Source organism: Eurosta solidaginis, chromosome 2, assembly GCF_040869045.1.
Source record: "Eurosta solidaginis isolate ZX-2024a chromosome 2, ASM4086904v1, whole genome shotgun sequence".
NCBI classification, from domain to species: domain Eukaryota; kingdom Metazoa; phylum Arthropoda; class Insecta; order Diptera; family Tephritidae; genus Eurosta; species Eurosta solidaginis.
In genome coordinates this window covers 287,821,640-287,882,587 of record NC_090320.1, presented here as the reverse complement: position 1 = coordinate 287,882,587, position 60,948 = coordinate 287,821,640, and the positions used below count along the sequence as shown (strand labels likewise).

At 37.1% G+C, this 60,948-nt stretch overlaps 2 protein-coding genes across 4 annotated transcripts; both read right to left on the bottom strand.

Moving 5' to 3' along the window:
• Window positions 1-2,296: 2,296 nt before the first annotated feature.
• Window positions 2,297-28,010, bottom strand: LOC137242842 (endonuclease G, mitochondrial-like). Of its 2 annotated transcripts, none has more exons than XM_067770094.1 (2): window positions 27,964-28,010; window positions 2,297-3,184 (listed from the first exon to the last, which is right to left on the bottom strand). In XM_067770094.1, exons 1-2 carry the CDS (start codon window positions 27,985-27,987, stop codon window positions 2,345-2,347), a joined length of 864 nt encoding a protein of 287 aa, XP_067626195.1. In that variant the 5' UTR covers window positions 27,988-28,010; the 3' UTR covers window positions 2,297-2,344. The 2 variants fall into 2 exon arrangements, with proteins under 2 accessions (XP_067626195.1, XP_067626194.1); XM_067770093.1 differs by lacking the exon at window positions 27,964-28,010 and adding an exon at window positions 3,253-3,478.
• A 14,890-nt stretch (window positions 28,011-42,900) lies between these two features.
• On the bottom strand, window positions 42,901-52,289 carry LOC137241114 (phospholipase A1 2). Of its 2 annotated transcripts, XM_067768371.1 has the most exons (4): window positions 51,942-52,289; window positions 51,731-51,869; window positions 47,925-48,195; window positions 42,901-43,958 (listed from the first exon to the last, which is right to left on the bottom strand). In XM_067768371.1, exons 2-4 carry the CDS (start codon window positions 51,834-51,836, stop codon window positions 43,031-43,033), a joined length of 1,305 nt encoding a protein of 434 aa, XP_067624472.1. In that variant the 5' UTR covers window positions 51,837-51,869; window positions 51,942-52,289; the 3' UTR covers window positions 42,901-43,030. The 2 variants fall into 2 exon arrangements, with proteins under 2 accessions (XP_067624472.1, XP_067624471.1); XM_067768370.1 differs by having other exon boundaries at window positions 51,731-52,288.
• Window positions 52,290-60,948: the final 8,659 nt, after the last annotated feature.

Here is a 60,948-nt window from a genome sequence, read left to right as displayed (position 1 = left end):
TTAGCATAAATGCAAAGCCTGACTGGCCTGCCTGGCCTGACTGGCCTGACTCTGGTTGAATAGACACCATTTGCACTTGTTTGTGGCTTGCCTGACTATCTTCTCCACCTTTTTCTTTTTTATATATAAAGCAATTCCTTTTTAAATGTCCTGGTTTGCCGCAATGAAAACATTTTAGTTTACTATTAAATTTAGTTTTATTAAACTTGTATTTGTTCTTTTGAAAATTTTGATTTCTATGTTTTGTTATTGCGTGTTTATTTTCGTTTCTAGTCGCTTGCAAAACTTTAAGACTAGTGTCCTTACAAGATTGCTTTAATTTAATTTCCTGATCTAATAATCTGTTCTTCACGAAGGCTAAAGTCAAATTGCTTTCAGACAAAGTTTCAATCGCTGTAATAATCCCATCATATGGGGAAGATAGGGTTAAAAGCAAATGGGATATTTTATCCATTTCATCCACTTGAGCTCCGGATGCCAGCAATTCTGTTACTAAATCATCAAATGTATTAAAATGATTTAGCAATGTTGTTTCACCCTTTAGTTTTAATGATAATAATTGTTTGCGTATAGAGAGCTGTGAAGCTAAGCTTTTCCTTTCATATATTGCATCCAGATTTTTGAAAATTTCTCTAGCACTGCTTTCGCTTTTAGCAAAACCAAGAAAGGAATCACTTAGATACTCTATAATCAAACTTTTAGCGCATCTATTTAGTTTCTCCCACTCATCCGTTTTTTCACCATCTTGATCAACAACTTGAAGCGCGTCATTTTCACTTAAAAGTGCTCTAACACGAAATTTCCTTATGGAATATTTTTCCCCATCAAATGGTTTAATATTGCACTTACCTTTCTCCATTTCTATTTATAAATTGTATTGATACTTATCTGCAGTTCCTAGGCATGGACTGGGCCCATAACCTATTAAATTTATATTATATAACACCAAACCAGGACACTGCAATCCAAATAGACCAATCCTCCACAGCAACCAGACCACCACAGCCAGCAACTCCTATGCAACAAAGACAACAACAGCAACCAAGATTTCCTTTCATAATAATCAAACTTTAAGGAACACTTTGTACACCATCGTACAGAGACAATAAAAATCACAACACATTAGCTATTTATCAAAATTTATTGATTCCACTTAAATTTCTTTTATCTTTTCTTATTTAATTCTTTCAGAAAACTTGTCACACCGGCGTTACAAAACTGAATCAATCCTTCAATGTTAAGTTTTACATAGCATATAAACTTAACATTGCTATAATGAATATTGCAATTTGCTTTTGTCATGCAATGTAGAACATTCTCGAATATTATCTGTGTTAACTAACATAGCTTCACATGTATGCTTGCCATGTATCTTCAAAAGTCAATATCAAACACATGAGTTGCCAACAATGGGTACGGTTACGACTATGGAGATAGGGTTAAGGATTCTGCTTTTTTGGAAATTCTGCATTCATAACTCCGGAAGTCGAAACACCGGAAATCAATATTATGGAAGTCAATATTCTGTAAAAAGCCGATCCAACACCGGCTGCGCCATGCACAGTAATTCTGCGTAAAACACCTTTCTGCATAGGGGGCCTTCGGCCGCACTTTAAGAAAATAACCCTAAGCCGATCCAACACCGGCTAAGCCATGCCATGATTCCGGGATTTTGACCTCCAGAATTTTGTCGACCCAGAATTTTGATTTCGGAATTTTGACTTCAGAATTTTGATTTTAGAATTTTGACCGTTTCCCGAAATATAATTTCTAACATATTTTGTGTCCTATTCATCTGTTAAATTGCATTTTTTAACTGTGAAAAATGTTAGAGGATTTACCAACAAGTGGGAAAAATAATTTCATTTACAAAGTGTGAAAGCACCCTTAGCCAAAGCAAATGACAAATTCTTCATCTTATGCTTTGCTGCAACAAAAGTTGGAAGTTAGCTACTTTTTCATGTTAGATGGCGCCAGTGTCGCCTGCCAACCTCACATACCGTGGCGAATCCTGTTTCTTTAGCAGCTGATGCTCTGTCAACACCAAGTTCCATTGAATCAGGGAGTGGGGGAGGGACGGCATAGAAGGTTCAATGTGGTCACATTAAATCATTTGCGAGATGGTCGGACTTATACTTTAATGCTGCTTGCCACCGGAACGTACCGGATCTATATCAGGAAAATTACTATCAACATCGATAACACTCCCTAAAACCTTCTGGGAGTCTTTATCGCTACAACAACAACAACACCGATGTAAATTGAAAGAGAGTCCCGGACAATATCCCGTCGGAGGTACATATGTATATCACGTATTTATTTATTTTTATTCCCTAACAATTACTTATTCGAAATTTCTATAAATTCCTGAGGATGTAGGATAGTTAGTGCCAAAAAAGAAACTTCTTCGCAAACCATTGAAGAATTGCAAACCAGCAATATGTTCAATGTCGCGAATGTCAGCAAGAAAATCTCGTATATTCGTGTTACTGCTAATCGGTGCATTTGGCATAAGGTACGCCTCCATATAAGGTGAACCACCAGGCAGTTTTGACTCCACAGTGATGACCTTAAAAAAGTGCGTGGGCACAGCAACCGTGTTTGCACCTATCACTTCATACTCCACGCACCACTTCTCAACCATTGTCTGTGTATTCTCCAAATCTCTCACACCACGCAACTGACGTTTTGGCTTATAAATTGGTCCCGTACAGACATAAACTGAACCATAACGTTCCGTTAATTCACGTACATAAATTTCCAGATTATTCCACGCATCATGATTAAATCCCTTACCCACTTGTGGAGCAATATTCGTGAGGAAAAATGTTTCATTACAATGTGTCTGATGAGATTTATGATTACCAGCAGCTGCCAAATGACCACGATCATATCCGGAATGCTTGTAGTCAGTCAAATCGGAACGAAAGTTCGATGGAACATTCATATCGGGCTGATATTGCTCTTCTTGCCGCCTAACACGACTGCCATTTGGTTTCAAGCACGACGCATGTAAGTGTTCATAAACCCAATGAGCAACACGATTACGACGATCATAGGAGAGTATAAAATCCGAATAGACACGTATATCGTCTAAGCCAGGGAATCCATATTTCATAATCTCAGACATACGCGAGCTCGAGCCATCTAATTGTTCCAAATAGCGCGGATTGAAAAGTTGCAGCTGGAATAGAAATTGCTTGTGAGTTTGTAAACTTTGGGAGATAAGTTTTTTGAGGTAGCTTAACGTACAGTATCATACAACTTGTCGCGTATGTAGAAAGCGTAGGGATCCTCTTGAATGAGCCTATGGAGTTTATGTAAGAAATCATTATGTTGATAGTAGGCACCCAACACAAAAAAGCTGCTACCCGTAAGTATTAAAAGCGTTAAACCGACGCCGACAAAGGGCATTTGGCAAACTCTTTCAATTTTTACGAAATTTTCAGAATTTTCCAAAATTTTTAAATTTTTTAACGTTTTTTGAAATTTTGAATGTCGAGAAAATGAAACATTCGCCCACATTGATGGTTAAAAGTGCTGGATTTTCAGTTATTTAACAAAACTGAAACGAGTGAAAAAGACATAGAAGATAGCACAAACCACAAAGGGTGACGGAAATTCCTTAAAATTTACATAAGGTTCGGTTGAATAACCCTGACGCCCCTAATAGCCGCAGACTTGACCCTGTGAATGTGGGACACGAACAAATAGCGTGCTTAATCGTTTACTCCTACGGATCTGATATCACTGGATCACAACAAATTCCAATTTTTTTTTCTGCACCAGAGACGCCATTATGAAATGCCTATGTAAAATCACCCCCTTATTCCGAAAATCAAAGTTATTTTTAATTCTATGGTAACGTTTTTGAGATATTTACGAATTACCGTTTTTTCAAAAAAAAAAAAAAAAAAAAAAAAAAAAAAACAAAATTGGGTCCACTTAATCATATATATCAAGAAGGAATCGAGCAATTCCAAAACGGATTGAGGCTTTTAAAAGGCAATAAAATTTGCTATAAACTACGGATACAACACTTTTTGTATGGCCCTGTGGATTTTTCCAATTTTTTTTGTAAAAATATAAAAAAATTGTAATCTGCGAGGGAGAACCTCGAAAACTTTTTATTTTTTTGAAGATTTTATTTCTCTCTAAACTCTGTTTTATTACAAATAAAAAAAAACTTTCATTCAATAAAAGCGCTTGACTAATACAAAAGTTATAAGCATTCAAGTAAATATATCCATTTAATACCTAAGTACCCTAGTGGTCCATATGTGTTAGTATTCGTATATCAGTTAGTTAGCAGGTAGATTTTCGAAGGGTTATTAGATACAAAAATCTGTTAGTGTCGTTTTCGCAAACCCAGGTACATTTCAAGCAAGAGCATATTTTTAAGGCAGGTAGTATTTTCTTTGTAGAACTAGGGAACCTTTTTGTCTAGGTAGGCTTGAATTTTTACTTGATCTAAGTATAATAATAGTACATGCGCCTTGTTACTTCATAATATCTGCAAGGCTCCTGGATACTGTTCAGTTTAAAATTGCAGTTTATAACCCGTCATTTACTTAAAAATATAATATGAATAAAAGGGCGGGAGGGTTTGAGTCTACAAATGATCCAGTTATTTTCTGTTTCATCTGCGGTAAATTTATCGTTAAAAGGATGCGACGTGTGTTCTCAAATCCTTTGAAAGTGAGCCTAAAAACAACGAAAAACCATGGGCAACGAATACTGTGTGCCCACATGTCGAGTCGAATTGATTTTTTCGGAAACCGGAACAAAAAGGTGCGTTGTAAAAATTAGGAATTCGCTCCCTTTTAATGCAATTTCAAACGGAAAACGAAAGAAACTCTTTGTCACAAGCACAACTTAATGATTGGATAAGGGATTTGGAATTGTCAAAGGAAAAGGCCGAACTACACGCCTCTCGTATGCAACAATTAAAATTTTTTTCATCCGATGTTTAGGTAACATATTATAAAACTCGTCACGAACAATTTTCCAAGTACTATACGACGTAGGACAGTGCTTGTTACCGCAAAGACATTGCTGGTCTATTCAAACAGTTTGGTGAACCATATAATTCAAAAGAGTGGCGATTGTTCATAGACGGCAATAAATTAAGTTTAAAGGCCGTATTATTGCATATTGGCAACCAAAAGTCATCTATCCCGATCGCGCATGCAGTAAATACGAAGGAAACTTATGCGATAATGCAAAAATTTCCGATTTTAAAGTCGTTGGAATGCTATGTGGTCTACAAAGTGGATACACAAAATACTGTTGCTTTCTATGCAAATGGGATAGGCGAGCTCGTCAAGACCACTACATCATAAAGGATTGGCCAGAACGAATCGAGTTTCAAGTTGGGGTGGATAACATAAAATACTCCCCACTTATAAAGAAGGAAAAAATAATTCTACCTCCGCCCCACATCAAGCTCGGCCTTATCAAAAACTTTGTCAAAGCTTTGGACAAAGAAGGCGAAGCTTTTCATCATTTGAAGACAATATTTCCAGAGATTTCAGAAGCAAAAACAAAGGAAGGGATTTTTGTGGGACCGCAAATAAGGAAAATGATGACCAATAACCATTTCAAAGAACTATTGTCACCAGTGGAGGCAGCAGCGTGGGATTCTATTGAAAAGGTCGTTACTTTTCTTTTAGGCAAACACAAAAGTCCTAACTACGAGATAATAGTGAACGACTTAATCAAAAACTATGCGGAAATGGGTAAATAAAAAAACATATTTAAGATTGTTTTCTCAGTTAACATTAAAACCTATCTGCCCGATAAAAAAAAAATTGTATGAACATTTTTTAATTTACATGAGAATATATAGCCCTAAATCTGAATTCATCGTCCAGTTCCTAACAAACAAGAACGAGAAAAATGTAAACAAAAAATTTGGTCTGAATTGAAAGATAAGTCCAGCCTAAGAAAATTATATACTAATGTGTCAGTTATGTATTTATCTAATATACTTTTTTTATTTTCTTTCAGGAGTAAATGTGTCTTTAAAAATTCATTTTTTACACTCCCATTTAAATTTTTTCGCGCAAAATCTTGGCAGCGAATGTGACGTGCATGGCGAAAGGTTTCACCAGCAAATAAAAATGATTGAAAGTCGGTATCAAGGATTCTGGGATGTCGCTATGATGGGTGACTACTATTGGTTTCTTAAAAGAGAAACCGATCATAATCTAAATAAGCGTCAAAACAAGACACATAACTTTTTCAATTATAAAATAAGATCATAGACTTAAGACAGTATTTATTTGAATGCTTATAACTTTTGTATTAGTTCATCGAATTTGTTGAATGAAAGCTTATTTTTTTGTAATAAAACAGAGAGAAAAAAAAATCTGCAAAAAAATAAAAAGTTTTCGAGATCCTTCCTCGCAAAGTACATATTTTTTTTTATTTTTCAAAAAAAAATTGAAAAAATCCGTAATGATTGTTCGTTATCTTTGAATCTGCAGGCCTAGCAAAAAGTGTTGTATGCTCAGTTTATAGCAAATTTCATTACCTTTTAAAAGCTTCAAACCGTTTTGGAAATGCTCTATTCGTTCATGAGATATATGTGATTAAGTGGACCCAATTTTGTTTTTTTTTTTAAACGGTAAATATATCAAAAACGTTACCATAGAATTAAAAATAACCTTGATTTTCGGAATTAAGGGGTGATTTTACATAGGAATTTCATAATGGCGTCTCTGGTGCATCTTGGCTGTAAACCAGTGTATGCAAAGTTATTATCGTGATCTCATCCTGCGTATTTTTCTATCATCCGGTGAATATAGTCCGCCGTATGTGCCCCAATATTGAACATCCGGTCAAAACGCTAAAAAAAGGCATCTTAAACATCCAATCAGTTTGACGGATAAGATATCACACTTTGTTTGTACACTATAGCCTCTAAATATATATACATACTCATCATACACCTAAACCCTTCTCAGCATCTTCGTTAGTCTAATAGTAATAACAGTAAAGTAACTTCCAATTCCCTGTCGGTTTATTCGGGTTCTGACTCTGGAACAAATGCTTTGGGTTATTTCACACAAGCTGTTCTCGAGCTACCATTTTTAAACAAAGACAATGAAGTCAGCGATGCTATATTAATTGATCCCGTTGTTTGATAGTACTAGTGGTCTTATACTGTGATCCAATAAAGTAGTCTGGGCTGGTACTCTCTTAATTTTGTAAAGATTTCAGTCCCATGTTGTGTCTATGAAAGATGTCGCAACAGAAATGCTCAGAATCTTCAAGTGCATCCGTTTATCGCGGAGTTAACAGTGTGATTCAAGATGAAGGGAAAACAGGATTTTCATATTTAGTGGTAAGTGGGACTGGAACGCAATACCTGCTGTCGCAGCTGCAATCGTTCGGAGGCGGAGGAAACGGTTGATCATCTGCTGTGCGAATGCCCAGCACACTGTCGAAGCAGAATAAAGTTTCTTGGAAAGCCCTTTTTCGAAAGCCTCCCAGAACTCAAGGATGTTAGGCCGGGAGAGCTTCTCAAATTTATAAACTCCACAGGATGGATAAAGGGGGGCGGGTTTCCCTGAGGCACTTGAAATGTTTATTAGTCTTCTTACAACACCCTTTCATTGGTTAACTCACGAGTTTGTGGTATCAAAACGGCGCATGAGCGCTAATTGGAGTCAATTGGGACTCGCAGCAACCAACCCAACCTAGAGGTAAGTTAGGTTACTTCATCACAAAAAGGTTCACCAGTCGCTTCTTCGCTGAGAATATCAAGCGAACACTTCTGCCCGCCATTCACTACATCCCGTCACCTTCGGCCAAGTATGTCATGGGTAGCCACTGTACACCTGTTTAGTAGTGAGCTAATGTGAGAGAGAAGGCGATAATGTGACTAGACCAAACCGACATAATGGCTTAAGGGCTAGCTGGGGGAATGTATCGGCAGCGTACGACTACCATAAGATGAAAAGAAAAAGCAAGCCTCGGCGGAGGATAAAGGGCCCATATTCGTGGATCAGTCATTAAGCTGTACCTATCCCTACGAAACACTCGTTCTGCCCCAAGGTTTTTCCCATGGCTTTCTAATTCTCTCATGCGATGATGCCTATTTACTACCCAATTTAAGTCGGCATGTTTCACCTCGGTCCCTCATATTTAGGAAGAGAAAAAGAAGAGAAATCTCATACTAGAGACCATTGTCTCTATTGTTCCATTATTCTTTCAAGTCAGGGACTTATCTGCGCTCTGATTGGCACCAAATACCTAGCAAGGTACTGGTTCAACAAAGAATTTGAGAAAGATTCTGAGAACAGTTGTGTTCCAGGATATATGCGAGGATGTCATCTTAACAAAAAGCGCCAGAGCCCCATCTATTCATTACCACGTGGCAGCCACATGCCTGTGCCGTTGAAGCTGCTAGTAACCGCCCGAACCGAAGCCAAGTTTGTCAATTTTGTGGAACCTTGACCACCCAGAAATGGATTATTGTACTAATTTGGGCATCGATGCCGATCACCCTCCCCCTCGCCCTATACCCAGTAACTTGCATAGGTGTATTAGTCCAATCGTTCTTACTTCGCTCGCAAGATACGAATTTTCTGTTTTTGCCCATCCTCTCCAGACCGGACTGTGAGTAGTAATCTGACAATTTCTTGTTAGAGCTGTGTTTATCATCACGTGGCATGAGTCAACCGAGAATGATCTTCGAGCACGTCATTGCTTTCGTCAGCGGAGTTTCCATGTAAAGAAAAAGGTGACATTTCAAGGCACCATCCGGCAAAGGATGTGGACTACTCCCGAATGCAACGCTACTGGTCCTCGTAACTTCGATTGCACTTTTGCTAACAGTTTCCTCGCACACATTTATACACAACAAAATGATTTTCTAATGCCATGCCAGTGAAAGTAGAGAGTAAAAAAGTTTAACAAAGCGAAAATGTCCTGAGAATATAAAACAAGAGGCGTTTCAACTACGTCAAATTTAAGCGTTAGACTCACTAAAAAGATTTATGAGAATTTTTAAACATTTTCGATAAGTATGAAGTTACGATTTCACACAGATTAAAGTTTTATTTTATGAATTTTTTTTTTTTGTTACAAATACATAATTAAAGTTTTATGAGAAATCTCGCAACGCAGTTGTTAAGAGGACAAAGAAAAATAAGAAATACGTTTCGATTTTCTTGCAGATATAAAAAATACCATTTTGTTTAGTTGAGCAAAATCTAAAAGTCTGCACAGTTAACTGCATTTCTTTAGCGTTTTCGTGAGGAAGGCTTCAGGATCATTATAGGGAGCCAGCTTTGATCCTTTTAGACAAATTTTATCAGTCACGTGCTTATATTGACAGCCAAGCAGCAATTAAGGCAATAATCTCGCATAGCACAGCATATTTAAGTGTGTTAGATGTAAGCAATCCCTGGAAAGAATCGGGACGGGGAAAAGCATACATCTATATTGGGTCTCAGGGCATATGGGAATATATGGGAATGAAATGCGGATGAACTAGCTAAAAAGGGCGCATCCCTTGAAGCTTGCTTCGTAGACGCCTCAATTAGAGTGGGCGAGATTAAGAGAAGGCGAGATGATCGACCAAGCGGGAAAGGCGTGGGTCCAAGCGCGGGGCTGTAAAGTGTCGAATATTATATGTAGGTCTAACAACCTTAAAAAGTTGCTTCTATCATTAAAAAGAGAGGACTGTAGACTCATGACGGGTAATCTGACTGGACACTGCCTTCTGGCGTCACATGCCTTTGAATTAGGCTTGGTTGGTGAGATCAGATGTAGGAAGTACGGGTTGTAGGAGGAACCGATAGGGCATGGTCTGTTCTCGTGCCCTCCGCTTGCCAGGCTAAGACTCCAGCTATTAAGAGTGATACAGCAGTCAGAGCTAGAAGCAGCAAGTGCCATAAGTTCTAGAAAGCTTCTAGTACTTGCCAAGAGGACGGAATTATTTTATAACAAAGGTCCTAGTTTTTGATAGGGGTTTTCAGTTTGGTCGTTAAATAAACTTCTGGTAACACTACGGACTCATTCAGTCTATGTGAGGTTCTCATGGATCGGCCAGTTGAACCTACCATAACCTACCGGTCACATAGTTTTACATAAGATGGAGAATCTGTTGGAGTACTTTGCGAAAGATGCCTTTTTTGTAAAGTATTTAGGTTGAAGTGGTAGGTTAGTAAAGACCTAGCTGAACCTATTTTGAACTACCTGATGTCGTAAATTAAACTTTCATAGGAGTGGAAGTATGTGAGGTACACTGCCCGCAAGACCGTGATGGGGTTGAATACTGAGGCGTACGGCGTTACGGAGGACGGAGATGAGAAGCGACTATGAGCGAATGAATTTTCTAATGAAAGATAAATAAAATGTGGATGGCGGTGAGACGGATATCGAAGGTAAGATTGAGATGAGGATGGCGATAAATTAAGAGATGGAGATAAATTTGCAGATGTAGATGAAGATGGTGATTAGGGTGTAGACACAAATGGAAACAGGTTTTTCATGGTCAGGGAGATAACTTGAACATATGAAGATAGAGGCGGGGTTGGAATTGGTGATATAAATGGAGATTCAGATAGTGACATACATGTGTGTGTTTAGTTAATCGAACGTCGTCTTAAGCTAAGTACACACTTAAGTGTCACTACACTACACAACACAATATTCCTTGCATGCATTCTTCTAATAGACTAACTCACAACAGACAATGTTGATTTTATAGGCAGAAAAAGGTTACGCCGCTTAAAGTGCACTCACTTTAAACCGGATGTAAATACGGGAGCAGATACCTATTAAAAGAGATAGAAGAGAAAGAGTGAGAATGAAGAAAGACAGCCCAGTGGCATTGGCCCGTTGGTAATTGCGGTGGAGAAATTTTGGACAGCGTTGCTAGCAAAACTAATTCATTGAACAAACATATTAGTTCTTAATATATAAATTGCAATTTAAATTAAATTAAACAAATATATAATTATATTTAATAAGATATGCAAAAATTAATTTGATTTTCGTGAATTTCTGTGCGTACGTACATAATCTACATGCCAAATTCAATTCCTAGAATTGTATTTTCTGCCAAGAAAAAATAACTTGTATTTGCCTTCAAAGAAATACTAAAGTCAAATGTTGAAATGCTGTCAGACGTTGTTGTTGTTTTGTTGTTTACATTTTGAAATGTCACTGTAATGTATTTGCACTACAATAAATACATTTGTTAAATAAACATTATGTAAAAATTGTGGCGAATACTAGCAGTTATATACATAAATACGCTGCTACTAAATAAATGCACATCAAAAATAAAGCAAGCAACGACACTTATATACATGTTCACATTAAAGCAAGCAGTCACACTTATGTACATGAACACATCAAAGCAAGCAGCCACACATACACATAACCAGCAGCTTGAAGCAGAGACATTATTTTACATACACAAATGTAGTCAGTAGATAATAGTAAAGAAGAAGGAGAAACAATCACACATCACGCTATCATCAGCTAAGAGTAGAAGTTGTTACTCAGACATACCCACGCATACAGCTAAATAACCACGTATTAGATACAACTGTTACAGAAGGCATGTTCGTAAGAAGTCTACACCTTAGGAGAAATATGCAAACGAGACAATAGAGAGTATAAAAGCAGCGCAAGCTGAGGAATAATGAAACAGTTTGATTTTAACACGAAGTACGCGAGTATTGTAATTGTACTACCCCAAAAGTAGTCCAAATAAAGACCATTTTGCAATACTGAATATTTGATTATTTATTCGACAGTTCAGTCATTCGAACAATAGCAGAAGGCAAAATAACCAGGAATATTCCAAAATTCGTAACAATATTTTGTAAGCGTGTATATTAGAGTGTTTCGAAAAAATTTAGTTTTCTGGGTACCTTATGATTAGTCGCGCAGCACCAGAGGCAATAGCGAATGAGCTATCTCCGTCCTTGGTGCGATAGAGTTGACATATTCCGCGATTTTTGGAAAACAACGTTGTTTGCGCATATGATTTCACTATTGCGAACTGCGAGACTGCGACTGAACAATGCTAAAAGAGCAAAATGATCTAAATCAAAGCTCACGATCACGTTTAGCAAAAACCGCAATGAAATACTCAATCAAAGCTCCCGTTACACTTTATTAATAAGCTGTGTCTATATGAATCTGTAATTTGAGCTGCGAGTAAGTCGCAGTAGATGGCCCACTAAGATGTAAACGAGACGTTTGCATTGTAAACTCCAATTGGATTATCTATCGCTACTCAACCGCGGCGCAAATTAGAGGTTCATTGATTCATATTATCGTAACTAATTATTCCCGTGATGAGAACTATGAAAAGAACTAACTAAAATTTCTAATCTATTCAAGAAATATGGCAAGTATATTCGCTTGTAGCCAGAATGCATAAAATGGCGCACTGAAGAAACTTTGGAAACCTAGTAAACATTTCTTTGTGGCAAGTAACGATATTTTGTCAGTAGTAATGTTGTAAACGTAAGTACGAAAGTTTTTCGAAAGAGTCATATCACACTCTCATAACTGGGGTATACCTGGGGACTCGACAAGATATGTAGGATATATGTATGGGATATGAGCCGGTAGAGCTCGGAAATGCTGAAAGATCAGTTATAAGGCCATTAAACCTGTAAACATGTTCCTGTCTCGGTTTCTATTGCAGTTTCCGATATAGTTTCAGTATTAGTTTCACTTTCTGTTTTGCTTTCTTTGCCGATTTTTATTTCATTTTCAGTTTTTTTTCGCTTTCCTGATCCTCATTTTCCGGACCTTTGTTCCTGTTTCTTTGTCAATTCTTGGTATATTGTAACGAATTTACTGCAATTCCCCATATTTGCAATCTTCTGCTAACGTTCGAATCACTGAACTGTTGAATAAATAACTCCAATATTTAATAATGCAAAATGGCCTTTATTAAAGTACTTCACAATAACACTGATACTTCACAACCAATAGCTTGCTTAACCCATTACTGACCAACGTTACATATATGTAACAGTAGCATAAGTATGGATAATCGTACACCAATATCACTTTGAACGACTTTAATTGGGTTTCTTCGTGTGGCAATACGAAAGTGTGTGTTTAAGCTTTACGATGAAGCGTGGCGTGATCAGTTTACTGAGAACCACCGAAGTGAGTAGAAGTTTTTAGGTTTGTGTAATATTGCTGTGTGCCTTTTTTTGCAGTTATGAGAAAGCGCAAAATGTAAGTAATTGTTTTCAAATGTTTTTTTCAAATTCTAAGAACAATTTTTGTACATAATTATTCAGTGCAGTGACAGAGAAATATTAAAAAATCAAAACAAAAAAAAAAAGTTTATTTTGTTTGAGATAAGACCTTGAAAAGTCAGTGTTACATATATGTAACGTTGGTCACTAATATAGCAATTGTACTTATTCCTTTATCTTCTTCGTTTGCCTTTATTTAAGTGACGTTTTGCGCACAGAAGAGATCCTTGAGCTGCTAGAGGGCCAAGGCGATGACGAACGTGACATCGAGAAGGAATTTTTAGAACCACCGGATGAAGAAAATATTTCAGAAGAGGAATCCTCAAATGAAGATGAAGGAGGAACATTGAGAAATTTATCTACGAGGCAGAAAATGACTAATTGTGAAGTGGTATATGCAGGAGCGATTGACGATGACGAGGAAGATAACCCTATAAATTAAGAGGAGCTGGCAAAATACATCAGGGATGTGCTGGATCACTCATTGTCAAATGTGGAAACAGATCTTCTTGAAACACCTCCTCGTTTGCAGAAAGGATTGCCTACAACATATTTTTATAAGAACAAAACATCGACGCCTCAATCTTCTCAATGCACTGCATCACATCCTATTCCAGGGGCAACAAACACTCATAAAGCTACACTTTCTTCTGTAGAAATGGCGACAAGTTCACAAAAAGTGACATCTCCTGTTGATCCTGTGACAAACTCACCTGAACCAACTCCACCAAAACTACCTGAGTCATATGTGCGGCAAACTCCACCGAAGCTGTCTCTTCGTTCGCCACCGGTAGTCACAGAACCTCCAACAAAACGGCAAAAGAGAACTCACCCAGTTCCAGTCGCTTCAAAGAAGCAAACAAGGTCACGAGCGATTATGAACAATGAGTTTAATTGGGTTGCACAAGAAGAACATGCCAGGCCGCTGAACACATTCCCCGATTTGGTATATCCAGCGGCATATGATATTGCACCCTATAATTTTTTTGAAAAATTCTTCGATGATGAAGTTATAAATATGTTGTGTGATCAAACTAATAAATATGCTGTGTTCAAAGATCCAAACAAGGCCAGCCCAGCAATTACATCCCAAGAAATGCGGGTATTCCTGGGGATTCTTATTGTAACTGGATATCGTCCTGCACCTGCCAAAAGGGATTACTGGTCTGAGGAAGACGACATGGGTAGTGTTATGGTTCAAAATGCCATGAGACGCAATCGTTTCGAAACTATATACACCAACCTTCATTTTGCGGACATATCTCAGTATGATGAGAAATACAAAATATGGATGCTTCGTCCACTCACCGACAAGCTGAAAACACGATTCCGAGAGAACTTTGTACCAGAGCAACATCTTTCCTATGACGAAAGCATGGTGGAATATTTCGGCCGCCATAGTTGCAAGCAGTTGATAAAAGGAAAGCCTGTGAGATTCGGTTACAAAATGTGGTCGCTAAACACACCTCAAGGCTACTTGATAAATTTTGAGATGTACCAAGGTTCAAATCCAAGGATCAACCCAGGATATATCGAAAAGTATCCGAAAACAACGGCACCGCTCTTTTGTATGCTGGACGAGTTTGATGAAGAGGTCAAACAGTATCCTTTCTCGATCCATTTCGACAATTTGTAAACGTTCTTTTAGGATTGAAACAAAGAGGCTACGAAGGTACAGGAACTATTCGTGAGAACTATATTCCGAAATCTTGTATTCTTCCATCCAAAAAGGAACTTATCAAGATGAAAGTTGAAGGTGGGTGGACAGACGGAGTGAAATTGGAGAAGGCGAATATTTACTTCACTAAATGGAATGACAATTCTATTGTAAAAATTGCGTCGACAATATATGGCATTTATCCTATATCGACAGTCCCAAGATACTCCCGTGAAGTCCATAAAAAAATAGATGTTCCACGGCCTTTGGCAATTAGTCGTTACAATAGCTTCATGGGTGGGACAGATCGAATGGACCAAAACGTATCTACTTATCGCATATCAGCCAGGGTAAGAAAGTGGTGGTCATCAATTTTTACTTGGCTTGTTGACGTCTCTATGCACAATGCTTGGATTCTTTATCGAAAAGGTGGTGGAAATATGTCTCAACTTCAATTTCGCCAATCCACTGCCAGATATTATTGCAGAACTCAAGGTGTTCAAAAACCACCTGGCGGTTACCGTCGCCCTAAGATTGATACCGAATATACAAATTCACGATATGACTGCCAGGCGCATTTCATAGCAAAAATTCCACTAGGAAAGAGACGAAGATCTCAAGGCTCTAATTGCAAATCTAGCGTTACAACTGAATGTGTAAAATGTAATGTTGGATTGTGCGTTGATTGCTTTCAAAAGTATCACTTTATACCCATAAACTAAACATTACAGATCTTTTTTTTTTTACTTGTAAGTCAAGCACTTGTTATTTAACCGTTTATCTTTTTATGTAACTTTACTCAAATAAAAATCAACAGTCATATGTTTTATATATAAAATGAATTATTTTGTGCTCCTTAAAATGTTATAAGAATAAAAGTGCTACTTATTTTCAAAATAAATAAAAGTATATATAATTCATGTTAATTTTTGCAATTCGTATGTAAGAGACCAACGTTACATATGGGTAACAGCCCACTCTGCCTCAACCCCATCCAAAAAAAAAAAATTTTTTTTTCTATCACTTTAAGTGGTTAAATATAAGCAATACACAAAATTTCAACAAAATCCATCTATGTTAAGGTTTCGGTTAGTAATGGGTTAAATGAACTTGATTGACACGCCTCCACTGTTGCTGCCTTTTTATACTCTGTGATTTCTCGTCCGCATCTTCTAGGCGCTTCCATTTCCAGAATTTACTAGTTGGCCATCAGCTATAAAATTACTACGTTTTTAGCTTCTCATATGCGCGTGTGAACACAATTATAATTCCATACTTTTGGGAGCATCTCAGATAAGATATCTGCATGTGTTTGCATGTGTGAGCGACACTTGCACAATCATTGCATACTTTCGGGAGTACCTCAGATTTATGCATGTGGTTGTGCGTTGCTTCTCCGCTGCGTGTATGTATATATGTGTAGACATAATGATTGAATTATTGATGTGCATGCAATTCACTGCTTAGCATCGGCTTAGAGATGCTAGTATCCCTTAGTGCTGCTAATCTTCGTTACACTGCCCTCCACCTAAGTCTGATCATCCCGATCAGACAAATCTCTCGATCTAAACGCTGCCAGCCTTTCCAAATGAACCACTTTCATTTTGCTTCGTGGTTTGCCAATGGTTTGTATGCGGTAAACTACATCGTTGATCCGTTTTATAACTTTGTATGGGCCTTCCCAATTACACTGCAATTTCGGCGGCAAACCTTTTTTTCGTTGTGGGTTGTATAACAGCACCAAATCTCCTTCCTGAAAACCTTCCGAATTAATTGCTTTATCGTATCTGGCTTTCATCTTGTCATTCATAATCTTTGCTCGTTGCCTTACAAGATCGTGTATCTCTCTCAGCTCTTCTTCCAAGACACTAGTGGATTTCTTGACATTTCTCTCCGCATCCGCATATATGCCAAACTTCAAATCAGCTGGCAGTCGAAGGTCATTGCCAAAAATTACTTTTGCAGGGGTTTGGCCCGTTGTCTCATGCACTGCTCCCACTCCTTACGGTACTTGTCTACTACTTTCCTTAAATGCTCCTCCAAGGTTCTATTGAAACGTTCCACCATACCATTGGACGGAGGATGCAATGCAGTTGTCCATGTTTTTCGAATGCCAAATGATTTACACATTTCCTGGAACACAGCTGATTCGAAATTCCTGCCTGGGTCAGAATGTAACTCCATTTGTACCCAATACCTTGCAACCGACACTTCTGCTACTGTTTCCGCTTCTTGATTTGGGATTGGGTATACCTCTGGCCATTTGCTGAAATAATCCATAACCACCAGTACATATTTGTTTCCGTAGTTGCTAGTAGGAAATGGACCTGCGACATCCATAGCGATCCTTCCAAATGGCGCACCTGAGTTATATTGCTTCATTGGGCCTTTTCGCTCTGCTGCAAACCTCGCTGTTCGCAATCCACTCAGTGACCGACTGACGGCAACCAACCCAATAGAATCTCTGTTTAATCTTCTCGAGCGTCTTTGTGATTCCAAGATGACCTCCGCTTGGACCATTATGCAGCTCGCTGAGCACGTCAGGAATCCTCTTTCTGGGAACAACTATCAGTTTCTTCTTGCATTCGCCATCCTCACTCTTCCATACTCAATGCAAGCAACCGGATATCAATTCTAAACTCTTCCACTGTGCCCAATATGACTTCGCAATTGGACTCTCTGCTGACATCTCTTTTCTGTTTGGTCTTTCGTTTCGTTCGAGCCCTTGCATAACATGTTACAGATCTGTATCTTCTAGCTGACACTTTCTTAGTTGTTCCTTGTCCCATTCATCCACGTTATAGCCATTAGCCGGACATCTATAATGTCTTCTTTAGCCTCGGCCTTTGAACAGTGCTTGCATTCCAAACTACATGGTCTTCGTGAAATTGCATCAGTATTCCCATGGCTACTACCTTTCCGATGCTCATTGCAAAAGTCATAGCTTTGTAGCCGCTCGATCCACCGTGCCAATTGTCCTTCTGGATTACGGAACTGCAGAAGCCATTTCAACGCTGCGTGATCTGTCCTGACGCGGAATCGCTGGCCGTAAAGGTATTTGTAAAAATGTTTAATGCACTCTACCAATGCCAATATCTCTCTCCATGTAACGCAATAGTTTCTCTCTGGTTTTCCAATCGAACGGATGTAGTATGCAACTACCTTCTCCTGTCCATCGACCAGTTGTGATAAAACGCCTCCTTTAGCAATCCACTCGCATCTGTATCTAGAATAAATGTTGCTCCTGGAATATGCCAACATTGGGGCAGTGCACAAACACTCCTTCAATGTTTGGTAGCCACTTGTTGCTCCTTCTTCCATTCAAAAGCTTTATTTTTTCTTGTAATCTCATGAAGGCTATGGGCTACGCTGGAAAAGTTTGGTACAAATCGGCGGTAATATGTGCACAGCCCAAGGAAACTTCTTAATTCATGCAAGTTCTGTGGTCTTGGGCAGTCCTTTACTGCCTCTATCTTTTCATTCGCTGTACAGATGCCTTCTGTCGTTACCTTGTGACCCAAATAATTTACTTCCTTTTTAACCAGCGAACTCTTTTTGGGACTTAGTTTCAGACCAGCGCCAGCTATTCTCTGGAAAACTTCCTCCAAGTTTTTAAGATGTTCATCGAAGTTCTTGCCCAATACGATGATGTCGTCCAGGTATACCAAGCATGTTTTCCAATGCAGTCCTTTCAATACCTGATCCATGAAACTCTCAAAAGTAGCTGGTGCATTACAAAGTCTAAAAGGCATTACTGTAAATTGCCAAAGACCATCTCCGACGCTGAAGGCTGTTTTTTCTTTGTCTTCCTCCTTCACCTACACATGCCAGTAGCCACTTTTCAAGTCCAGTGTGGAAAACCATTTCGTACTAGATAGCGAGTCAAGAGTGTCGTGAATTCTTGGCAATGGGTAGCTATCCTTTTTCGTGACGTCGTTCAACTTGCGGTAGTCCACGCAAAACCTCATTTTCCCATCCTTCTTCTTCACAAGTACCACCGGTGAGCTCCATGGACTAGCTGATGGTTCGATGACGCCGCTGTCGCTCATTTCTTGTACGATTTGACTCACAACTTCCCGCTTCGGCAGTGGAACACTACGAGGAGCTTGACATATCGGCCTCGCGTCTCAAGTATCAATTTGATGTTTCACAACATTGGTGCGGCCTGGTTTGGAACCATCCTGGTCAAATATGTTTGCATACTTTAGGAGCAATTGCTTTGCCTTACTCTGATAATCTTGATCTAGCCCCTCCGTCCATGCCGTGATGTCATTTGAAAGATCAGTCTTGCTAGTTGAAACGTGTTCCTGGAGCTGTTCACAGTTAATAACTACTTCAGCCTCTTGGCATCTTCCCAAAATAGCTCCTTTGGTCAGTTTGAGTGGTGACTTGAACTCATTGAGTACTCTTGCCGAAATACGTCCATTTTGTTTTGTCATAGCCAGGGTTTTTCCTATAAGTATGTTCGGTGCTGATTTGTTTGCTGCTTCGACAACCCACAATTTGTTTGTCCCACAATCTCCATCAACCTTTGCCTAGATGACTGCTTCTGATTTTGGTGATATTTGCTGACTCTCTTCCACCAGCACTCGTTTACTCCTGTAGCCTCTCTCGCAGCCGAAATTAAGTGGCACATCCATGTTCTTATATCGCATCGCCTTGCGTTGCATATCGATCTTGATGCCTTGGCCGATTAACAAGTCCACTCCAATTATGATTTTATCAACAATCTCCACCACTATAAAATTGTGTAGTACCGTGACGTTCCCAATTGCTACTTCACATGCTACTCCTCCAATTACTTGGGTGTCCTCTCCCGTGGCTGTACGTAATCCTGCTCCAAGCAACCGTCTTATCTTCTTGTTGACTAAATCTGATCGAATGATGGAATGGGATGCACTCGTATCTACAGTCAGTAAACGTTCCTTTCCATCCACATGTCCTCCGACAGTAAGATTGTTCGACCTTCTTCCAATTTGCGAGATTGAGATTATGGGGCATTCAATTGAGGGAGCCAACTGTCGCCCCTTGCGGTTGACTCTATTTAGTTTAACGATTGAGCGGACTTGGAGATTTGCTCATCTCCGTCAACTCTGCGTTTACGGCCACCCACATTGTTGGAAGTATTAGGACGGGTGTTGCAATGACGTGCAATGTGACCTGGGTTACCGCACTTGAAACATTTCACAACTCCCGCATCTTTCTGTTGTGATCCCTTCAGTGCTTCTAAAATTGCGTCTACCCACTCTGGCCTTTCTACTTCCACACGATGAGCTTTGTATGCTGGTTTACTCAATAGTGATGCCGCTTCCTGAGTCAATGCATGGGATATCGTTTCAGCAAATATTTGTTTTGGGTTCGCGTATGTGGCTCGCTTCATTTCGACGTCCAGTATGCCGTTTATAAAGCTGTCAATCTTTTATCCTTTCAGTGTATTCCACGGGTGCGTCCGCATTTGCAAGATGTGCCAATCTTTCCACATCCGAAGCAAACTCCTGTAATGTCTCATTTGCTTTTTGATAACGGTTTTGCAACACAGTTTTGTATATCTGTTTTCTATGCTCGCTTCCGTAACGTCTCTCAACAGCGGCCATCAATGCTTCATAACTGTTCCGTTCGTATCCTGCAATCGTCTGTAAGATTTCCGCTGCAGGCCTTTTCAATGCCACGAACAGTGCAGCAACTTTATCTTCCGCATTCCAGTTGTTCACTGCTGCGGTCTTCTCAAACTTTAGCTTGAAGACCTGGAAAAGAACAGAACCGTCAAAAGATGGAGTTTTTACCTTCGTATTACTCGCTGAAGCAGCGGGGCGATTAAGTTTCAATTCCTTTATACGACCTCTCAAAGCATCCACCTCTGCCTCGAATTTTTCTTCAAACTGCATTATTTTTTCGTCCATGGGCGCTTTGAGTTTTGATAATATACGCGCCTCTTTTGCTTCTAGTTGTACTGTTATGCGTGTCTCTTGTTCTTTCAGTTGTGTTTCCATCTTCAATGTTATACGTATCTCCTGTGATTCCAGTTGGTACGCTATACTTGTCTTTTGTTCTTCCAGTTGAGTTTCCATCTTGGATCTTATCTGTGTTGACATTTCTGAAATGCGTGCCTCCTGTATTTCCAATTGTGATGCCATATATGTCTTCTGTTCTGCCGGCTGAGATGACACTGTCGATGTTTGAGCAGATATTGCAGCAAAAATCGTGTTCAAGTCTTTGGTCGTAACTGTCTGCGATGTCTCTTTTTTCTCTTAAATTTTTGTTATTGTCTCGTCGACATCGAGATGAAAGACATACTCCTCAGCATTGAATCCTTCAAATACCATAGCTACACTTAGTCGTCTTTGTAGCTGGGAGTTATCGCCAAAAGTAGCCAATCCACGGACTTCCAACTCCTCCTTAAATTGCTGGATCGTCAATTCACTCAACTTTGCCATGTCCAAGTTGTATTCGAAGTCTTCGGAATTTATACAACAATTTCTCTTCTGACACCAATTGTAACGAATTTACTGCAACTCCCCTTATTTGCAATCTTCTGCTAACGTTCGAATCACTGAACTGTTGAATAAATAACTCCAATATTTAATAATGCACAATGACCTTTATTAAAGTACTTCACAATAACACTGATACTTCATAACCAATAGCTTGCTTAAATGAAACTGATTGTCGCGCCTCCACTGTTGCTGCCTTTTTATACTCTGTGATTTCTCGTTCGCATCTTCTAGGCGCTTCCATTTCCAGAATCTACTAGTTGGCCATCAGCTATAAAATTACTAGGTTTTTAGCTTCTCATATGCGCGTGTATGTGTGAACACAATTATAATTGCATACTTTTGGAAGCATCTCAGATAAGATATCTGCATGTGTTTGTATGTGTGAGCGACACTTGCACAACCATTGCATACTTTCGGGAGTATCTCAGATTTATGCATGTGGTTGTGCGTTGCTTCTCCGCTGCGTGTATGTACATATGTGTAGACATAATGATTGAATTATTGATGTGCATGCAAGTCACTGCTTAGCATCGGCTTAGAGATGATAGTATCCCTTAGTGCTGATAATATTCGTTACAATATTTTCTATTTCAGCGATTTTTCTGGTTTCTATTTCAGACCCAACTCCGTTTTATGTTTTTGTTCAGATTTCTGGTCCGGTATATCCTTCAGTCCATTCTGATTTCTACTCCAGTTTCAGTTCTTTTCTATTTCAGTGTTTGTTGCGGTTTCTGTTTCAGTGTTCGCATTTCTGGTCCGGCATCACCTTCAGTGTTCGTTTTGATTTTCATTCCAGTTCTAGCTTTTTTTACATGTTGCTTCCGGTCAATGTTCCACTTGCAGAGCTCTTTCCGTGTTTTTTCGGTTTCCGTTTTTGTTCCGTTTGTTTTTGTGCTTTACTTTCGGTTAAGTTTTTCGGCGCGTATTCGGTATTATTTTTGGGTTGTGGTACGGTGTCTGAATTCGTTTCATTTTTTGGTTGAATTTTATATTTGTTTCGACATCGGTTTCAGTTTCTATTACGAATTCGTTTATGTGCTGATTTGTTTTCCTTTTAAGATAGAGCATTAGTCACGGATACGGGTTTGTTTCCGATCCGTGTTTCTGTTAATTTTGCATTTCTGCGTTCGTTTTTTTTTCGTTTTCGGTGTCGGTTTCTAATGGTGTTGACGTTTCAGTTGCAGGTTCTGTTTGAACATGAGTTTTTGTTATACTCATATTGGGGGTTTGTTCTAGCTTTGGTTGGATTTTGATTTCGGGTCATATTCGGGATTTGGCATCTTTTCAACTTAGCTTTTTGTAGAGAAACCATTCTCTTCTAGATTCAGTTTTGATTTCTGTTGATGACTGAGTTTTTTCCCTACCTTACGCTTCTGGCTCCTGTTGAAGAGTCTCTTTCGTATCCGGTTTTGGTTTCGGTATCTTCTGTTCCATATTTGTTTCGGGGTTTTGTTTCATATGTGCCCGTTTCCTTTCGATATCATGTTCGGCATTCAGTTTTGGCTTCGGATTTTCTATGTATTTCTTTTTCGGAATCGGTTTCTGACCAAGAACTTCAGGGAAAAACAGCCATCTTCATGTCTTTCTTTCTGCTCAAGTTGATATTTAAGTTTTGGTTCAAGATAAGATTTTGAGTTTGGTTTATGTTCTCATTTCGTGGGTTCGAATCGATCGGTTTCTACTCAAGTTTTTGTTCCGGATTTTGAATAGGTTTCTGTTTGGCTCCGGTATCTATCGTATTCTGTGTTTGGACCCAGTTTTGGTTTCAGATTTTCTTTGAGTTTCGCTTTCGAAATCGGTTTCTGACCAAGACTCTTCAAAGGAAAACGGACATCAGATTTCTCTTCAAGTTCATATTTTAGTTTCGATTGAGTCCGGCTTTGATTTTGGGCTTTAAGCCCAGGCTTCGGTTCCTTTCTTGGCATATTTGCCTTCCGGTATCGCTTCTGTTGATATTTCTTTAATACCTTCTGTTCCGGTTTCAGTTCCGCTCCATTTCGGATTCATTTTCAATTTCAGTTTCGGCTTAGGATTAGTTTTAGATATCAGTGTAGGTACATGCTTTTCTTACGGTATTTTCCCCGTTTCACTTTCGATTCTGACTTGGATTTCTGTTAAGCTCTTTTTCCTGTTTTATTTCAAAATCTCCAAATTTTTCCACTTTTTTAAATTTTTCCTACAGAATCACTAAAAGTCGCTCATACGCGCTAGTGACTTTTCCAAAGCCCTGCAAAAATCGTTGGATCATGTGGTCTACTAGAGTACTTACCATTATACTCCACTGTAGTGCAGCAATGGACCAACTCATGTTTCTACACGAACATCCCTGCAAAAATCGCGAGTACTCCATGCATGCATGTATGGAGTACTCGCTATGGACCAACCGAGTACTCCAAAATTAACCACAATTCATGCAAAAAATATGGTCCAATTAACATTGCGATGTCCTAGGACTGGACCATTTACTCCAGCTTCGCATTACATCAGAGTAATCCACGGAGTACCCACAGTCCAATAAACATCGTGTAGTGATTACAATCGTTAAAAACGAGCAATGATCGGCTTACAATGTGTTCGTGTAGAAACATGAGTTGGTCCATTGCTGCATTACAGTGGAGTATAAAGGTAAGTACTCCAGTGGACCACATGATCCAACGATTTTTGCAGGGTACTCCATGGATTACTCTGATGTAATGCGGAGCTGGAGTGTATGGTCCAGTCCTAGGACATCGCAATGTTAATTGGACCATATGTTTTGTATGAATTGTGGTTAATTTTGGAGTACTCGGTTGGTCCATAGCGAGTACTCCATACATGCATGCATGGAGTACTCGCGATTTTTGCAGGGAGGGTTAGCAAATTATTTTGAACTTAAAATCTGAATCTCTTTAAATTATTCATTTTTCCAACTTGAGCAGCAATCGAAATATAATCAAATAACACAAATTAAAATTTTTCATTATCATAACACATACATGCTTATGTACATTCACACCCATTTAAATTTACTCATACTAATAACGAACTTGACCTATCTTATAAATGCATACATACTTCGTTATCTCGCAGGACACAATTTGATTATGCCATGTTGTTGTTGTTATTAACGTATTACTGTCTAAGTGTTTGCTGTCAATCTAAGTATAAGCAAAAGCCAAAGCATATCTATTAAAAAATATATAAACTGCACTTAACTGGTACCACAGCGAAATATGTTGGTTTATTAAATATGCCCAGAGTAGGTGAGTGGGTGTATGCTGACGTCAGTGTTTATGTGTTCATTAACCACAAATGTTCACAAATACCCAGATATATTTATACATACAAGCCACAATTTCAAACAACAACACAGAATTAGGGTAGTTTTTTCAATTATGTGAATTTTCGACACACACACACACGTCTGTATATGAGCAAGTTTAAACACTCGATATCGAAATTTCGTACATGCATAGGTACTCCTACATACTTATGTATATTCCCATATGCAGCTACATGACTGCAATGACGCTGATTTTAGCTGACTTCAACGGATTTCGGTATATCCCATTTGACAAGAATTGCAAGAGGGCGTTGAAAAGTGAAGTCCAAACACCTGCAACACATACACACTCATATACATACTCTCCTTCAACTATAATACACACACATATCATTATATGTGCATGGGTGCTACTCTTCAGGTGCGAGCTGTACATAACGGCATAATGTTAGTAGCATTTTAGGCGTCGATTTATCACTAAATCGATGCGCAAACAAATTCTAATGAGCAAAACCACCAATTAAGGCTAAAATTAAATCGTTGACTTTTCACACGTTTGATGCGTGGAGGGTTTTGAAAATTTGTGCTAAGTGTCAATGGTGGTTGTGCTTAGCTCTATGTAGTTGTTAGCTTTTTATACCTTTCATGGAAATAAAATGTTATATTAACTTTGGCACGAATCTTAAAATTGTAAGACCTTAAAGGAAAAAAAAAAATTAGACCCACTATTAAGTATACCGAAATAATCAGGATGAAGGGCTGAGTTGATTTAGCCATATTCGTCTGTCCGTCTGTCTATTTGTATGCAAACTAGTCCCTCAATTTTTGGGATATCTTGATAACATTTGGTGAGCGGGTGTATTTAGCTGTCAGATGAGACGCTTGTCGGAACCGGCCGGATCGGACCACTATAGTATATATCCTCCATACCACCGATTTTTCAGAAAAAGAGGATTTTTGTCATATCTCCCTCAATTTATCAGATTGAAGCTTCAAGCTTCACCATATGCTTTCGTATATTGTACGTATTGTTGTCTGAAAAACTGGATGAGATCAGTCGACTATATAGTATATATCCCCCACATCCGATTGTTCAGATAAGAAACTTTTCGTAATTACTGCCCCATTTTAAGAGCTATGAATGCATACGTATATAGCATACATTGTTGTCTGAAAAAATCATAGAGATCGGTGGTATATATAGTATTGTAACGAATTTACTGCAATTCCGCTTATTTGCGAATCTTCTACTAAGGTTCGAATCACTAAATTGTTGAATAAATAACTCCACTATTCAATAATGCAAAATGGCCTTTATTAGACTACTTTCCAAAATAACACTACTATTGCTCGCGAGATAGCGTCTTAAATCAAACTGACTCTAGCGCCTCTATCTGTCGCTGCCTTTTATACTCTTTGATTTCCTCGTTCGCATCTTCTAGGCGCTTCCATTTCCAGAATCTACTAGTTGGCCATCAGCTATCAAATTTCTCAGCTGTAACTACAATTGCACGATTTTATAGCTTCTCTCATTCCATACATTCGGGAGTATCTCAGATATATGCTTGTGGTTGTACGTTGCTTCTCAGCTGCGTATACGTAAATATGTGTAGACATAATGATTGATTCGTTTATGTAGATACATAATTATTGATTTATGGATGTGCATACAAGGCGCTGCTTAGCATCGGCTTAGAGATGGCAGTACCCCTTAGTGTTAATAATATTCGTAACAGTATATATCTCACATAAACTGTCATTTTTGCCCTTTTTTACGGCTAGAAGCTTCAAATTTCATCAAATACTTCAGTTTACGTCATACATTGTTGAAATACGTGATTCGTAGTCATAGTTTCTACATGCAGACCACAAAAAACGTGAAACTTTGCATCTGCACACAAAGTACCTACCTGTTTTTTTATTTTATATTTATCTTAAAAATCGCTTAGGTATGTACATCTGTTCACTATATATTTTTTATCTTATACAGCCGATTATTTGGAGGTTACAAATGGGATAAGGTTATTGTTCAGCCCCATTAATGAAAGGTATGAAGTCTTCGGCACAGCCGAAGACTGTCCCGTCCTTACTTGTTTTAATTAAAAATTGATTGCCAAATATCTGAAATATATGTCTATATTTGGTTAAGTGTGTTATCATATAGTGTTGGAATGAATAAGCCTTGCTCATAATTTTACTTCCTTCTTTGGTCACATTTGGCAACAACACATGCTACATTTCACCACCTCTCATCTTGCTCATAAACCCGATGACTTGCCGCAAATAATATTCATTTGTAACACTTTCAAAACCATTTTGCTCAAAAGTGTTTAATTAAAAAGTGTGCTTATTTATTTTTTATAATTGAAGCGGAGCCGCGAATAACGTTGTAAATGACAAAATCGTTTTTTTACAGGAGGCTTTGTGATTGTTTTTTGTTCCTGTATTGTTGGCTTGTCCAAAACAATGACATTAATAACTTATATGAAAAAAATTGAGGAATTTCAATTTCGAATTACAAGTAAGCGGTCATTTTAAAACTTTTTTCAGTGGAAAAACGTTTCATATCCCAAGCGCGACAGCAGTTAAAACGGTTTTTTCATTATGGACAGCATCTGTACTGATGGCTTTTAAAACGTTATTCCACTGAGCAATACGGTTTGTAGGAACGGATTGGTTTGTTTTTTAAATAAAGAGTATATTATAGAATGCTTACAATTAATTTATTGTATACAAAAAGTTAATTCGGCATCAAGACAAAAATGTGTTCAAAACAGAAATGAAAATATTCCAAAAACTGTGAATAAAGCTTGGTTTGCTTTGAGCCCATTTACACAATAACTTTCCAACTATCTTTTTTGTTTACTTCTTTTTAAATATTAATTTCCGAGTGTTTTCACAGTCACTTTTACGTAAAGAGGGCGAAAAACCATCGTGTAAGGGTGCTCTTTCAAGTAATAGATTTATACACTATCTTTATTTATTGCAGATCGATTTATAGGACTCTGCATAATTCTAAGGCCAATAGTCCTTCATTTGACCAACACCAAATTTTTGGCAATTGAAATAGCAACGACAATCACAAACCTAAATATAAACAATAAATAAAATAAAAATTACAGCAAGTGCACTTAAAACGTTTTTCCACATTACTTGTTCTGGAGCGTTTTTTTGAGGGATACTTTTGTTTTTCCTGGTTGTATATGCATTTCCACTATTTCTTAACTTTTTGTTTTTAATATCTTTCCAATTTTCAACATTACATTTCCTTTTTGTACCTCCGTTACACTTATCAAATACCTGTAACAACTGCGATCGTATCATTTTGCTTGTAACTTACAACGTTCTTCCACGGACTGACTTCTTCTAATTGCTTTTTAATTGCCCTTTAGTACGTAATTTTAACTTACTTGATGCTTTAGAGATGCAAGAGAGTAACAGTAACGGAAATATGCAAAAAAAAAAACACGTTTTCAATTGTTTTTTGTACGTGAATGTTTTAATAAACACATAGCGAAAATAACATATATATGTAAATATGTAGATATATAAATATGCATTATAATGGCGAAATTGTAAAATTAATTTTACACATCGATGGCAATGAATATTAATTTATATACATATGAACAGGCCTGACGAGAGGGGAGGGGGAATTGGGGGGGGGGGATTCCCCCGGGCCTGGGGTTTCTCAGGGGGCCCGCGATTTAGAGGTACTAAGACATTTTTTTAATTCAGGAGAGTCTTTAGTTGTTGCATGTGCAAATTTTAAGCCGCATTTCAAAAGCAATGAATATTGATAATGATATTTTGCCTGGGCCTGGGGACACAATAAAAACATCAAACAAAAATGTATGTTTACATGAATCCGAAATCGTAAAAAGTTTTCGTGGTGACACTGATGAAGGTTCATCTTCAAAAAGTCTTCCAACAATACCACCAACTCTGTATCTAAGTCCAGATTATTTAAACGACTTCGATATCGGTACCGTGAATAATGAGTTTTTGCGATCCGAAATCAACGAAATAATTCGCCGAGGACATCAAAAGTGTCCTGTTATTTTTCCACGTGATTGTCATGAAGAGGCATTCCTACCTCGTGGTTAAACAGAATCTTGGCAAATGTAGAGGAAGTGGAGCGTGACTGGTTAGTGTGGAGTTCCAGTAGCAATGCTTTTATTGCCTACCATGTCGTCTGTTAAGCACCAATACTTTAAATCGACCTAAAATTTGTTGTGCAGATATTCGAAATTCCAGGTATGGAAGAAGCTATACGATAAACTGCCACCACACTAAAATACTCAAGATCACATTAAATGTTATATTCAATGGCGATCTTTATAAAATCTATTTCAAAAGTTGACACAATGAACAGCTAATCACTGAAACTCAAAAGTGGAAAGAAATGTTATATAGAATTTTGAACACTATTTTATTTTTGGGTGAAAGAGGCCTAGCTTTCAAAAGCGAAAGTATATATCTTGGTGAACGAAATCGCTGATCTAATTTGCCATACTTTAGGTAAACATGAAATCCCATTAAAAGATTGTCGTGCACAAGGGTACGATAACGGCGCCAATATGAAAGGAGCTTACAACGGAGCACTACGCCAAAAACTCGAGTGCTGATTGCAACCCACAGTCTCAATTTATGTGGTTTTGATGCTGCAGAATGTTGTACGGCTGCAATTACTTTCTTCGGAGTTGTACAAAAATGTTTTACTAGTTTAGGCTGCAGTCCACAACGATGGAAATTCCTTAAAAAAATGTACCGAGCTCTCTTCATAGTCTTTCAGACAAAAGCCAAATTTGACTGAGCAAACATACGGCGATGCTACCAACATTTGTGTTGCTTTACGTATCTTTTGCACTATGCCTGTCACTGTAGCTAGTGCAAAACGTTCCTTCAGCTTCCTTGCAAGAATCAAAAACTTTCATAGATCGCGTTCATCTCCAGAGCCAGTTTCAGAACTTGCCACGCTTTGTGTTGAATCCGTTTTGGCAAGACAGTTAAATTTTGATATTATTATACAAAATTTTGCAGCCAAAAAAGCAAGAAAAGCCACCCTTTGGTATCCGAACCATCTATATTGAATAATTAAAATGTATAATCATCATTTAATTTATCAAAAATGTATTAAAATGTTACCAAATAACTAGAAAAGATTATTTGAAACAATATGTGGCTGTTAAAAGAGAATTTTATTTCTACGTTACAATAAAACAGTATAGTGTGACGAATATTATAATCACTAAGCGATAATATCATCACTAAGCCGATACTAAGCAGCCACTCGTATGTACGTAATCAAATCAATCATCATGTACACACATACGTACAAGGCAGCAGAGAGATACTCACAAACGCATGTCATCATCAGTCGATGTTGTACTCACATATACACCCGCATATGGCTACAAACTACAAATATACATTTAGATAGCTGGTAACCAAGGACCTCTCCGAGCCGTTCGAAACTAAACGAGTTTTTAGACAGGGTGACCCCTATCGTGCGATTTCTTTAATTTGATGCTGGAGTAAATTATACTTGCTGCAGAACTTAACCGCACTGGAACAGTATACTATAAAAGCGTGCAATTACTGGCATATGCTGATGACATTGATATCATCGGCCCAAACACCCGCGTTGTCAGCTCTGCTTACTCCAAACTGGAAAGAGAAGCGGTAAAGATGGGTTTGATGGTGAATGAGGACAAAACGAAGTACCTGCTGTCATCGAGCAAAGAGTCAGCGCATATGCGCCTTGGCAACCACGCTACTGTTGGCAGCTCTAATTTCGAAATAGTAAAAGACTTCGTTTATTTGGGAACCAGCATCAACACTAGCAACAACATCAGCACTGAAATCCCGCGAAGAATCAATCTTGCCAATAAATGCTACTTTGGTCTAGGTAGGCAATTGAAAAGTAAAGTCCTCTCTCGGCGAACGAAAATCATACTCTACAAGTCACTTATCGTACCCGTCCTGCTATATGGGGCAGAAGCATGGACCATGACAACAGCAGACGAAGCGGCTTTGGGAGTGTTCGAGAGAAAAGTTCTTCGAAAGATTTATGGACCTCTACGCGTTGGCGATGGCGAGTACCGAAGAAGATTTAATGATGAGCTGTACGAGGTATACGCAGACATCAACATAGTCCATCGAATTAAAACGCAGCGGCTGCGCTGGCTAGGCCATGTTATGCGAATGAAAGATGATGCTCCGGCCAAGAAAGTGTTTCTATCGGAACCCGCCTATGGAAGCAGAGGTAGAGGGCGGCCCCCACTCCGTTGGAAGGACCAGGTGGAAAAAGATTTAAACTCCCTTGGTGTGACCAATTGGCGCCGGTTGGCGGAGCGAAGGAGCGACTGGCGCACCTTGTTGGACGGCCATAACCGTTTAAACGGTTAAGCGCCAATTAAGTAAGTAAGTAAGTAAGCTGGTAACCAAGCATGAAGTTCACGAAATTACTAGACCTTAGGAGAAATGGGTGAACGAGGAAACCGAGAGTATAAAAGCAGCGCTAGCTGAGGCATGATTATTCACTTTTGAATTAAGCACGCTATTGGTTGTAAGTATAAGTGTTATTGTGAAGTACTTTCAAAGTAGTCTAATAAAGACCATTTTGTATTATTGAATATTGGAGTTATTTATTCAACAGTTTAGCGATTCGAACGTTAGCAGAAGGTTTGGAATAAGCGGAATTTCCCTAAATTCGTTACAATAGTAAATATTTTGTGTTAATTTTATTTTCAGACCTTAGTACAAAAATCATTTAGTTGATGTGGCAACATTTTTTTTTAATGTAATCAATTAATAATGATTCATGAATGAGACGTCATTAATTCAAATTAATCAAATGTATTAGTGGATTTTTTTATAGGGGCCGTAAATTGTTTATTCCCGGGCCCGGATTTTCTCTCTACGGCCCTGCATATGAACATCAACAAAAGTACATATTAGTGTGTAAGTAGAATGCGCATGGATATATATTTGCATTACGATGCTGCGGGAATAAGTTTGCCGGTACCGCAATCGGAATCGAACTTCTTTAGTTAGCTTCATACAGAAAAATAAACTGAGGCAATTTCAATTTAAATTGATGGTGTTCATACAACTCAATTTAGCTTACACAATAGCAATTTGATAGCTGGTTGGCTCATATCTACATCAACAACATACCTTTGTTCAGACTGTCATGTTGACATGTGCGTGTTGGTATTAGGCGAATGGAATGGAATGAAACATAAAACTTTGAAATGTTTGTGTGTTGTAAGAAAATGTGTTCAATGTTTTGGTTCATTTTGAGTTTGCCATCTTCTTTTGACAATCCCTAGTCCAGTGAAATGAAAAAAATTAAATAATCTGATGAGATGAGCCAACCATATAGTTGAGCCATGTTTAAATTGGCAATTTATTTTTATAATTTATTATATGATAAATTGCGTAATACATTGCCCAAAAGGTATAAATTGCCAATTTGGTGTGTGTTTGTACTAGAGATATACGCCGCCGCCGCCGAATGTCAAAAATATCGGCGCGGCGGGGCGGCGTCCGGCCCGTTACTATATTTTCTACTCGTTTAAGACTGTTTATACCATTTAAATAAATAAATGTAAGGCGCGATAACCTCCGAAGAGATCTAAGGCCGAGCTTCTCTTCCAATTTTCGTCTTGCTCCTCTTGATTTTTCCATACAAATTGGCCGGACGGGACCTACATGTTCTATGCCGAACGGCATCTGCAAGGCAGATCAGTTGTCACTGAGAGCTTTTCATGGCGGAAATACACACGGAGCGCTTGCCAAACACTGCCGAGGGGCGACCCCGCTTAGAAAAATTGTCTTCTAATTGAAAAACTTTATTTCTAAAATTTTGATATTGCTTTGCCCGGGGTGTGAACCCAGGGTATACGGTGTGGTAGGCGGAACACGCTACCATCACACCTCGGCGGCCGCTCTTCAGCTTAACACGGACTTTGCATCACCCAATTCACCAAGTTATTAAAACAAAACACTAAAAGAAAAGTTTTATATTAAAGTTGTTAAAAAAAGCAAATTACCCTGAAAAAGGTGCCGATTTAAAAAAAAAAATTTACATTGCGATTGGCTGAAGGAATAAGCGCAATCAGTGATGCAAAATCCTTTAGTACGTTCCAGGGGCATAAACACTCCTTTGAAATGATTCTTAACTCATGCTTAAGTTGAGGATATATGTATGTACATATGAGAAAAGTTTGAAAAATCACTTGGGCTTACATTCAAACACCTATTGTTAATTAGCGAAACTATACAATAGCGTCTGAAATGTTAATTTTGATGATTTTGTTCATCCTTCAACACCCAAGTCTCCCGGTTTGACATTTCCTAAAGTTGGCGGCGCTATCCAAAACTAGTTCCTTAGAGTGAATCATCGATTCGAACCCGCGATCTTAAAATCAGTAGGCCGATATAACAACAAAAATTGTTAATACATCCCAGAGCACGGGGAAAGTGTCAATAAAATATGACACTATGGCAGCATTGCCATCAAACAAGTCCAATTTTCACATCCATTCTGCAACAGATGTCGCAGTGTTGTGAATATCAATTGGCACGAACCAGAATAGAAGTAGGATTAATGAAGACAAACAAAAAACCGCTGTGATGGCTGAATGGTTATAGCAGCGGCGCCTAAACGTTGCCGATGAAGGAATTTAGCAGTTCCCGAAATGGATCTATACAACGAGCTTTGGCAGTTGTCTAAATTTTTTCTTTTTTCTATTCTAATTTAAAAAAAAAAAAAAAAAAAATTTTTTCAATTAAGAAAAAATTTATCATAACAATAATAATGATAAAAAATTATTGTTAGGCCTTGAGCTCGATTCGAACCCGCGATCTTAAAATCAGTAGGCCGATATAACAACAAAAATTGTTAATACATCCCAGAGCACGGGGAAAGTGTCAATAAAATATGACACTATGGCAGCATTGCCATCAAACAAGTCCAATTTTCACATCCATTCTGCAACAGATGTCGCAGTGTTGTGAATATCAATTGGCACGAACCAGAATAGAAGTAGGATTAATGAAGACAAACAAAAAACCGCTGTGATGGCTGAATGGTTATAGCAGCGGCGCCTAAACGTTGCCGATGAAGGAATTTAGCAGTTCCCGAAATGGATCTATACAACGAGCTTTGGCAGTTGTCTAAATTTTTTCTTTCTTCTATTCTAATTTAAAAAAAAAAAAAATTTTTTTCAATTAAGAAAAAATTTATCATAACAATAATAATGATAAAAAATTATTGTTAGGCCTTGAGCTCGATTCGAACCCGCGATCTTAAAATCAGTAGGCCGATATAACAACAAAAATTGTGAATCATTTTGTTTATAGCCTACCAACCAAGTTTAAATATAACCTACGCGTTACGGCTCCTTTTAAAAATGTGAATATGTAGGCACATATATTTACCAGGTGAGGCTTTGTCCTTCGTAAGAACACTCAAAGTGGTGAAGCAAAAGCTTTCTCAAGACAGTCGAATTAATGAACGTGTGTGCTACTACCCTAACGTAGTGGACAGTCGAACTAGTCTGAAAACTGAAGCTACGCGGTCATCCATTCCAAAATATCGTTTTGATTTAACGAAGACTATTTAAATCAAGGTGTGAACACAAACGTCTGGCAACTTTGGGCTACATTTTAAAAATTGTATGCAAGGTTTTTGTAAAATTTTAATTATATAGATGCGCCGAGGAGTATACGATTTTCAGCCATGAGTTTCGCAGTGACATCCACTTAGACTGCTTTTGATTCCGAGGGCGGCATCCTTGGCCGAATAGTCACTCCCTAATGTTTCAAGGTGTTTCTCTGGTGTAGCTCGGCAGCATAGCGCGACAAAAACATCAGTTAGAAAGTCTTCAGACCTACACCTAGATCTTCTAGGAAAGTGACGTCGACGAAGGTACATATGAGTTCGAAGTCGTAGTCCTATAGCTTCTGTGCTGGCATAGGGTGTGAGGGTCAGGAAGCGTGGTAGCGACTTGTGGTCGGGATTGCTACTGTTCGCACATCGGGAATGGTAGCTCTTAATCATCGGGAATTGTAGCTCGAAAGAACTGGATTCGCCCTGTGCCACGAGAGTCATGAGTATTAATAGACCATTAATAGCAACCGTAAGTCGCCTTTGTGCATGACCGTCAAGGAGTCACAAATGATTTAACGAAATTGTGTTCGCGACGATTATTAGGAGTTAACCCCACCTGAAACTACGCTTTGCACGAGATACACAGACAATAGTGTGAACATTTTATGTATCTCTATTTCTTTTCAGCAGACGCAGCAGTACCATTTCCAAAGACCGGGGTTAGGTTCAAAGGCTCCCTGGAGTAAGTGAACCAGGGACAATCCCTCCGCAAAGAGCTACTCCTGAAAATTTTTGAACGATCTGCAAGTTTTTGAGGCAAAAACCCCGGATCTTTCCGAAATGGCCAAAACGTTGATTTCCTTAAATACATACAAATAAAACCTTTCCTAAATATTATTTTATTAAATAGAAAAATCAAGCTTTTTAAAGTAAGAACACCGGCGTACGCCGACGCGCTGCCCACGCCGCCGCCGCCGATAAAGTAATCGGCGTAAACCTCTAGTTTGTATATAGTATCATCGATATCGAAACCGAAATCGGAAATCGTACAAAAGTTGCAAGAGACACCTATCCAGTTAAATATATGGTGGATGTTGAACAAAGTATTACAAATAAACAACTAATTTTTTATGGGGGTATTGCAAAGTACGGGTGGGACAATTCGCTTTTGCTTGAACTTCATTGTAATTTCTCTTTAATTAGAAATTTATCACTTAAAGGTGAATATTCGTTTGATACGAAACGAGTGACACATTAAACGCAGGTTTGTAATTCACATAAAGGATGACCATTTTTTAATATCATTTTCTTTTCTACGAAAATGTTTACCCTCATGTTGCACTCTTAAATTTTTCTCTTGAACTAGGTCACCTAGCGCTCTGCAAAATGGCTAAATTTGTAGCTAATGGTCTTTGATAAAATAAAAAAATAAAAACTAATTTGGTCATAAAGGATCAAGGCCCAAACATATTCGACTTGTGTATCGTTTTGGGGCCTAAGTTGCGTCAAGAGCTGATTTGGAAGACCGGCGTGCTCATTGCTATGTTCGCAATCCACAGACAGCGCAACGGGACCGTTAAAATCCGATTCAGAAACCATAAACAATCAAGAGCTTGGACTTTTTCGGGATCGCAGTCACAGTTTTGTAACATCTCTAATATAAATATGTGCGTATAGACAAATGCTCTTAAACAGCCCATCATTATTGCATTCTCTTGTGAATATTGAAACATATTGAACTAAAGACGACTTTTCGCTTTTAATTTAAGAGCAATCAGATTTCTTTTACTGATAATTGTTTAATAAATTTTACAAGGTAATTTTATTTGAAGCAATTAAATTTTAAAAATAAAGCAGTGATAAAAAATGTTAAATTCTTAAGATGATAATTGAAAAGTTGATTCGTTTTGTTTTGTTGATTTTCCGACATATACATAATTTATCCACCCTAATTGATGTATATTGGAACGATTTTCTGCCATCCCTTGTCAAATTTGGTTTGAAGACAAAGCGGTTTCGGCGTTGCCCCTTCATCAGTGTCAGTTTTCGTTCTGGCACTGATGAAGGCGCAACGCTGAAACCGGTTCGTTTCCAAACTTGGCAAGGGATGACGGAAAATCCTTCCAATATACATCCATTATGAAAAGCTCTTTGTCGAACAAACGTAGCTGCTGCAATAAAGCAAGGAGGCACACTCATACCCGTTGGCGAAAAGAGGAACCACTGAGGCTTTTCTCCCATTAAATAAATAAAAAATAAATGTAAGGCGGGATAACCGCTGCAGAGATTATAGACCGAGCTTCTCTTCCAATTTGCGTCGTGCTCCTTTTACTTTTGCCTACAAATTGGCGAGACGGGACCTACTTGTCTTATGTTGACTCCGAACGGCATCTTCATGGCACATGAGTTTTCATTTGGAAGATTTTCATAGCAGAAATACACTCGGAGTGCCGAGCGGCGACCCTGCTTAGAAAAAGTGTCTTCTAATTGAAAAAACTTGTTTCAAAAATTTTGATGTTGCATTGCCCGGGGAGTGAACCCAGGATCTTCGGTGTGGTAGGCGGAGCACGCTAGTATCACATCACGACGGCCTTTTAATCTGCAAAAAGCCGAAGCCTAACCAAGGGTCGATGTATAAATGTTACTATGATGTTGTTGTTTCCCTGGAGATTGAGTTAATTGTCATTTTAGTTCTCCATATGACATCACTTCTTAAGCATTTCTGATATTTAATCACCATTCAATAAATTCACAACCAGCATTGTCGACGATTAACGAAATACAAACTTAAAGCTTTTAAATTATCTACTGACAACAAAGCATATAACACCCATTTGAATCATTTATTGTATTACATCACATATGAACTTATATCGTATCTATCCCTTTACTTCACAGTGAATAATATCATATCGTATAATATTAGTTGACATTATCTTCAGGTCTGTTTTGGTATGAGATAATTTGTTAGTTGTTATAAATTCCCAAGTGACCTCATATTATGACTTACCAAAAACAAAAAAATATTTTAGATCAGCGTAGGAACGATGATATCACTTCATATACCATAAATCTGTGTATGCATATCGTTACCATATTACATTGAAATTGATTGTTATGTATGTGCTATATAATCGCGAATCCACCATAGCATGACTGAAAATGGCATAAAAAGGCGATGATGTACATATCGATTGCAGATTGTTTCATAAAGTCATTCTATGCATTGTCAAATAACATAGATATATGTGACCCGGTCTATGAAAAGATGGCTTATGACTCAAAAAAAATTACTACCACTAAGAAACTGAAGAAACACATTTAACAGCTGTTTCTCGCCATTTCTTTTTTGAGTCATAAGCCACCTTTTCATAAACCGGGTCACATATATAATTGAGCATCACTTCACTTTACGCTTATATTACATCATTTATGACAGCATCACATTAAGCGACGTATCGTATTCTGTAGTTAATGCTTAAAAAACTCTTCACAATATCATAAAATCACACAATGTTATATAATATGACAATTTTTTTAAAAATATTTACACCACATCGCTGAAAAACCTTGAAGTATTGTGATAATTTCGTTAAGATAATTCGTTAAGTCATTTCATACGAAATAACATCAAATGTAGGGTGGGCGTGACCTTAGTACCAGCTAAGCGGCCATATACGTATAAGATGAGCGAGAATACACCACAAGTTAGTTCGATTTCGATGCTTGTACAGTAAGGAAGTGTCGCACGAACTCTTAGAACAGCACTAAAGAGTGCGTTTGACACGTGCTCACTGTAGAAGCGCTGAAATCAAACTAAATAAATATTTTATTCTGCTTTCGCACTCGCTACACGTTTGTTCGCATCACATCACGTCAACGTCACATCATACCATACCAAGCAGTTAATTTGCAACTAAGATCTATTTTCATTTCATATCACATCACATCAATCTAATATCATATCCTACCAAACACTTCATACGAAATTGTATATAATGTAATGTATTTATTTATTACGGCTTTCCTAAGCCTAACTTAAATCTATTTTACATGTTTATAATTGTCTTCTGGACTATGCAATCTAGAATAGTTACATCTATGTCCTACCTTGGAGTACTATGGATGGGAGACTTCCAGATCATGCGAACAAAGCGTTGCGATTATGTAGTATGTAGGCATTTTACGCATGTTAGTAAAGCGCGAAGGCAACATCTGCACGGCGATGCACTGAGTTAATCGAGTGATGCGTTTCAGTATGTGCTTCGGCAACCTTTTTTGTATGCGCACAAGAGCTTGGAAGTCTTGGCGCTACACAGCAGTATAGTTTCGCTGCACTTCTATCGATGCTATGGAAGTCCGCCTGTCCAGCACTAAATTGGTAGTGTTCTGCAATAATTGTACAATTTTTGTTTAAATTTATTGGAATGACATGATTTAATATCAATCGGTAGTTCATTATATGATTTAAGACCTTTATAATACAGATTACATTTGTCTGCTTCAGTTTTATAAGCCGGCAGATTAAAATCATTTTTATTACGAGTATGTACAGAGTGCACATCTTTTACATATTTTATATTAGTCCTCAAATACGCAGGCAAAGTTCCTTCTATTATGTTTTTAATAAATTTTATGGTATAATAAAAAAGTTGCTGTCTAATGCTAAGCCAATTAAGAGAGCATAGCATGTCTCTGATAGGTGTGTCATACCGTTTTTTGAGAATGAATCTCATAGCGCGGTTCTGTTGCTTTTGTAGCTTGTATATCTGACTATCTCGCAAGATGAAAAATATAGTTGGGCAATAAATAAAATGAGGTTCGATTATAGATCTGTAGACGATGATTTTATACCTTCTATTTAAATATTTGCAGGTTCGTTGTGTAAAATATAACTTTTTCGCTATTTTTCCTACCGTATAATCCACGTGCTCGTTGAAATTCAGCTTATCATCTATTTTTATTCCCAAGTATTTTATAATGCTGACTTTTTCAATTAGTTCGTTATTTATATTTAAGTTTTGTAGCTCATTGTTTTGAAAATTGCGTCTAGATATAACCATAAATTTCGTTTTATTGACATTCACTTTTAGTCTGTTTACGCATAACCAACCATATACGCTGTTAAGATCTTCTTGTAGCTTAGCATATATTTCAGTAATATTGTTCCCACTTATCATCAGCAATGTATCATCAGCAAACAATTTTATTTCACAGTGCTTAATGGAGCTAGTTATATCATTAATATATATATTGAACATTATGGGTGCCAGCACAGACCCTTGAGGTAGACCAACAGGTACCTCCCTTTTATCCGATACGGACGTTCCAATCACTGTTCTTTGGTATCTGTTAATTAGGAAGTCTTGAAACCATTTTAGTTCTATACCAGAAACGCCTATGCAAGAAAGCTTTTTCAGCATTAATTTTTGGTCGATCGTCTCGAATGCACGCTTTAAATCCAAAAACACAGCTAATATGTGTTTTTTCCTGCTTAAGTCTTCTTTCCAGTTAGCTAGAACCAAATTCAAAGCACTTTCACATGAATGTTTTTTTCGAAAACCAGATTGTTGAGGTATAATAATTACATTATCTTCTAAATATTTTACCAGCTGATTTTTTACCACTGTTTCCAAAATTTTTTCATCACATTGTAACGTGTTAATAGGTCTTATCTCCTCAGCTTTGATGGTATTTTTCACTTTTTCTAATGGCACAACTATAGAAGATTTCCATAAACTAGGAACGAGACCTTTATCTAAGCTCTCATTAACAAGCTGAGAATAGAAAAAACCTGTATACGTTATGGAATCTTTAACGACTCCTTCCGACACAAGTTTCTTCCCTCCAATTTTATTTTTAAACTTACTTACTATATCAACTATCTCTGAAGTGGAAACTTTCTGAAACTTAAAAACATTACGGCCATTTTGCTCATCTATAGTACCTTCATTACTAAAAGAAGTAGGAATATTCATGCTAATCTCCAATATACTATCAATGAAATAGTCATTCAAAGACTGCGCTATTTCATTTTCCTCTGTGTAGAGTTGGTCGTTTATTTTAATTTTTTTAATACCATTATTTTCTTTAGCCATGCTTATGGAATTTTTCAAGTTTTTCCACATGACCTTACTATCACCAGCACTATGGTTGATTTTGTTTTCCATGTACTTGGCTTTTTTTATCTTAATTAGCCGTTTATATTGGCGTTTCGCAATATAATATTCACACCATTCTCCAGTGGATAGGCTGATCTTGTAAAGATTTAGCTTACGTTTATTTAAGTTTATTTTTTGTTTTCTCTGTTTCGTAATCGTTTCCAATACCTTCTCTTACCTTTAGCTGGACTTTTTCACAGGCGTCTTTATTTTTACATTCTACAATAATGGCACCACTATTTACTTCTTTAACATTTTTAACAAGGCCTTCGGTAGGTTCGACAACTTTTTTTTAGAGCTTCCTTGGTTTCCTTAGCTTTTTTGCCCTTCTTTTTCGGTTTAATGACAATTTTATTCTCATTTACAGAAGCGACCTGAGCATAAGATAGTTTTTCTGGCTGATCATTTGCCACGCGTAAATCGCTAAGCAATTCATTGCTCTTTTTTAATTCATTAGATAAATATTTTACTATCTCATTCTTCATTGCAATCAATTTTACTTCTTATTTTATTTTCTCGCTTTTAAGAACTTCGGCCGATTAGAACAAAGTTCTTTTAACTCATACAATATTGCATCGCACCGAATTAGATTACGTCGCATCACATCAACGTCACATACGTAAGTTAGATTAAATTAGGTTAGGTGGTAGCTAGGTAGGGAAAGCCCACTTGGACAGCATGAATATTATTTGTGATGTCACATAAAATAATGATGACGTAGCCATAGCTACTTAGAGAATCGTTGTGTAGCAATGATATAGTTTAGAATAAGACCGATCTGAACTGAAATACTTTCGCCTAGTTCTAGCAAAAGCTGGGCAATTAAGCATAAAAAGACTCAATGTCTCCACCACATCATCCTCCATACAGCTTTAGCAGCACGGGTTTTCCAGTATATTGCGACGTACCGCATGGATTCCCATTGGATAGTGCCACACATACACAGTTGTGAGAACATTTTTATACACCAATGAAATTTCGTTTCATTCCATTCAAGGCGCAATAAATTCCATCACATTACATTCACCAAATTAGATTTCGTCACATCACATCATTCTTATATCACACTATACTAAACACTTACTACAAAATTCACACTTCTCTTTCTACTACCACTCAAATTTTATTAAATATATTCGTTGACATCACATTAGCCTTATGTCTATAATGTATCATACCAAAGTCATAGATTCCGTCACATCATATCACCCTTATGCCATAACTTATTATACTATGTCCAAACAGAAAAATATATTGAGGCAATTTCGATTTAAACTGAGTGGTGTTTATACAACTCAATTTAGCTTACACAATAGTAATTTGGTAGCCGGTTGGCTCATCTCTGCAGCAACAATTTTTGTGTGTTGTAAGAAAATATGTTCAATGTTTTGGTTTCATTTTGAGTTTGCCATCTTCTTTTGACAATCACACTTTACAAGGTTGCATTTGCAGTTTGATACAATTTATTACGCAATTTTTTTTTAAATTGGCAATGTATTATTACAATTTATTATATGATAAACTAGAAGACCCGGCAGACGTTGTTCTGCCCTAAATCTGGCCTATCTGCATACATTTTAATAAGCTAAAGACTCTCCTGAATTAAAAAAAATGTCAGAGTACCTCTAAATCGCGGGCCCTCTCAGAAATCCCCCACACCTTCTCGGCGGGCCTGGTGATGTGCTATACTTGATATCATTCGCTATAATATTTTTTAATGATAAGCACGTTGTTTAATTAAAAACCAACCAATTACACGGAAGTATATCCGCACCACCTGAAAATGTGAGTGCCGGTGCGTATACGTAACATTTTATTATTACGTATAAACAAAACGAATTTGCAATAAAATAATATTGCGACTATAAACTGAGATATAAACTATCCTATATTTCAAGTTAGATCGAACTACATACGGGGTGCAAAAAAAATTAAAAATCGGTTCAGTAGTTTAGGAGTGATGCGTGTTTGTACATAGTATTAAACAATTTTTCATATTAAATACTTGTTTCGTTTCCATGCCAATGAAGTCGTTACATCTAGAATCCCTTTTACTCAAGTAATTCCAAATCACAATGAATTGGATTTCTTGTCATCACATCAAGCAAATATGATATCATATCATATCATACGAAACTCAAATTTTGTTGCATTCCATGTAAGGCATGCAAGGGATGCGAGTTAAGTTCAATGCCACTCAAATTATACTTCATCACATCACACCAACTCAAAAGCGTATCTTATGGAACTCAAATTTCGTTGCACCCCATCCGAGAAGAGTGAAGAATCCATAAAATATTACTAAATGCCGCTGCACATCAACATCACACCATGTAGTAACAAAGTCAATCATGTGTGACATCATTTCATTATCTCAAGTTATGTTATTCGTCACATCACACCATACTAACGTCAGCTAAATTTAAATTTGTATAAGAAATATATCTATGTATATGTATGTTTTTTCTTCGAGCAAGAAACAATTTTTATTAAATAATTTCATAAACATCGTAATAGCAACACATTTTGTAAATTCGTTTCTCTAACCAAAATTTTACGAGTTCTCAAAATATTTTAACGGCGATTACATCTCAAATAGATTTTCATTTGATGCTTCATCTATGGCTGGTATAACCATTTGCTGTGACAGAATAGTAGGACCTAAAGCATATGGCGGCTGATCTGCAGTCTTAACATAAAATGTACCATTCTTCGGCAACGACGGCTCACCTCCCATACGCGCTCCAACGGCCGTTTGTGTAAATATCCAAAGCCCATTAGATGTGCGACGACATGGCACACCCCAAAAACCTAGCTTACTTGTAATCGATTCAGCAAAATAATGGTAGGCGCGCTTATGTGAGCAACCATAAAAATAACATTTTTTTTGAGAATGACCATAATTAGGATAAAATGCCGCATGACCCAATGGTTTCTTAAAACCAAAACTACTACTTGTCTGTATTGATTCAACATATTCAGCATCACTAGCATCGATGCGATTTTCAGGCGATTGATCGCGAAATTTTGGACCCGCCGGATCCAGCGCAAAGATTGTGTTGAAACGAAATGGATACGACTGCTTACCAGCGCTCCCAGCAATTTGTGCACCCAACGAGTGACCAATCAAGTAAACATCATTATAATCGAGATCAGCGCGTAAGTGCAGAAATTTTACAAACTCAGCAAGTAGATGACCAACATCTTTAACCATATCAGCTACAGCAAAATAATTCACATTCGATGAAGTGGGAGTCCAATCGCAAATAATGACATTATAATCATTTGGAGTATTGGTGGTGGTATTATTGACGTAACTTCGATAACTTCCGTCGTTATTGTTGTTGTTGTCGTCGTTGATGTTAATAATTGGCATCGGATAATCGGCGATATCACTATGAGAATCGCTTACTGTTGGCGCTGGTACGCGTTTTACTAGACTGAGATAAGCTTTTGTGAGTAGACGATTCAAAGCGCCTTTACTCTTACTCATCCAACCATGAATGATTATTCTGCAAAGGTAGGTAAAAAATAGAGAAAGGGAGAGGGAGAAAGAAAGGTTTAATTATTATTGGTAAAGAAGTTGAATAAAAATAAGACATTCTATGCAGAAAAAACCAAATAATAAATAAAAAAAAAAAAACATTCGCATGCAGCCATAGATGTGATATCGGAATAATACATCGAACATCGAAAAACAAAATAAAGTTAGATGTTTGAGTTTGGATAAGTCCATCATGTTTTGCTTTGCATGCAGCAGAACTAATAAACTTACCTACTGTCCTTCAAAACAACTGTGAAAATAAGCGATTATTTGATTAATCAAATATTTGATATTCAAACTCAACATTGCTCCATTTCATCCAATTAAATACTTAATCAAAAAGGTGAATTTTCAATTCATTAGGCTTTTGATTAATCAAAAAAGGAGATAAGTCGAGTCGGCACTAAATCATGACAATATATTTTGGAGATCATACGCATCGCCATTATTTCGATTAATTTTAGGGATTATCTCTGGATTACTTAAGTAGTGCTTTCGGAATTGTTTTTCAATTATTTTTGGATATTCCCAGGATCATTAAGGCATTATTCTTGGATCGTTCGGGGTTTTCGCGATTATTTTGTGATTGTGTTCATCATAAGTTCTGAACTTTCCGGACGAATTTGGAATTTTTTGAAAAATTATTTCGCATTAGCTCGGAACCATTTCGGGACCCTTTCGAAATGTTTCAAGGATGATCTTCGTAATATTTCTGCATTGTTTTTGCAATGATTTTAGAACTATTTCCAAACTGTTTCAGTATAATTTGAGACTACTTCGATGTGGTTTAGTAACTTATCGGGAAAAAGTTTCATGATTGTATTCGGGATCAGGTTGGAACTATTTCGCAACCACCTAAGACTACTTCAGAATTATCTCAAGATAATTAAAAAAGGTTTTAAAAAGGCTTGAGATATACATATATATATATAGATCATTATAGAGATTATTTCAAGGCTTTTTTCAGAACATTTCCGAATTGTATAAAGGATGGCCTTCGGATGACTTCAGGATAACTTCTGAATTGTTCTTGGGATCAATTAAGACTTTATCAGAAATATTTCAAAACATTATTTAGGACTATTTCGAGATAGTTTCGGAATTGTTTAGGGATAATTTCGAGACCATTTCAATATTTAAGTATCAGCTTAGAACTATTTCAGGATGGCTTTTCGGGATAGTTTAAAGATTATTATGGGATTATTTTAGGTATTGTTTTAAGACTGTTTCGGAACGAATTCGGGATTACTTCGGGACTATTTTTAGATCATTCTACGTCTAACTCCAGATCATTTTGGGATTATTTACTGACTGCTTTGGATTATTTCAAAAATGTTTTTTCGCGATTGTTTTTTACATCCTAAGTACTTCGGGATTAATACTATATTTTTGTTGCCCTAATAGCAAAATTTTTTTCATTATTTTGACTATAAGTATACTTAACCAATAACAATAACGTTTGGATAATTGGCCAATATATAGATGTATGTATTTTTACTACAACTGGTAAAGGATAGTAAAAAAGCAATTACTATGAATGCTGTTTGTGCGAATATTATTGCTTTACAATGGACCTTTAACTGGTCTGAACGAAGCAATTGGCAGATTTAGTATAATGCCCTGTCGAATACTGAGTTTTGAAATTTGTATGTTTTTGAGGCCAACATAATATTGCTTCTTTCTTAAACATATAAGAAAATAATATTATTTGCATTTAATCGGAAGTATATTTGTATGTATGTATGTATATGAGCCTATTTTGCAAATCTGCATCATACTACCTCATTAGATTAAGTCATACATTTATAGTATATGCACATATTATTTTTTCTCAAATGAAAAGTAATTAAAACAAGTAAGAAAGTCTAATTTCGGTTGAAACAGAAAACTATGTACCCAGCTGTGCGGCTAAACGCTGTTGTTTGCTTTGTGTGGTTAATAGTGTTATAAGGCTGCACAATAATATATATATGGGGTTCTTTTCTGAACTCATTTTCGTTCAAAAGGAGCAAAAAAGATACAGAGGCTACCACTAATGATGCAATTTAACAGTTGTAACTATGAAAAAAAAAAAAATGTTTATGCCAAATTTCGTTGGGATTGCGAGATTTTTGTTCCACTTATGACATTAAAGTATTTTGGAAAGAGTATTAAAAAAATGGGCACCCATCTTCAAAATTTGTTTAAGTTTTGTTCTAAGCTCAACCATACCACTATATAGTGAGATAGAATATCAGTCAAATATATTTAAATACCATAGAGTTTTTGCAAACTTTGTTAAGGTTAGACCTTTAGGAAAAATGGGCGTGGTTTTAAACTGATTTTGATTACCTTCACCCAGTCTATAAAACTTGGCAAGGATAGTGTCTCTTCTTTCCTTCTTTAACAGCTTTTGATTTACGGCTTGTTAAACTTCTAAATTTTCTTCTTCTAATTGTGGGTAGGTACCACGCCCATAATCCAAAATATTTTGGAATTTATGTTTTGCATCATAAAACCAATCCACCCACGTAATTTCATTAGCTTAGCGATACTCATTTTTTGTATTATCTCATTTTTTCCATTTTTCTAAATTTTCGATATCGAAAAAGTAGGCGTGGTTATTATGTGATTTCGTTTCACTTTCAATACCAATCTATTCTGGGTCCAGATAAGGCCGTATACCAACTTCGGTGAAGATATATCAATATTTGCTCAAGTTATCGTGTTAACGGACGGATAGACGAACAGCCGGACAGAGACATGGCTTAATACATTTTTTTTTTCGATATTGATGATTTTGATATATGGGAATCTATATCTATCTCGATTCCTTTATACCTGTACAACCAACCGTTATCCAATCAAAGTTATAATACCCTGTGTACAAGTACAGCTGGGTATAACTACAGTCATATCGACATTCACGTACGTATACATTAGACTGGGTCGATTTATTAACCGATATCGCGCGATCGATTTTTCGATAGGATTTGGGCTCAGGAAAAAAAGTTCCACTACGCATACCCAAAAAAATAATTTTCGATCCTGCGAAATTTAATTATTTTGACTTTTTTCGACTGATTTTTAATGTTTTTTAAAATTTTCATTTGGGTCAGACAGGGTATACATATGAAATTTTTATTAGTAGGTCATGAAAAAAACCTTAAAAATCAAAGTCGAAAAAAGTCAAAAAAGTTAAATTTCGCAGGCTCGAAAATTATTTTTTTGGGTATGCGTAGTGGAATTTTTTTCCTGAGCCCAAATCCTATCGAAAAATCGATGGCGCCATATCGGTTAAGTTTCGTCCATACAAATCGACCCACCATACTATACATACATACATGTGCATGTATTTACTTATATTTTAAATTAGTCGCATCACTGGATTTTAACACTTTCTAACAAATTTAATTATTTTATAACAAAATAGTGAATAATTTTCATATGTATATATGTATGTTTATAAAATATTCCCCCGTTTTGACTCATTTTCATTTTTTGTTAGTACACATCTAAATTGCAAAAAAAAAAAAATTCAAGCATTTTTATGAATAAAATACAATTATTAATTTTATTCATAAAAATTAAATAAAAATTAAAGGGTTAAAATGAACGAGTTAAATTTTTTATTTTCCGCCTTCGGATTATTAATACTGATGTCAAGACGCGTAGACTGACACCTCTCTCGATATTTTTGGTAGCGTATTAGCAGTCGACCCCTCAACTACACTATCACCGCTTCATCATATATATATTATCATAACATGATAAAAGTTATTGCTTTTTGATAAATATTTATCAACGTAATATTGAAAGTATGTGTCACACTGATGCAAATATTTTGTTTATGTTTTAAACGACTTTCAGGTACAGAGGTGAGTAACAACGCAAATTATTAAGCGCTGGTACAAAAAAGCAAATGCGCTACAGAGTAAGTTTACTTTAGGCTCACCTAGTTGGATGCTTTGCATTGAATTCGGACATTTGTAAAGAACTATAATCATTTGTAATAATTTCACGTCCACATTCGGCAAAATCACTTTTGTATAAGAAGAATCGCATTCTGACAGGCGCTGCGCTCGTAAATGGGTTCAAATGCCCAGCAATACGTTTCATAAATGTCGTATCAAAGTGTCGAGCAAAATAGCTGGTGGGGCGATGAAATGTATGACCGCAGCTATCGCGCAATGAGCTGGAAAGTGGCGCGCTATATGCATAAGGAGCTGTAAAGAAATAAATTAAAATTAATTAAAAAATTTAGCTCGACATAAATCACCTCGGTGGTAAAACGGCAAAAGTATTTATTTTTATTTTTTTAAATTTTAATGCGAAAATTTGGATGCCCGGGTTTATTGCAATCCTCGATGTCTAGCTGGTTATTTTTGTGACTAAAACACCCCAGTATGGCTAAACGGATAAAGGCGGAAATTTGGCACCCAGAAAGTGAATAGTCTGAAAGAATCTATTGGTTATGCTTGTCTTGAGACAGTTTGTTTGAGAGACAGTCCAACATTTTTTGGATTAGTTACTTTTTAAATATTTTTTAAACGCAAACTCAATCATGCCATAACGGCTTGGGGTATTTGAATACAATTTTGCAGTCAGTAAGTCAATAGTCTGAAAGGATTTAATGGCTATGTTTTTTTTTGAGCGTGGAACAGTCCTAGCCACAGCCCATCTACCCATAAACGAATTTTTGAAATAGGTTAACCTTTAAGTCTAATTGACCTGGACCTTAGTCTTGGGCCTATTTTGGGATAATTTGCGCCACTTTCGAGATAGTTTCGAAATTGTCCTTAAAATGATTTCCAGACCATTTCGGAGTTGTTTAAGAATGATTTCGGTCATATTTCGGGGCCGCATATATTCAGTAAATGGATAGTGAACTTACATATTTACGTAGGTCGAAGTCCAAGCAATTTTGGACTTTTCGATTAACGAAGTTTTTGCTCAATTTTCTTCGTACGTGTTTAGCCAGGTAAAGTCTAGTTTTACAAACTTTAGATTCTTCTTAAAAGTAATCTATATATATTTCAATTTGATTGGCTATCTTTGAATTGAATTCTATACCAAGCAAATAAAACTTTTTTTATCGCTGAATCTCATAACTAAGCGTAATACTGTACCGCTAAACAAAGTAAATATTATTGATTCCCACACTCAAACAGTTAAGTACCGCAATCGGAAACTAAAAATTGATAGCAGACGTCAGCACATTTCCCTGGCCTCTGGAAACATTCAACAACAATTTTCTAGATGACGTAAATATTGGTAGAGTATTTTGAATACGATATATGTATGTATGTAAGCGTAACAGTAAAACCGGACAACTTTTATTATCAATCAATTTCTATCATCTGAAATTAGCTGGTTTCATGAAGAGGACCGGCGTAAAGCTAAAAAAGGCACTCCAACCTCTATATAGAAAACTTCGTATGCTCTGTAACATGAATTATAGAAATAAATTGATAAATAAAGAAAGTGCTTACAATATAAAGATAGTTCTGTCGCCAATATGCGAAATGTGTGCTTGTTTTTTTGAGGGTCATAGTCAAAGAATGACTAAGTCAATCCAAACTCAAATTAGACTTATTTCCTTTCAACCACATATACTAGGCGGATTATATAACTAATCGCGATCATGTGAGGAGAAAAAGTTGCTAGCTAAGTCGCTGAAGGGCGGAAATGGACGTATAATAGCTGTAGATTGGCAAAAATTGTGCAGCGCTCAGATCTAGAAGCAGAAATTTTTAGCATATGTTCTAGAAAGCTTTTAGAATAGGGGTTTTCACTTTGGTTGTTGAGCATACTTCTGGCAACACTATATACTCATTCAATCTGTGTTAGGTCCTCGCGAACCAGCCAATTCAATCAAACCTAACGTTCATTGTAGGAGAGTTGCCACCATCCCTTATATTAATTTAATTTTGCTACGTTCATGACCTTAAACTTTTTTATCATTTTATACTTTTTTTTACTTCCTTTATATTAGGTCGGTTGAATGTTTATCCGCTTTTCATACAAATCTTGAAATCGATTTTTAAGTAACTCTACATTGAGCTACAAACGTGAAACTTTAAACATAGGTTAGAACACCGTGACAATGCAACAAAAGGAAAAAAATCCGTTACGTGGCGCACCGATCGAAATAATTAGATACGAATTTGAAAATTTTCGAACCAGCTTTTAAGTGACTTCTCGATGAGCTAAATACATGAAATTGCAAACTTAATTCAGAGGTCGATGACAGCCGATGACACGATACAAAAAGATTCGCTAGGAGGGCGGAGGGGGGGGGGGGTTCACGGGATGAGATATTTAGAAAAATCAAACGGAACGGATGGAATTTTGGGATTAATTTTTATGTAAGTTCTAATTGAGCTACAACTGTAAAACTTCACAGATAGGGTAAAACGCCGCGAAAATTTAAGAAAAGGAGAAAAAAAAAAATTGCGCACGGATCGAAATATTTAGATACGAATTTGGAAATTTGGTGTTTTGAGATCGATTTTAAAGTAACTTCTCATTGAACTACAAACATGAACCCTCAGAGACAGGTTAAGACACTGTGACAAAGGAACAAAAGGAGAAGGGATTCAAGGGGTTGTGTAGCGCAATATATAGCTTCTCCAACCCAATTTTCGACCTCACCTTCGAGCGGCGAATCCCGTTTCACTAACTGACGAGGCTCTGGCGACCCCAAGCTCCTCATGGAACTTGGGGGTGGGGAGGGAGGGATGGCCTGAAGGTTCAATGTGGCCATATAAATCGTTCCCAAGATGGTCGGGCCAGCACCTTAATGGTGCTGTGTTACCGGAGCGTATCGGATCTGTATCCGACAAAGGACCATCACATCGATAATACTCCCCAAAGCCTTCGGGGAGTAACCTAATCGCTACAACAACAACAACAACAACAACAAAAGGAGAAACAAAATCCGTTAGGTGGCACACGGATAAAAAAAATTAGATAATAATTTGGAAACTTGAAACCGGGTTTGAAGTAACTTCTCGATGAGCTAGAGGCAAACAATTTAGAACTTAATTCAGAGGTCGATGACAGCCGATGACACAATACAAAAAGTTTCGCTAGGAGGCGCACGGACTGAGATATTTAGTAAAATCAAACGGAACGGAGGGAATTTTGAGATTGATTTTTATGTAAGCTCTTATTGAGCTACATGCGTAAAACTTAACAGAAAGACACCGAAAGGGAGAAAATAAAAATAAAATAAAAAAAATTTAAGCACTTCTTGTATATAAATGGAAAAAATCAGCGAAAAATGTATCCTTATATAACGACATATTCTTCCTAAACTTTGATTTTTAAATTTTGACATAGAAATTGCAAAAATATTTATGAGAAGTAAAAATATAAAATTGGAGCGCATATTACTTGGATTGGAAAGTTGGTAGGAAAGGAGATATTATTAGTCAGTCAATTGCGCTCCACCTTTATATTTTTACTTCTCATAAATATTTTTGCAATTTCTAAGTCAAAATTTAAAAATCAAAGTTTTGGCTAGAAAATGTCTTTATATAAGGAGACATTTTTCGCTGATTTTTGTCCATTTATGTATATAAAGGAAGAGCTTCAAATTTTTTAATTTTATTCTTATTTAATTTAATATTGTTTTTTAGCCTTTTAAGGTTCAGTTAGACAAAATGTTTAGCTCAGAACTAATTTGAAAAAGTTTTAAGTTTAACCCCTCACTAGAACCTAATTCTGAGTTAAAGAGTTTTGTTAATATTTACATACCATTTGTAGTAAGTAGCACTAGCACAATAACAACAAGAGAAGCCATGAAAATTTGTCGCGTGCCTTGGTTAACGCTATTATGAAATGTGGCACGTACTTCGCGCATTTCAACTCTTTAATGGACGAATTTGGCAGTTGCCTTTATAAAAAAAAAAAAATAAATAAATTCAACTTAAACAAGCACTTCCACTTCAATTTTCACTTTTATTACACAAACACGTGTTCATGCACGGATATATGAGTTCAGTTGCTTGTATAACAACAATTCAATAAACACCAGACAACTTTTAATAGTAGAGGGGAAACCCCGATGAAAACATTAATGCACTTATTCGCGAAAAAGGGTCACTAAAACATCTGCATGAAAGGTACTTTTACTTTGTCGCCCTTGAACTCAGACGTGATCCATTCACGTGCGCCTCCCACGTCAGCTTCGTGGGCAAGTTATTTGTAGCTTGTTAATATCAAATTTAAACTCGTTCCGTCAGCAAATTTAAGCGCTAACATTAACCAGTCGAATTGATCGTCAAAGCGCAACTAAATTTCGGTAAAGTGGTTAAAGAGTATAAGTTAAGCGCTTGATCTTGGTGATGATCTGTTGGTATTCGACGAAATCGCATCGCTTTCTGCTAGTCACTAATCGAGAGTAAACAGCTGTAAACGATCGCAATAAACGTGTACGCATGTTTGTCTAATACTGATGTCAACGATACAGTGAATGACCGATGAACGAGGGGCCCTTATTTGTGAAGCGCCGTTTTGGAAGAATTCAAAAGATAAAAAGAGTTTGCAAACTGATGTGATAAATATTTATTGTTGTGTATAAATTGTATTTTGCTTATTTGCATTTCAATAGCTTGGTATGTTTTGTTAAAACCTGAGTCGTAAACCGAGCTCGAGACAAACCGGTTATACCGCTTTCTCGACTAGTGAAAAATTTTACACGGAGTTTTAGACAAATCGAGAATGAAGCAATTACATTGGCTGCACAGATCGCCAAAGAAATCTTCTATTTTGACTCGTTACAGATAAAATAAAAAAAATATATAATAAAATAAATACAAGGCGCGATAACCTGCTTTATGCTCCTTTTAATTTTTCCTACAAATTAGCGGGATGGGACCTACATGTTTTACGCCGACTCCGAACGGCAGATGCAAGGCAGATGGGGTTTTACTGTGAAGTTTTTTATAACGGAAGTACACTCGGGGTGTTTGCGTGTTTGCCAAAGCACTGCCAAGGGGCGGCCTCGCTTAGAAAATCTTTTTTTTATTTAAAAAACTTGTTTCTTAACTTTGGATTTTGCCAGCGAATTGAACCAAGGATGTTCGGTGCGGTAGACGAAGCACGCTACCACCACGCCACGGCAGCCAATCAAATTTCACGTTACTTTACATAAAGTTAAAGTAAAGTTAAAACAAGTAAGGAAGGCTAAGTTCGGGTGTAACCGAACATTACATACTCAGATGAGAGCTGTGGAGACAAAGTAAGGGAAAATCAACATGTTGTAAAAAGAACCTAGGGTAACCCTGGAATGTGTTTGTATGACATGTGTATCAAATGGAAGGTATTAAAGAGTATTTTAAGAGGAAGTGGACCATAGTTCTATAGATGGACGCCATTTAGGCATATCGCCATAAAGGTGGACCAGGCCTGACTCTAGAATTTGTTTGTACGATATGGGTATATTATATAGGTATATATATGATAATTTTAAAAGGGAGTGGGCCTAAGTTCTATAGGTGGACGCCTTTTCGAGATATCGCCATAAAGATGGACCAGGGGTGACTCTAGAATTTATTTTGTACGATATGGGTATCAAATGAAAGGTATTAATGAGTATTTTAAAAGGGCGTGGGCCTAAGTTCTATGGATGGACGCCGTTTCGAGATATCGCCATAAAGGTGGACCAGGGGTGACTCTAGAATTTATTTTGTACGATATGGGTATCAAATTAAAGGTATTAATGAGTATTTTAAAAGGGCGTGGGCCTAAGTTCTATAGATGGACGCCGTTTCGAGATATCGCCATAAAGATGGATCAGGGGTGACTCTAGAATTTGTTTGTACGATATGAGTATCAAATGGAAGGTGTTAATGAGTATTTTAAGAGGGCGTGGGCCTTAGTTCTATATGTGGACGCCTTTTCGAGATATCGCCATAAAGGTGGACCAGGGGTGACTCTAGAATTTGTTTGTACTATATGGGTATCAAATTAAAGGGAGTGGGCCTTAGTTCTATAGGTGGACGCCTTTTCGGAATATCGTTATAAAAGTGGACCAGGGTTGACTTTAGAATGCGTTTGTACAATATGGGTATCAAACGAAAGGTGTTAATAAGTGTTTTAAAACGGAGTGGGTCTTAGTTCTATAGGTGGACGCCTTTTCGGAATATCGTTATAAAAGTGGACCAGGGGTGACTCTAGAATTTGTTTGTACAATATGGGTATCAAATGAAAGGTGTTAATGCGTATTTTAAAAGGGCGTGGTCCTTAGTTCTGTAGGTGGACGCCTTTTCGAAATATCGCCATAAAGGTGGACCAGGGGTGACTCTAGAATTTGTTTGTACTATATGGGTATCAAATGAAAGGTGTTAATGAGTATTTTGAAAGGGAGTGGGCCTTAGTTCGATAGGTGGACGCCTTTTCGGAATATCGTTATAAAAGTGGACCAGGGTTGACTCTATATTGCGTTTGTACAATATGGGTATCAAACGAAAGGTGTTAGTAAGTGTTTTAAAAGGGAGTGGGTCTTAATTCTATAGGTGGACGCCTTTTCGGAATATCGTTATAAAAGTGGACCAGGGGTGACTCTAGAATGCGTTTGTATAATATAGGTATCAAATGAAAGGTGTTAATGAGTATTTTAAAACGGCGTGGGCCTTAGTTCTATAGGTGGACGCCTTTTCGAGATATCGCCATAAAGGTGGACCAGGGGTGACTCTAGAATGCGTTTGTATGATATGGGTATCAAATTAGAGGTATTAATGAGGGTTTTAAAAGGGAGTGGCCCTTAGTTGTATATGTGAAGGCGTTTTCGAGATATCGACCAAAATGTTTATGTTTCAGTTGTGGGACAGTCCATGCCAAGTACTTCCCACTTCATCCGCTTGGAAAGCTGTTGTGCTTCACCGACCTCTCCTACTGCACTGCCTATAGCTGCTCTGAAGGCCATCTGGTCACTGCAGCGCGCCGTTTCAATCAGTATGTTACCAGATTTGGTTTTTCGTACTGACCGTACCACCGTACCTGTGTCATTAGGGCGGAGCTGGCCGCGTATGGCCCCTAGTACCTGGGCATAGCTTTTGCCTTCCACAGGTTTTACAACAAAAGTTGCTGCTTGTATCCTCTTTCTCGCCTGTTTTTGAGCTTTAGGAGCTTGCACGGGGGTTTAACTTAAAGTTAAAGTTGAAGTTAAAGTTAAAGTTAGAGTTTAAGTTAAAGTTAAAGTTAAAGTGAAAGTTAAAGTTAAAGTTAAAGTTAAAGTTAAAGTTAAAGTCAAAGTTAAAGTTAAAGTTAAAGTTGAAGTTAAAGTCAAAGTTAAAGTTAAAGTTAAGGTTAAAGTTAAAGTTAGAGTTAGGGTTAAAGTTTAAGTTTAAGTGTAAGTTTAAGTTAAATTGAAAGTTAAAGTTAAAGTTAAAATTAGGTGGCAACCCTACTTAAAAATATTTACTTTTAAAAACGACATAAAATGCGTTTTCTTAATTTTATATAGCGTTTCAAATGCATGGCACCCTTGTAAAGATCAAAAAGGAAACTATAACTTTCTTTGTAAAACAAATTACCTTCAGGGCTTTGAATAAATTTGTTCATATTTTAAATGTAAAACAAAGAAAGATTTTAATTTAATTATAAACTGTGGTTTACCAGTAACAGTACAACATGCGATGGTTATTTACAAATTGTATTTACATGTTTTATAAAATAAGTTTGTTTATTGTAAATAGTACATTCTATAGCCAATAAGAAAGGAAGGCTAAGTTCGGGTGTAACCGAACATTACATGCTCAGCTGAGAGCTATGGAGACAAAATAAGGGAAAATCACCATGTAGGAAATTGAACCTAGAGTAACTCTGGAATGTGTTTGTATGACATGGGTATCAAATAGAAGGTATTAAAGAGTTTTTTAAAAGGGAGTGGGCCTTAGTTCAATGGGTTGACGCCTTTTCGAGGTGGACCAGGGGTGACTCTAGAATTTGTTTGTACAATATGGGTATCAAATGAAAGGTGTTAATGAGTATTTTAAAAGGGCGTGGGCCTTAGTTCTATAGGTGGACGCCTTTTCGAGATATCGCCATAAAGGTGGGCCAGGGGTGACTCTAGAATTTGTTTGTACGATATGGGTATCAAATGAAAGGTGTTAATGAGTATTTTAAAAGGGAGGGGGCCTTGGTTCTATAGGTGTACGCCTTTTCGAGATATCGCCATAAAGGGGTGTTTCTAGAATTTGTTTGTATGATATGGGTATCAAATGAAAGGTGTTAATGAGTATTTTAAAAGGGAGGGGGCCTTAATTTTATAGGTGTACGCCTTTTCGAGATATCCCATAAAGGGGTGTTTCTAGAATTTGTTTGTACGATATGGGTATCAAATTAAAGGTATTAATGACGGTTTTAAAAGGAAGTGGCCCTTAATTGTATATGTGAAAGCGTTTTCGAGATATCGACCAAACTGTGGACCAGGGTGACCCATAACATCATCTGTCGGATATAGCTAATTTATTTATATATGTAATACCACGAACAGTATTCCTGCCAAGATTCCAAGGGCTTTTGATTTCGCCCTGCAGAACTTTTTCATTTTCCTCTACTTAATATGGTAGGTGTCACACCCATTTTAAAAAGTTTTTTTCTAAAGTTATATTTTGCGTCAATAAACCAATCCAATCGCAATGTTTCATCCCTTTTTTCGTATTTGGTATGAAATTATGGAATTTTTTTCATTTTTCGTAATTTTTAATAGCGAAAAAATGGGCGTGGTCATAGTCGGATTTCGGTAATTTTTTATACCAATACAAAGTGAGTTCAGATAAGTACGTGAACTAAGTTTAGTAAAGATATATCGATTTTTGCTCAAGTTATGGTGTTAACGGCCGGAAGGGCAGACGGTCGACTGAGTATAAAAACTGGGCGTGGCTTCATCCGATTTCGCCCTTTTTCACAGAAACACTTATCGTCCTAGAATCTAAGACCCTACCAAATTTCGCAAGGATTGGTAAATTTTTGTTCGACTTATGGCATTAAAAGTATCGTAGACAAATTAAATTAAAAAGGGCGCAGCCACGCCCATTTTGAAACTTTCTTTTATTTTTGTATTTTGTTGCACCATATCATTACTGGAGTTGAATGTTGGCATAATTTACTTATATACTGTAAAGATATTAAATTTTTTGTTAAAATTCGACAAAAAAAGTTTTTTTTTTAAGTGGGCGTGGTCGTTCTCCAATTTTGCTAATTTTTATTAAGCATACATATAGTAATAGGAGTGACTTTCCTGCCAAAATTACAGCTTGCAAAACTTTTAAATTACCTTCTTTTAAAAGTGGGCGGTGCCACGCCCATTGTCCAAAATTTTACTAATTTTCTATTGTGCGTCATAAGTTCAACTCACCTACCAAGTTCCATCGCTTTATCCGTCTTTGGTAATGAATTATCGCACTTTTTCGGTTTTTCGAAATTTTCGATATCGAAAAAGTGAGCGTGGTTATAGTCCGATATCGTTCATTTTATATAGCGATCTGAGATTAGTGCCCAGGAACCTACATACCAAATTTCATCGAGATACCTAAAAATTTACTCAAGTAATCGTGTTAACGGACGGACGGATGGACGGACGGACGGACGGACATGGCTCAATCAAATTTTTGTCGCTACTGATGATTTTGATATATGGAAGTCTATATCTATATCGATTCCTTTATACCTGTACAACCAACCGTTATCCAATCAAAGTTAGTATACTCTGTGAACTCTGCTCAACTGAGTATAAAAATTAAAGTTCATATAAATCTAAGCAAATATAAATTGATTGGAAAATACGCCAAAGCCACCAGAGTATTAAACGCATAAATTTATTAAAATTCAATTTACTCGACCTTACAACCAACCAAGGCCATATTTAATAATTTATTTATTGCATTGTATGTATTGTAGGATTAAACTTGAGTGTACTTGTTGTTGCCGGGAGGATGTAAAAATACATATATAGTGAAAATGTTTACAGTTATTAGCTGTAAATATGTGTGTGTAGTAGCAGTGGTGTTTGACTTCCGCTGGAAGTTTTAAGGATGTTAGTTTCAATAACTAGTTATTAAATAGTTTGGAGTTGCCTTCAGTTTATATCTATAAATATGTGTATGTTAAACAACTTTTCTTTTACCGTTACCGTAAATATAATTGCAATCGTAAACGTGATCGTAACAGTAACAGTAACGGTGGATGAAAACATGTGTTGAGCGTTGCGGTTCAAGCAAGTCACTATTGACGGTCGCCTAAGAATCCTCTGGGTGGCCGTTGAACATCCGTTTGGGGGTGAGCTAATGTGAGAAGGCGACAACCTAGCTAGGCCACTCCGTCATAAACGGTAGGCGATCCCATCAGCAGCGTTTGATCACCGCAAGCCTGCATATGTCTTGAATCAAGCTGCTTGCCAAACAACATTGTATCATTATACCTCATTCCTGTTGAGCCGGTTAGGCTAGAGAACCGCCACGTTATATCTCGGGGAAATATGAAAATGAAAATACCAATCAAGCTTCACATAAAAAGAAAGCCCAGTTTAAATGACCACCTCTGCAAAGGTTTAAATGTTTTCGATTCAAGAGCATGCAGCTGGAATGCCCGTTACCTGAGTAGGATTGGTGCCGTTATCCGCTTGGTTGATGTCCTCGTGAAAGCCATCCAAGAGATGCGATGAACAAAGATTGGAAAAATGACAGTCAAAATTTTTGACTCGAGAGCTGTTGCAAATAAGCGCACTTTCGGTGTAAGAGCGCAATTTCGTTGCCAAGTACTGTCGTCACACATGTGGAATGAATTAATGTCCCCCAATCGACTATGACGAAGTCAAAATAGCAAGCTATTGCGTTACTCTAAGATTGAGAGGATGATGCATATCTTAAACGCAGATTTTCATGGTTTTAGTCACTGCTGAAAAAGTATGGATCACATCGCCTGTTGCTGGTAAGCTGAGAAAATTCCCATTTTTGTAAATTTTTTTGCCGAAGGGTGTTTAATATTTTCTTCCATATAAAAATTAAAGTTATGAGCCCTTCGTATGGAAAGAAAGGGACCAATAAATAGATATGGTTCAATAGATAAATAAAATGTTATTTTTCCATTTCATTGCGTCTACGTAAGGTCCTCACGGCTCTGGCAGTTCAACCTAACCAAACCATCTCGCTATGATTCTTTATTATTCATCGTAGAAAAATCTTATAAAAACAAATAAAGGTGTCTAAATTCGGGTGTAACCGAACATTATATACTCAGCGTGAGTTTCAATTGCACATTTCATTTCAGCTAAATAAGTTTTCTACATAACACGTGACACCGACCGTTAAAAAAAATGTCTCCCCATTTCCTCTTACAATAAAACTAGATAAGTGAAATATCATTGATTCAAAACTATTTTTTGCTAAGTTATAGTTTATTAACTATTCTAGTCTACGACCCTTTTAAACTTGTTTTATATCTAAGTTGCCGTGGTCTTTAACCGATCCCGTCCATTTTTACTAGAAATATTTTCTGCTATAAGGAAAATATGTGCACAAAATTTTATTACGATCCGTTAATCTTTCTTCGAGTTATGGCTCCCGAAACATAGAAAATTGCTTAGTCATAAAAGGGGCGGTGCCGCGCCCATTTTTTAAAATTTGAAGTTTTTCCTATTTATTGTTATAAATCCACTTGGGAAATGAAATACCATTGATATAAAGCTCTTTTTTGCAAAGATATAGCTTACGCTATTCGGGTACGACCCTTTATATAAAAGTGGGCGTGGTCCTTAACCGATTTCGTTAATTTTTCTTCAAAGCATTCCTTAAGTAAAGGCAACCTCTCTGCCGAATTTTGTTACGATAGGTTTAAAGATTTTTGATTTATGATTAATAATATTTGTAACATTGATTTTATCACAAGTGGGCGGTGCCACGCCCATTTTAATTTTTTTTTTTCAAATTTTTATAAATAGTCTCAATTTCAGCCCACATGTCAAATTTCAACATTCTAGGTGTATTATTTACTAAATAATCAGGTTTTTGTGTTTTCCAAAATGTTATATATGTATATATAAAGGGGGGTGGTTATCATCCGATTTCGCTCATTTTCAATACCAATCTATTCAGGGTCCAGATAAGCTCGTGTACCGAATTTGGTGAAGATATCTCAATATTTACTCAAGTTATCGTGTTAACGGACAGACGGACGGACGGACGGACATGGCTCAATCAATTTTTTTCCGATACTGATGATTTTGATATACGGAAGTCTATATCTATCTCGATTCCTTTATACCTGTACAAAGAACCGTTATCCAATCAAAGTTAATATACTCTGTGTGCAAAGCACGCTGAGTATAAAAAAACAGAATGTTTGCCATAATACGCGCTATAGCAGCTTTTTTTACGATATTATTAACATCGAATTAACTATGTTAAAGGTAAATGCCTTTGCCGAACATAATTAATGAGGCAATTGATGTGGGTGGGTGGAAAATTGGTTCTAAAGCAACTTGACTTAACACCTAAAACTATGCAACAATTTTTGTTTCTACGTAACGCAGCCACACACAAACACACCTGCACACACTCTCGCCCACAAAAAAGCTCAAACAATCAGCCATTCGTGTGCTTAATTTAGCAAACCTTAAGGGAGTCGAGAGGGACTGTGTTGTAAATTAATTTTGGAATATTCTATTCGATTATTTAAATTTTATATTGCTTATTAATAATTTATGAATTCGTAAAATTGGTCAACTGCTGCCTAGCTGCCTTTATTGTACGTCGTTAATCCTTGATTAGCTGGAATTCGCTGAACGCTGTGAAAGCTAACTCTATTAGGTTTGGGGCTTAAGCGTTGACACAAATACTTACATACGCACCCACATAGTATATGTGAATTAGCTCCTTTACAGCTACGCTAACATCGCTTCTCTACAGAGAATCAGTTCGAAAAAAAACCAATTTTCGGGCAGGAAAACGTCTGCCGGATATGCTAGTTTA

Bases quoted from the DNA above. Each gene is read 5' to 3' on its own strand.
- LOC137241114 (XM_067768371.1), bottom strand. From the start codon at position 51,836: ATGCGCGAAGTACGTGCCACATTTCATAATAGCGTTAACCAAGGCACG. The intron at 48,196-51,730 runs GTATGTAAATAT...ATTTCTTTACAG, and splicing joins AGTGCTACTTACTACAAATG to CTCCTTATGCATATAGCGCG. The intron at 43,959-47,924 runs GTGAGCCTAAAG...CTACCTTTGCAG, and splicing joins AATGCAAAGCATCCAACTAG to AATAATCATTCATGGTTGGA.
- LOC137242842 (XM_067770093.1), bottom strand. From the start codon at position 3,414: ATGCCCTTTGTCGGCGTCGGTTTAACGCTTTTAATACTTACGGGTAGC. The intron at 3,185-3,252 runs GTACGTTAAGCT...TTTCTATTCCAG, and splicing joins GCGACAAGTTGTATGATACT to CTGCAACTTTTCAATCCGCG.